We start from the raw sequence: 72089 nt of genomic DNA on the forward strand, positions 1-72089 counted from the left end.
TTTGGCACTTATTTTTAGAATTTATTACAAAGTCACTGGCACAAACATGAATTTTCAAGCTTTGAACAAAAGTCCTTGCGACCACACTCTTTTGATCCAAACAACCCAAGAAAGCGCAACTATAAGAGTACCAAGAACCATTAGGTGGTCAGACATCAGTCTCCCTTCAGATTAGTGTTTAATTAATGAAAGTAAGCTGATTTCCGTCCAAAACAGTCTTGTTAATGTTGACAACATTGAACAATATTTTGACGGCACTGTAAAAATCAATTTTGATAGACCAGCAAGAAAATCTTGTGAATCAGTACATTCACATAAATCTTTTACTCCAAGCAGACAGTCTTTTTCTGGATCCACGTCAACCGATAGACTGGGTCGAGATCAAGATTTAATCAAATCTTTAGTGAACAAAAAGTTAAAAGAGCAGGAAGCTGCACAACAAGATTTAATCAATGATTTGCTCAAATTAAAGTTTGTCGACACTTCTTCACAAGTTGCACATCCTGTTTATCATCCTCCAAATCAAGAAGAACCCACTTCTACAACTGCTTCTGATTTTGAAACAACATCGGTGAATCACCAATTACTTGTTTTAAACAAACCACATAAAATCCGATGGATGAAGCTTAAAGCTGACATCGCTTCTAAGGAAAACATCCCCAGAAGAAATATTTTTCGAAAAAAGTATTGTGATGAAGAAAAGCTAACCATTTATGCTGAATGGAAAGCTTTTGTAGAACAATACCAATTTGAAATATCTTTCTTTGATTTCATTGAAAAACATTATGAAACCAAAAATAAAGTTACGATTGTTACCAAAGAAAATTGGGTTAAGGAAGACAAAACTTTGGTTTCCTCTAGTCATCCTCCCAAAGAAACTATTTAATTTCCACTGGTAATACCAACATTCCCGCAACCTCTTTCAAAATTCCAAAAGAGGATTCTGGTTTTAAACCTGTCATCGAGCAGAATAATTTTACAAACCAAAGTCTTCACACTATTGGAAAATAGTTAGATAAAATTGAAACAAAAATTGACAAATTATCTCAACCAAAATCTTCTCAAAAAGAAAAACCTTTAGTAAATTTTACTGATACCTCTTCAAGTTCCACTGCTTTAAAATCTATGACTACTTTGCAAAAAATTGATCATATGCTCACTGAGCTCAAAAAAGAGAAAGTTGTTAATGTTTTGCAAAACAATGATGTTTCTGTCGAAGAAGACAACACATCTGATCCAGATTCTTCTCAGGACACGGAAACTAATTCTGCTATTCAAAATATTGAAAATGCTTTTCAAAACATTGATCTTCAGCCAACTTTTGATTTAAAACGCATTCGTACTCATCCTGTCAACCCTACTTCTCTTACAAAAAACTGGTATCCCAGGCCAACTCCCCCTGATCTTCAGTTTAAAGAAAAAAATATCCAAAATCAATTTTCAGTCTCTGCTAACAAGCTCTATGAATGGAATATAGATGGATTGTCAGAACAAGAACTTTTGAACAAACTTCAACACATGTCCATGGTTGCTAATAGCTACATTTCAAATCACAATTTTACACAAACACAAATCGTTGATCTTCTCATCACTGGTTTCACTGGAATGCTTCATTCTTGGTGGGAGAAGCACTTAACTTCTCAGTCCAGAGATGAAATACGTTTTGCGGTCAAAAAAGATGAGGAAGGACTTCCCATCTTTGATGAAACGATAGGACAAGGAATACCCAACGGAGTAAATACTTTACTTTATACGATTATAGAACACTTTATAGGAACACCCAGCAACATCACTACTCGTATTCACGACCAACTGAGTAATTTAAGGTGTCCAACCTTAAGTGATTTCAGATGGTATAAAGATGTTTTCATATCCAGAGTTATGCTTAGGGAAGATAGTAATCAACCCTTTTGGAAAGAAAAATTTATCAATGGTTTACCAAATCTTTTTGCTCACAAAATCCGAAATGTTTTAGTAAACGAAGAAGGTGTCATACCTTATCATACCCTTACTTATGGTAACATAGTTAATGTTATACAAAAGGAAGAATTGAAAATGTGTATTGACATGAAAATTTCAAAACAAGTTAATAAGGATAAATCTATTGCTAAATACGAACTTAGAACGTTTTGTGAACAATATGGTTTACCTCCAATAGCTCATTCAAGTAAAAAGAAAAAAGCCCAACAAACAAGCAGGTTTTCTAAACATCAATTCAAATTTTATAAAAACAAAAGATCTTCCAACAAACCTTTCCAAACAAATAAATTTTATGAAAAATCATCTTCAAACAAAAAACCTTTTCGAAAATCTAAAAAGGATTTTCAGAATAAAAAGGGAAAATGCTACAAATGTGGCAAATTCGGTCATTATGCAAATGAATGTAGAGTTAAAAAAGTTATTAACCAACTAAAAATCTCTGAAGAGGAGAAGATTCAACTTATTCAGGCTTTAGAAATTAGAAATACCGACTCTAGTCAATCTGATAAAAATCCCGATTTTTCCGTCTCTGACTCTAGCAGTTCTAGCGACGTCTCCTCACCAAACATTAAGTTTGGGTGCACGGACACTTGTTGTAATAAAATTTCAGTGCTTAATAAGCAAGAAGAACAAGAAGAGTTTTTGATGGAATTAATTAATAAAGTCGATGACCCTGATTTAAAATCTTTTTATTTGAAAAAACTCAAAATTTTGATTTCTTCTCATGAACCTGGCACTAGTCAAACTTCTTCTCAAAAGATTTTTCTCAGCACCACTTTGGAACGGTTTAATAAATCAAAAAAGGATTTAACCATCAAGGATTTACAAAAAGAAATTAATCAAATTAAATCAGAAATTAAGTTTTTAAAATCCGAAAATACCGAAATTCGTTCACAACTCAGTAGAGCACGCACACAAGCACTTGTAGAAGAACAGGGCAATTCTTCTTCACATTCCGATTCCGATGCCCAATCAAGCAAATCCTCTTCTTCAAAAGATTTTGTTTTAAGTCTTTTAGACAAAATTAGAATTAGAAAATGGTATTCTAAAATCAAAATAATAATTGACGATTTTTCTTTAGAAGCCATCCCTTTAATCGATTCAAGCGCAGATTTAAATTGCATTCAAGAAGGGTTAATACCTACAAAGTATTATTACAAATCAACTGAGGTACTTAGCGCTGCTAATCAATCCCCAATGAATTTAAAATATGAAATTCCCAATGCTCATGTTTGCCAACAGAACGTTTGTTTTAAAACTTCATTTGTTTTGATTAAAAATATTTCTGATCTAGTTATTTTAGGACTCCCTTTCATCGCATTAATTTATCCTTTCAAAGTTCATCATAACTGAATTACAACTGAGGTTTTTGGCCAAAAAATTACTTTTGAATTTTGCATAGAAACAGATCTTAAAAAGTTAAAACAACTACAAAAGGATAGTGTTTCAAAAACTCTCAACCAGATTACTGCAAAATCCCAACAAATTGCTTTTTTATAGGAAGAAATTCTTCACAAAAGAATTGAAGAACAGTTAACAAACAAATCTTTATTAGATTCCATTCGCCACTTTTCTGATAAGCTTACTAAAGAAATTTGTTCAGATCTTCCAAATGCTTTTTGGCATAGAAAACAACATATTGTCAAACTCCCTTATATTAAAGATTTTGTTGAATCAAAAATCCCCACCAAAGCATGACCGATTCAAATGAACCAAGAAGTTTTAGCGTTTTGTAAAACCGAAATTAATCAACTTTTAGAAAAGGGAATTATCCGTAAAAGCAAATCTTTATGGTCTTGCCTTGCTTTTTATGTCCAAAAAAAATGCAGAATTAGAACGCGGCGTTCCACGATTAGTTATTAACTACAAACCTTTGAATGATGTTTTAGAATGGATCCGATATCCAATTCCTAACAAAAGAGATTTGATAAAAAGACTTTCCAAGCAACTGTTTTTTCCAAATTTGATATGAAATCAGGCTTCTGGCAAATCCAAATTCATGAATCTAATAAGTACAAAACTGCTTTCGTAACTCCTTTCGGACACTATGAGTGGAATGTAATGCCTTCGGCTTGAAAAACGCATCAAGTGAATTTCAAAATATCATAAAACATAATTGTGTGACACATGACAATTTTTGGTCACGCAAGCTAGGCCTAGCAACTCCTAACACGATCCGATAACCCAACACGACAAGTAAAATATTAATTTTATAATTTTATAACCCTAAAAGAAATTACTATAATAATTTTATATATTAATTTAACAATTTTATACCCCCAAAAATTATAAAAATTATATATATATATTAAATGAAATTTAAAAAATTGGTGACCATTGGATTGACTTATATATACATATCATTCAACTTCTTAAGTGTTATACATACAAAATAAATAAATTTAAATCTACTAAACTAATGGATACCGCAAAATCTTATGTTATACTTAATGAAAGTATAAATAAACTCTAAGTGTTAGTGAATCTATCTTTTTTATGGGATACGCATTGTACGAAACTAATTTCAATGATCCAACCGTCAAACTTGTTTTTATATGGTTCGAGATCGCATACGCCAAAAATCGCAGAAAACAAACATTCAGAAATCAAGTAAGGGTACAAAACTTTTCGATGGTTAGAAACGAATAATCACGATTTAACGGTTATTTTAATTCCGATTTTGATGATTTTTTATAGCTACACTCCTTAACCCTATATGAATACAATGAATAAATTCAATCTTCAATTTCAATTATTTACGCTAGTGGATACCACATAATCTTATGTTATAATTAAAGAAAGTATAAATAAACTCTAAGTGTCAGTGAATCTATCTTTTTGATGGGATATGCATTGCACGAAACTAATTTCAACGATCCAACCGTCAAACTTGTTTATATATGGTTTGAGATCGCGTACGCCAAAAATCGCAGAAAACAAACATCCAGAGATCAAGTAACGAGACAAAACTTTTCGACGGTTATAAAAAAAAATCACGATTTAATAGTTATTTTAAATTTACACAGGAATATTGCGTGACAAATACATATATTTCGTCGCACAAAGTATATTTGCGTGATAAAATATATTTATTCGTCGCGCAAGTGTCTGAAATTTCAATTAAGGTGCTTTTTTTTGGGGGAAATTTTAAAAAACTTGTGCGACAATTGTTTAGCCTTGAAAGACTAAGACTCTGTCGTTCAAGATTCTATATTTTAACCCCCCCCCCTTCTTCCCCTCACTTCCCTTTTCTTCCTTTTTCCCTGCGCAATACCCTCTCTCTCATTCCTCTGTATCTCCTTTTTTCTCTCTGTCACTCTCTCCGGTCGTCGCGACTTTGTCTCCAAGAGGTAATTTCCTCTTTATTTTTTATTTTCAATTTTGTTTATTTACAAATTGGGGGTTAGAATTAGGGTTTTTTTGGTTTTTTTCTTTTTCAAATTGGGGGTTAGAATTGGGGCAGTCGGGTTAGATTTAGGGTTTGTAAATTGGGGGTTACATTTAGGTTCTTAAATTAGAGTTTTTAGGGTTCTTAATTTGGGTTAGATTTAGGTCTTAAATTAGGGGAATGATTTTGGGCAGTGAGGTTAGATTAGGTTTTCTTAAATTGGGGGATAGATTTAGGGTTCTTAAATTGGTGGCGTTTGTCATACTGGAATCAAGTTTATGTCCAAGTGCTTAGGAAGGGTTATCATAGTGACGGATAACAATAGGTTTCATAGGTTTGAGGATGGAAAGTGCACATGCGGAGATTAGTTCTATAAACTTACATGTGCTTCCCTTTGTTTTTGTTTTCTCTGTGATTGCATGTTGCTCTCTTCATAAAATATGCAAACATGAACACATCTAGAACATGGGTTCAGCGAGTTGGCATTTTTCACATTTCAAAATTTCATTTTTTGGAGAAAGGATTCAGCAATTTGGGATTTTTTATTTTTTTATCCAAATTTGTGTTTCTTGGAGAATGATATTGTGTTGTAAGTTCTTATATTCTAGATGGGTATTTATTTGCTCTCTTGAAGAAATTTGTTTATCTTTTTTGGATACTAGGTGAGGTTTTTTGTCAACAAATACTTTTAGTGCTAATAATGTCATTCTTTAACGAAAATACTTTCATATGATAAGATTGTTATTCTTGATTTTTTCAATTTTCAGGAGAAAAATCCACTAGCTTTTGGATGTACACTTTGGTCACCTGCATTCCTTTATGCTAATTTTAATTACTATTTCCATAATTTTGTTACCTTCCATTGCTTTCTAGTGTTGTTGTTTGACTTCAAGTTCAAGTGGTCTACTCGAAAGTAGTCCCATGGATTTTGATATTGTGGTGGTTGACTTGCTTTTTTAAGGTTCATTTGATGAGAGCTTACATATTAGAATTAGATGTTTTGGTTACTCTCTTTTCATTGGTTTTCTGATTGTATTCATTGACCAATAATGTGCTTCGATGTTTGAAAATAGAAGGTTATCATCTCTGCTTCTGGGGAGATGCAAAAAGGGTTATCAATTATCATCTGCTTCCCTTTGTTTTAATTATGTTATAGCACCTGTTATGTATTGGCGTGATATATTGGACTCTGTAACTCCTAAGATGCCTAATGCTTTCTTTTTCTGGCTATGATGCTTGTATCCCTGGTAATTGTTGAACATGTGCCATACTTTTTTGTTTCGATCCATTAACTTGGGGTGCATGTTCTTGGTTTCTGCCTAACCTTGAGGAGCCAAATTGCTAGCTTGTGGCTTATTTGTCACTTGAATTCCTTGACACACACAGAGCACGTACATACTAGATTTTGCCTCTAACTACTCCTTTATGCTAGTTTCTTCTTATAAGTTAAAATTGTTGGGTCTATATCCTATCTGAATTAATTAGGTTGTGTATAGTATATCAGTTTTAAGTTTTGTTTCTGCCAAGCTTGAATTGGGTTTAGAATTAGGGTTTTTAAATTTCGTTTTAAATTTAAGTTGAAATTATTAGTATGTGTATGGTAAGTTAAATCTTTGTGTACGAAACAAATTGATTTCCAATTTTGTAGATGTTAAACCTCATTAGAACATAATAGGGCGATGGCTTATACACCTAGTCCGATAGCTACACCTAGTCCGACGACTACACCTACTATTGCCGCCACTACTCCGGCAGAGATGGACCATAGGCCGGTCAATCCAGTTGACCCAGTTGGTCCTCCAATCCCGTAAGCATAGCCATCGTCGACTTTTTCAGTGGCGTTGTCTGTTAGCGCCCGACGTACTCACCGACGCCCCAGCACTACGGACCAGATGTCGCCATCGGAATCCACAACCAATGCCTCGGGTACACGTCCAGGTATACAATCCTAATTCACTCCCTCATTCCCATGTTAACTGAATTTTGTTATTTTGGGTTGAATTTGTTAAGTTATGTCATGTAAGGATTAAAAAGTTGTCATCATTCCGAACCTTTTATTAAACTGTTGTGATCATTATGTTAGATACGTATACTGTTTATGTTATTTTCAAGGTTTTGCGAAATGTTTTAATTATAGGAGAGGTTATGCCGAAATTTAAGTAGGATTTGTTATTAGTTTTGGGTTAATGATTTATTTTTCATCTCTTTGCAGCGAAAAAAAACACCCGGGGACCTTGTCGGCAATTGAAGACGGGGAACGTCACCCGGGTGACCAACGGTCATATCCCAATTTGATACGATGAGCGACATCGGGCAGCACCAACGACAGAGCATCGTAGTGCATTGGCCTATGACATTGGGCATGTTGTGCGGACCTTTTCCCCTATGCGGTGGAAGTCTTGGAAGGCGAAGCCAGAGGAGACGAAGAACATGGTGAGCAACCTTTTTGATGCTTTTCATGTAAAATTGATATATTTATATTTATTACTGTCTTTTATTACTAATACTTTCAAAATATTTTTAACATTGCAGACAAACTACAATTTGGAGGACATGGACGAGGACATGTTCGCGTACCTCAATCAGCTTTTCTTCGAATGCTACAAGCAGTGAAAGAGTGGCCTGCACCAATGTTTTCAGCAATTTGATGATCCGCAGGTCGCTCTCAAGGAGGGTTGTCCGAAGGAGTTGGAAGACTGACAAGATAGTTGGGTTTGGCTTTGTGGTCATTTTCAGGAGCCAGGCTATGTGGTGCATTTTTAATTACGACTTCTTTCATTTTACTTTTTTAAATTTTTACTAATGTTTCTTATTATTATTATTTTTATTTTCTTTAAGTATTACAACTAATACGTTTTTTTTATTATTTATTATTTATTTTTTATAATAGAAGAAGGTGAAGGCGAACAAGATCAATCGGGAGAATAAGACTCGTCTCCATCATTCGGGTTTGAGACTTTTCTCTTATAGGATGGAGGCGTGATGGAAGGTACATATTACATCTTTCATTTCCAATTTTAAATGCTGCTAATATTTTTTTTTCTTACTAACATTTTCCCTCCCTTTTTTTATTTCAGGAGGGTTCAAAATTTTCGGAGATCAACGTCTTTGCTGACATTTATGTTCGGCCTAGGAATGAGTTGACCAAGTCCCTTCATGTAAGTAATTTCTTATGCATTCAACATTTATACTAATTATTTCAAATTGTTTTCTATTAATAATCCATGTTTTTTTTTCACAGGTGACTATGGTGGAGAAGAGTCAGTCAGTGCTTCAAGAGTCTACCTTCCAGCTTCCCTCAGACACGCCGATTGAGTCTGTGGATCCCCCTGAGGATGCAGGGTTTCACATTGTGACAGAGACGTTGGGCCAGACTTTCAGTCGGAGGCCAGGGACCTATTGTCGGGGGATGGGAAATGCTAGACAGCAGGGAGAGTAGAGCCTCGTCATCCTCGTAGTCAAAGAGCCAGGTTACGGCTTTGACGCAAGAAGTCGTTGGCCTAAGGAGTGAGTTGGCATTGTACAAGTCTCAAATGTTGATGCTTGTACAAGCCCTCAGTTTCTTCGAAATACATCTTCCTAGTTTTTCTGCATCATTGCCCTCATAGCCCTTTGCACGACGAGTTTGAAATTGTTCGTCGTGCAATGTCTTTTTTCACGACCTTTGCTCGACAAAATACGACAGACGATTTTCTAGTTGCCATAGTTTTTGTGCGAGCTAATAATGATTTGCGCGACAAAATCTTCATCGTCGCGCAAATTGTTTAATTTAGTAGTGCCTTAAACTACAAATCGAGAAGAAAAACAAGAGAATAAACGAATAACAAGATTAACATACCCAATTGAATTAAATTGGTAAAATAACAATTATACTAACCATTCTTTGTTACACAAATCAACTAAAAACGCATTAGCCTCAATCCACCAACCAAATTAAGAAATAGTCATTCCTTGAATAGCAAAAAACAAAAATATATGCGAAGCACAAATATCCATCATAAAAAACAAAATAAATAAACGAACAATTGAGGCTGTTTCATGTAAGTTAGTGTGCCTTACTATTCTTAATCATACATTCTTCTATTTTATCTCTATAAATTAAAGAGCAAGGAGCATCATTGAGGAGAACACAAAATAATATAATTTATTTCTTAATTTTGATATAAATATTTTTCTTGTCATGGCTAAATCCAATTCATCAGTTGGCAGAGGATCTTCTATGATTTCCATAATACTTGTACTAGGGCAACAGATGGCCAGCTTTGAAACCACAGGTATCTCTCTCTTCCTCTCTCATGCTTCAAAACTAGGGTTCTATAAACGGCAGTCGACGTAAGATTGTTTTTATGACTTGATTTAACGTACTACTTGTTATCAATTAGGAACATCATGTTATCATAAAAACAATAATAATTTTTGTTCTTTCAAATCTAGATGCCCAAATTGGTGTGTCTAATGGAATGATTGTTGATGACCTACCAACCCAAGCAGAAGTTATTGCTCTCTACAAGACATATAAAATCCATAGAATGAGACTCTATGATCCAAACCAAGCTGCTATGGGTGCCCTTAGAAGCTCTACTATATTGAGCTCTTGCTAGGCGTGCCAAATGACAACCTTCAAAACCTTGCTTCAAGCCAAGCCAATGCAAACACGTGGGTGCAAAACAATGTGAGAAACTATGCCAATGTAAGATTCAATTACATTGCAGTAGGAAATGAAGTCAAGCCCTCAGACTCCTTTGCCCGATTTCTGGTCCTAGCAATGCGAAATATTGAAAAGGCGATTTCTCTTGCTAGCCTTGCCAAACAAATTAAAATTTCCACTGCCATAGACACCGGAGTACTTGGAGAAGCCTATCCTCCGTCAAATGGCTCATTCAAGTCTGAATATAACTCACATTTGCAACCCATTATCCATTTCCTAGTGAATCACAAATCGTCATTACTTGTTAACTTGTACCCGTATTTTAGTTACAGCAGCAACGCTCGGGATATTCGTCTTGATTATGCTCTTTTCACATCTCCATCAATTGTGGTACAAGATGGAAAATTTGGTTATGATAATCTTTTCGATGCCATTTTGGATGATGTTTATACTGCCCTTGAGAAGGTTGGAGGAGGGTCATTGGAAATTGTTGTATTAGAGACGGGTTGGCCATCAGCTGGTGGAACGGAAGCTACAATTGATAATGCATAGACATATTACTAACACTTGATTCAACATGTGAAAGGAGGGACTCCAAGAAGGCCAGGAAAACCCATAGAAACTTATATCTTTGCCATGTTTGATGAGAATCCAAAGACATCAGAACTTGAGAAACATTGCGGGTTTTTTTCTCCCAAAAAGCAGCCTAAATACCCAATTATTTTCAATTAATCATAGCTAGGTAAATGTACATTATGAAAATAAAGAGTTATCATGTCTCATGTACCCAAAAAGCGGTAATGTACGATCAAATAGTTTCATAAGATTATCAAATTCTCTATAATTTTGTATGTCGTGTTTAATTATATGATAATCAATACATTAAAACTGTCAATATAATATAGGGTTCTTAAATTTTTAGAACTAATCTTATGCCTAGGCTCATTCTATTTTGTAATGAAATACTAGTTTTCTTGATACACTTGATGTCAGTGTTAATTATGTTTAGTCAAGAGATAGATGCCACCTCAGACCACCGATTAGCGAGTTTGAAAAACTAACCATTGAAGTTTTCAACTTATGATAATGTTGTGTAACAAATATACTCTTCATATGACATTTTAGTTGATATTCATATCTACTATATTCAATGTGATTTTTTATTCATATGATATACTACAAGAAAATATGGATTCGGTGATAAAATTATTTGTGATGCCCAAGAATTCATCACTTTATGGTAAAATAAGTGATCCATTTCGAAAAAAACGTCACATAAAGAGTTTCCCAGTGAAAGAATTTTTTTTTCTAAAATTTTGTTCTGTCAGATATAATTCAAATTTGTGACAAATTGGTGTGCTAGAAACTTTAACGCCCAATTAATTGTCAAAGGGTGATGAAAGTAGAGGATTCACCACAAAACACAAAACTATTGCGGCAGAATAAAAATAAAACATAAAAATATTTAAAATCAAAAATCCCAAATCATCAAATCACACTCTTTCGTCTCAGTCTTTCGTTTCCTGGTGGTTGCCACTGGTGGCGCCACCACTTCTCCTTCGTCTCAGTCTCCACCGCTCACTCTTTCACTCAGTCCTCTCCTCTTTTAGGCCTAACACCACCCAACTTTCGGAAAGAAATATATGGCTCCTCCAGTGGTTCCTTAATGATACTAAGGACCTCGGTCAAAAAATTTAAATTTCAGCAAGCAATAACGACCCAAATGGCGAAATCTACACACATCGGGTCCTAAAACATGGTTGAACAGCCCCAGAAAAGACTAGAGGAAAACAAGCCTAGCAAACCCCTAGGGGGAAACGCTCTCCAAGTTGGATCTTTTTGAGTGTTGAAAGAATGAAATTCTATGATCAATGTCTCTGTAAAGTGGTTATACGATAAACGGTATTTTAGCAATACTTGTGGGTGGGAAAATGGGTGTTACTCTATCAAGTGAGAGATTTTAAGATGAGTGGAGAAATAAGACGAGTACTGGGCGGCAATAGAAGCAGTGATTAATTTTTCGACAACAAACTCCCTACAGCAGCCCGCTAACAGATGTGTAAAAATTCACCTACTTGTTCGAACCAAATGTAGTATAAGCAGCCGTCCACCACGCGCTGCCGTTACTACCCGGGAGGTCACGACATGAGCAAGTTGAAACCAGCATGACAAGAATCATCTTGAACTTGGGATCCCGCAGCTGCAATCGTCATTTCCCCTAGAGTCGCGGGCACGAAAAGTGCCATTACCATTGTGTGATACCCTCATTGGGGGTGCATTCTAACGTTTCACAAGTGAACTTTTCGGAGGCGGGGGAACATCCGGTTGGCCCAAAAAGTGGCCTCTCCATGGATTCCGAGTGCCCACATATCTGCTACATTGGGGATATAACTTGAAATCTGAGGCTGGTTAGGGTTCCAGGCCAAACCACGTATGGGAAGCAGTTTGAGATACGAATTTTGTTGCATGTGCACCACCTGTTTGCATAGTAAGTAATCAACAATTGAACTCATTTGCAAAGATCGTATTTTTTATCATATTAATAAATCACATGATGTGTCTATTGACATGCACCTAGTTATTACATTAGTTATTGATAATTATTAATATTAATTAATCAACTGCCTATCATGTGAATAATTAGTTAGGTTAGTGATTTTCACGTTTTCATTTTATCTTTCTGTACTTTTCCCTTTGTTTTTGCCCTTTTGATTCTCTTATGATTTATGTAGTCGCGAGAGTAGAAAAAAGGAGTGCAGGTGAAGAAAATGAGAGCGGGAATATCACATACCATTAGTTAGTGTAGTCACAAGTTCAGACTCAGGTACATACGGTGACAAGAAGCCAAACACAATCAAGTCATGCTAACGACCCCAATATCATATTTGCATCCAAATCAGCAAATAGAGCCTATATTGGCCAACAAAAACAATCTAATTCAGCAAAATTTGTACTAGAAATTTAGCACCGGTAATGAAAGGAAAAACAGAAACGAGAACTATAATCAGTAGCTTTGAAATTGCAGGATCACAGATGTACAGTATGTATTCAAAAGAATTAGGCTGTTAGATTTCTTTCACTTTCCCAGCAGCCATTGGGTGCTAGGGTTTCAAACTAATAATCAATCAACCTAATCTCTCTAATTGACATAATTAATATCGAATTCTCACTTTTTTTGGGTCGAATAAGAATGCTAACTTAGTATTTGAACAAATGATCGACTAATGGCTTGGCACCTAAGATGCATGGACAGGGGAGAAATCCATCGTATCCCGTATTTGACACGCTGAGGATACGGATACGCGAAGGATACGCATGGATACGCGCCCGATACGTATTGGAATGAAGAGATACGTTTAGGACTGATAAGATACGCGTACCGTATTGTCGAGATACCAGTATCCTACTTTTCAGATACGTTTGAAACTAAAATAGGAGGATAATTAGAAAAAAAAAATAAAAAATAATCACAATAAATCCACACAGAATCGTGATTGATCGAAGCTAGCTAATTGAAATCACTCTAAAATCAGGAGGATAATTAGAAAAAATAAAATAAAACTCAGATTTACCTCTTGAACCTCATAACATAAATTACTTTTCTTGGGAGACTTTCATGAATCAGACCATCATCTACAACCGTTCCGTTGTCTTCATCTGCAACTGTGTCGTCGTCTCCATCTTCTCTGTCTACAAGTGCTCCGTTGTCTCCTTCTTCTCTGTCTGCAACTCCAGGTGAGTGAGTACTGAAAGTTTGAAACTAAAAGCTTAACTGATTATAAAATATAAAGTCATTTGCTTTTCCAAAAGTCGAAACCAATATTATTATATTCATACCACTACCTACAATAATATATTATAATACCCATACCACTACCCCATAGCCCATTCGAATCTGATGAAGCTTGTTGCTTTTCTATTTTTCACTTTTTGTATTATTATAATATTCTTCTGATGAAGCTTGTTGCTTTTTTGTTTTTAACTTTTTGTATTATTATAATATTCTTGTATTTTGCATATTATAATATATTATTGTGTAGTGGTATGAATATTTAGATTCTAATAATTTTATGTATATGCTTTCATGATGGATTAACTCTTACTGTTTATAACTTTATATGTTTGTTGATTTAGGAAAATGAATCATCCTGATAATCATGCGAATGATAATACTAATCTGGATGATAATGCTAATCCGGATGAGATTGTTGAAAATTATCACACTCCGTTGTGAAAGTATGTCAAAAAGCTCGAAAAAGTGGGAAATAAAGGAGGAGGAAATACTGTATTTAAATGCAATTATTGTCAGAAAACTTATAAAGGATCCTACCCTAGGGTCAAGTATCATTTGTTAAAAATGGCTGGAAACGGGATCGCGCCTTGCAGCAAGGTTACTGATGAAAATCTTGCAGAAATGAAAAAGTTAATTCGAGAGTGTGAATATAAGCTGAAGAGTTCTACTCTTAAGAATGTGTCTTTGCCCAATACTGGTTCTTTCTGTTATGATCTACTTGAAGTGAATCTTGATCCAAAGAAGAGAAAAGGAACAAGTGGGCCTCTCAGTAAAGCTTTTAACAAGGAAGCTCGAGATCAATGTGATGCCGAGGTTACAAGGATGTTTTATACAGGTGGCTTATCATTTAACCTTGCAAGAAATCCGTACTATCGAAACTCATATGTTCGTGCTTCTACACTTCCAGGGTATGTTCCACCAGGTTATAATGCACTAAGAACCACTCTTCTGCAACAAGAGAAGAATCACATTGAGCAATGCCTCCAACCAATCAAGCGCACATGGAGCACTAAAGGTGTAAGTTTGTGCAGTGATAGGTGGACAGATGCACAAAGGAGACCACTAATTAATATTATGACAACTTGTGAAAGCGAGCCTATGTTCTTAAGACCAATTAATTGTGAAGGTGAATATAAAGACAAGCATTGTATTGCCAACTTTCTCACAGAAGCTATCAAAGAAATTGGTCATGAAAATGTTGTTCAAGTGATCACTGACAATGCTCCTGTCTGTAGAGTTGCTGGGTTACTTATTGAGGCTCACTATCCCCATATCTTTTGGACACCCTGTGTTGTTCACACTCTTAATCTTGCTTTGAAGAGTATATGCTCTCCGAAACAAACACATGTTTCGTACGATGACTGCAATTGGATTTCAACCATTGCTAGTGATGTTTGGTCCATCAAAATTTTTATGAACCATAGCATGAGATTGTCCATGTTTAATGAACATTGCAAACTAAAATTGCTCTCCATTGCCGAAACAGGGTTTGTTTTCTCCACTTTTTTTCTTTCTTTTTTTTCTTATTCAATTATGAGCTATCCTAATTTTAAAATTTTTCAGATTTGCTTCCACACTTGTGATGCTTAGAAGATTTAAGGAAGTAAAGAAAGGTTTACAACAAATGGTGATTAGCCCGAATTGGGCTTTGTACAAAGAAGATGATTTGGTTAAAGCAATGTCGGTGAAGCAAAAAATATTGGATGAGTACTTTTGGGAGAAGATTGAGTATATTCTTTTCTTTACAACTCCAATATATGAGGTTATTAGAATGGTTGATACAGATAAACCTTGTCTTCACTTGGTGTATGAGTGGTGGGATACTATGATTGAAAAGGTAAAAGCTGCTATCTACAGGAATGAGCGCAAGGCATTACATGAAAAAAGCAGCTTTTTTGATGCGGTGTATCGCATTTTATTGGAGTGATGGACTAAAAGTAGCACACCACTACATTGTTTGGCGCATTCATTAAATCCAAGGTAATGATTTTGCTAATATCGCTAATATCCTTATAAACTCTTATAAATTAATCTTTAGCTTTATGATTATATTTTTAAAGTGCTATTTCTTTTATTTTAGGTATTATAGTTCAGAATGGCTCCAAGAAGACCCTGGTCAGGTTGCTCCACACCGAGATGTTGAGCTTACAACTGAAAGGAAAAAGTGCTTTGAGAGATACTTTTCCAATGAGGAAATTAGAAGAAGTATCAATGTGGAGTATGCCTGTTTCTCTATGTGCTTGAATGACTTTGGAGCTATTGATTCTATGAATGAAAGGTTTCATTCGGAACCAGTGATGTGGTGGATTGTCCATGGAGCTTCTACACCTAGTCTCCAATCCATAGCGTTGAAGCTACTTGGACAACCTTGTTCCTCCTCTTGTTGTGAAAGAAATTGGAGCACTTATAGTTTTATTCACTCTCTAAGAAGGAACAAGATTACACCACAAAGAGCGGAGGATTTGGTATTTGTGCATAATAATCTTCGTCTTTTATCAAGGAATAGCTCAACCTACAAAGAAGGTATTACTCAATTGTGGGATGTTGGAGGAGATGGCTTTGAAAACTTGGGTGAAGAAAGTGTCGGGATGCGTGATATTGCTAACCTTTCACTTGATGAACCGTCATTGGAGACTACTTTGATTACTAGAGGAGACATCATGAACGTGGAAGTTGAATGAGACTTTTTTTTTATTTTTTATTTTAATTTCATTTGGATGATCTTTTTACTTTTTCAAGTTTTAAGACTAATTGCTTGTTGGATGAACTATCTTTCTAAATGTTTAGAGTTTATTGAAATAAATTTGAATGCTTATTTTATAATGTTTTAGATATATCTATATATATATATATATATATATATATATATTTTTATATTTTTTTAATTGCCGTATCCTTGACGTATCGTGTCCTCATTTTTAGAAATTTCACGTATCCCCATGTCGTATCGTGTCGTATCCCCGTATCCATGTCCGTGTCCATGCATCATAGCTTGGCACAAACTTTCATTGAGGGAGACAAATGAGACCGAATCCCCATTCGCATCACCAAGCCATATTCAAATTTGCAAAACATCAGAACTCAACCAATAAAAGGAGAACCGGGGTTACCATTTTCTGCACTCTCCATCCCATAACTGAAATTTTATCTGTATGAAAGAAGCAGAAAAAAGTAAAAAATTGGAAGATTATATATTCAGCAACTGATTAGATTGTAGTTAAACAACAGTACCCTCATTTGCTACAAAAATTACCTCTGTAGGGCACCGCATGTACAGTAGTATTTCACACTGTGAACCGCAAAACCAGAGAAGGAAAGGCTATATAAAGAGCTCTCTGCTTCTCAAACTATATTCTAAACTTGCCTTCCTGAACCAAAAGTAAGTAAATCCGGAGGAAGAGAAGCAGGATCAAGTTCCCAGCAGTCTTTGTGTTAACGTTTGCTTGTTGAATAGTTTTGGATTGGTTTCTTGGGGCTAGAATGGCAGAGAAATTGAGAGGATTTGAAGTGTGTTTTTCAACTTCAAGGTTGTGCAGAAAAAATGCAGCAGCCATACTTCATTAAGTAGTGAGAAATGTGTAAGGGTATGGTACATTTCCATCACCCATACTTGTGTAAAAGAGTTGGTGATTAGACAATATTAAACAATAAAATTACCTTACTACTCCAGATTAAATCCTAGCCCTTCATTGGGATTTAAGTGATCTAATCTGGAGTGTACATTTGCCACTCACACAATTAAACAAAAAACTAGCCGTTGGAGGCTAACCCTTCATTTCTTCTTCTTCCTTCTTCGACGCAAACAACACCCTTTGCTCAGGAGCACTTTGCTGCCTTCGACCCCTCGACTCCAGGAGCTGGTTAGCTTCCAACACTCCCTTCTAAACTGCTTCTAGGTGTCATTCCAAGCAAACCCCTCAGGTAATTGAATTTCTCCTTAGGTAGTGCTTTTGTGAATATGTCTGCGATTTGAACTTCTATGTTGCAATAGATTAGTTTGATTGTATTGTCCTGCAATGCTTCTCTAATGAAATGATATCTTCTCTTGATGTGCTTTGTTCTTTGATGAAAAACTAGGTTTTTGGTCATGGCAATTGCACAGGTGTTGTCACATAAGAGTGGTGTGGCATCAACCTGTAATTCGCCAAAATCTTTGAGTATAAACCTTAGCCAAATAGCTTGAGTCGTTGCTTCTAATGCACTCACATATTCTGCCTCAGCTGTGGATAGTGCAACACTTTGTTGCTTCACAGAGGCCCATGAAAATACCTCTGAACCAAAGGTGAAAGCGTAGCCCAATGTGCTTCTGCTATCATCTTCACTGCCACCCTAGTCACTGTCACAAAATCCAATTAGGATAGTTGACTTCCCCATTTCATACTTGATTCCATAATCTAGTGTTCCTTGCACATATCTCAGCACTCTCTTAGCTGTGCCCATATGTATCTTGCTAGGATTCTGCATAAACTTAGAAAGTAGGCTTACTGAGAACCTTAGATCTGGCCTTATTGCAGTTAAGTACAATAGACTGCCAACAATGCTTTTGTAAAGACTGGCATCTGCAGATTCACTTCCATCATCCTTCTTAAGTTTCTCATTTGCAATTAAAGGTGTAGAGACCGGTTTGCAACCTTTCAAACCAAACTTTTCAAGTAAGGTTTCAGCATACTTCATTTGATGAATGAAAATGTTGTTTGTCTCTTGAATTATCCCAATGCCTAAAAAATGGTACACGAGGCCAGAATCAGTCATTTCATACCTCTCATCATTTCTTCTTTGAACTCTTCAATCATTGCAGCATCATTTCCAGTGTAGACAACATCATCCACATAAATTGAGACAATGAGTGTCTTGATGTTGCTTTCTATCTTGGTGTATAGTGTAGCTTCACTAGGACTTTTTTGAAATCCTTTTTCAGTGAAATAGGAATTAATCTCACTGTACCAGGCTCTTGAAGCTTGCTTTAGGCCATATAGTGCCTTCCTTAGCTTGTACACTTTCTTTGGAAGTGCTTTACTTATGAACCCTTCAGGTTGTTCCACAAACACTTCCTCCTCTAGCACTCCATTTAGAAATGCAGATTTGACATCCAATTGAAGTAACTTCCAACCCTTCTTGGCTGCTAGGGCTATCAAAGTCCTTATGGTGTCTAACCTTGCTAATGGAGCAAAGGTTTCATTGAAATCTACACCTAGTTTCTGTGAGTAACCTTTGGCCACCAACCTGGCCTTGTTCTTTTGCACAAAACCATTTAAGTTGAGTTTCGTTTTGTACACTCATTTCACTCCAATCACAGGCTTGTCACTTGGTCGATTTACAAGTTCCCAAGTGTCATTCTTCTCTATCATTTCAAGCTCTTCCTGCATTGCTTTCTTCCAAGCTTTGTCTTTCTCAGCTTCTTCATATGTTTCTGGTTCTACTACACAGTAATTACATGTAGCATAAATCTCATCCAGGTTTCTTAATCTCACTGGAGTTGACTTGATTGTGTACTCATACTAGCTTGCTGTGTAGTCCCTTGTATGTCACCATTATCTGTGACATCTTCTTGAACTGAGGTCTCTATAGGTTCCCTTATTTACCTTTCATTGAGATTAAGTTGTAAAGAGACACTGTCCTTCTCTTCTACCCTTGTTTCCCATTTTCATGTTGAGTCTTCATCAAAGATAACATCCCTTGATAGGATTATCTTCTGAGTTGATAAATTGTAAACTCTGTACCTGATAGGAGCATATTTAGGCGACTTACTTAGCTTGTTTTCGTGCATCTATGTTGTTAATTCATAGTTGTTTTAGTAGTTTAAGCCATTTTCGTGTGTTTTTAGGTTCATATGGCTAAGGAAGCAAAAAGATGCATTTTGGAGCATTTTGGAGCAAAATTGGGCTTGGAATGGATAGCATATGATTGGAGCCAAAGTGTTGGACGAATTTGAAGGCCTTGTATTCATTTTGGACATAAAACAAAGGGCCTAGCCCATTCTCTCTTAAACCAACCCCAAGGCCATGCATTTCCTTCCAATTCCAAAGCCCACAATCACTTCAAAAGCCATGCAAAGAACCATCCATATCATCATAAACAATCATGCACTCCACATGCATTTCCACCCTTACAAGACCCTAAACATATCATCCACACAAATCTGCCATCATTCACACATTTCTCCACTCATTGCCGTACACATTCACTCACCACAAACATTCCACATGCATTCATCAACATATCTAGTTGTCACTCACATGCATTTCTTTCATCATTTCCAACCCACATGTTCCGTTAATCATTCACACATACACCCATTCACCACCAGAAATCATCCTTGCTGTGAGTTCCTATCAGATTTCCATCATATTCACATGCATTCCATCCTATAAAACATTGCACATGCATCCATAATCATTCATTTCAGCCATTCCACATGCATTCATCATCATCACTCTAGCTTTCATTCACATGCACATTCAACATTCCAGAAATTCTCTCATGCCGTGCACATTCTCCTTTCATTTTTGTCAAAGCACATGCTTTCCCTTCATAAATAATTCACATGCATTCATCATCATTACCCCTTTAATCCACATGCTCTCCCATTTCAGATTCACCACAAGAAACCATCATTGCCGTGCACATGCATTCCTTTCCATTTTCTGCTTGCATTTCCAGCTTTGCACATGCATATATTCCTCCTCCTAGCTGTCATGTCCCCCCTATTTTACCTATAAATAAGCATCCATTGCATTCATTCTCATTCACTCTCATTCATACACATTTCAGTCACACACTTCTTCCATTTCAGAATGTAGACATCAAACCACCCTTGCCGTGCTCTCCCTTACAATCCAAACACCATACTTCCATCCCACCAACCAACTATCCCTAGACCTTATGCTACAACGAAGAGGAAGAGAAGAGGAAGAGAAGAGGGCCTAAACGTTCATACAATTCAAGTTTGAGTTGTTGGAATGTTTAGGTGATTCTTTGATTTCAATGTTTAAATTCAACTCTCTTTGTTTTGTATGTTTGAGGAATGGAAGAAAAGAGTGCTTAAACGTTCATACAATTCACGTTTGAGTTGTTGGAATGTTTAGGTGTTTCTTTGATTTCAATGTTATAAAGAACTAAATCCCCCTTTGGCTAGGGGTGGATTCGATGTAGCCTTGCAAAACTATTCCATGTTATTAAGTTAAAGTATTTGATTCACCAATCTGTGTTCTTGTTTCATTCACTGATTTTATAGTTTAATTTGTTTGTTAATCTTAATGTTTGATCACCATTAGGGCTGCTTATGAATTATTTGATCAAGGTTATAGTACACATCATGCTTAATCTTGGTAGACATGTGAATGAATGAAGAAACTGCTATGCATACATCCTGCCATGTGATTTCTTTGATTCTTTGAAGTTTTCTTGTTCTTAATGGATTCTTACTTGCTAATCTAAGTTGAACATCACAACTAGGTTGCATATTAGGAGTACTTGATCACAACCACACATCAAATGGATGATCATAAATAAGTAAAACGAACCCTAGTTGCAGATTGGAGAGTTGAATACGTTTTGACTTAACAAACATGGACTTGGTTTAGCAATGGTGAAATCGAATCCCTAGCTTCATCTCCATTGATACTATCTCATTTTATTAGTTGTTGATTCATTTATTTGTGTTTACTTCATTTCCTTATGCTTTTAAGTTACAACAACAAATCTGCCTACATTGATTAGTTTTATTTCTCTAGTAAAGAGTTCTTGCAAAACAAGTAATTATATAGGTCCAATTAGTCCCAGTGGATTCGATTATATGCATATGTTCATGTGTGGACAAGGAACCCACTAACTAGTTTCTCATCATTCTTCGTTTTACAATCTATTTTGTTCCCAAGTATTTGTTTTGTTTTCAATTTCATCCAAAACCAATCCCCCTTTTCTTTGTTAAGTCATTTTAGTTAGAAAGTATCTTAGTTTGTGTTTTTAAGCATTTTGATTCATTCTATTACTCAATTTCGTCCAAAGTTACCAAAGTGCTCAAAACTGCCCAGAAAGTGATTTTAAGGCAGTTTTGAGTGTTTTGGGGCTGTTTTGAGTCTTTTGATTTGTTTGAGTGTTTTTATTGTTTAGTTTTGCATTCTTTGAGTCTAGTTTAGTGTTTCAAACTTTATTTTACGTTTTTGAGTCAGTTTCCAAGTGATTTTGCAATCCCTCCTAATCCCCGGTTAAGAACGATCCCTACTTACATTCTTCACTACAATTGACAAAAAGAGGGTTTAAATTGTGTGCGTATAATTCTCGCATCAGTACCCTTTCTCACTGGTTCCATAGCCTACAAAAACACCCTTGTTACTTGATTTCTCCAACTTGTGCCTTAGTTGGTGAGGGATGAGAGCGTAACATACTGAGCCAAACACTCTCAGGTGCTTCACAGAGGGTTTCCTTCCACTAAACACTTCAAATGGTGTCTTCTTATCCAGTGCTTTAGTAGAACACCTATTCAATAGGTACACTGAGGTGTTCACAGCTTCACCCCAAAATGTATAGGGCATGTTCTTTTCATGCATCATAGACTTAGCCATTTCGACTATAGTCTTATTCTTCCTTTCTGCAATCCCATTCTGTTGTGGTGAATATGCCACAGTGAGTTGCTTCTCCAACCCCACATCTTCACATAATGCATTGAACTCATGTGAGGTGTACTCACCTCCCCTATCGCTTCTTAGTTTTTTTATTTAGGATTCACTTTGTAATTCCACCATTGCCTTGAACTTCTTGAATATTGTGAATACCTCTGACTTGAACCTTATGAAATATACCCAACACATCCGTGAGTAGTCATCAATCACGATTAGGAAATACCTGTTCCCACTGATTGTTGTTGTTTGCATTGGTCCACACACATCTATGTGAATCAATTCGAGTGGTTTTGTTGCCCTCCAAGCCTTGCCAGCTTCAAATGGATCCCTGTGATGCTTGCCAAACACACACCCTTCACAGGTTTCATTGCATCAATCCATCTTTGGTATACCTTGTACCATTTCATGCTTTTGCAAATTTTGTAAGCTTGTCATGTTTAAATGACCAAGTCTGTTGTGCCATAGCTTCATAGAACCTGTCACACTTGCTTTCCTTGCCACTTTGTCTAAGTACTTCAACATAAGTGGAAAGCTTCTGTTTTTCACTTCCACTTTGGTCACCAATTTAATAGGGATTTGTCATCATAGATCTCAACCACAGTTCCCCTAAAAAGTAGGAAATATCCATACCCCATCATTTAACCCACACTAAGTAGGTTTTCATCCAGTCCTAGCACTAGCATTACCTCCCTTATGCATTTTCTTCCTTTCTTGGTGTTGATAACCAGAGTTCCTCTTCCAGTGGCTTTGACAATGTTTCCATCTCCCATTTTCACTTTTCCAATGAAATTTGTGTCAATGTTAATGAGTAATGACTCATGTGCAGTCACGTGGTTGCTGCATCCACTGTCAATGTACCACACTTCATTGTTTTTCTCCACTTTTGCACTAAAGGCACATAACACATTTGCTTCTTCCTCCACTTGATTTGCGCGGTTTACTTGATGCATATTCTTCGATCTGCAGTTCTTCATAATGTGCCCAAACTTGTTGCATTTATGGCACCTAGGCTTGTCTTTGAACCAACACTCTCCAAGATGAAATTTATCACAGTGTTTGCATTGTTGTTTGGTTCTTGGACCTGCATTAATGTTGTTGCCTTGCTTAGGTCTAGAGTTATGATACCCTTTTCCTTCCCATTTTTTGTTCTTGCCCTTCCACTGTGGTTTTTGATTGCTTGCACTGGCTTGGCTACTAGATCCAATATTGAGTGATTGAAAGGCTTTCTCAGGTGCAAAATCAGCATGCCGCTTGAGTCTTTGGTCAAAAGCTCTTAAGGATGCCATCACATCTTGCACACTGAGAGTTTCAGTGTCTTTGGTTTCTTCAATAACACTCACTATTGAATCATAGGGTTTAGTCAAACTAATCAACAGTTTCTAGACAATTCTTTCATTAGGCAGTTCCTCACCATATGTTTTCATCTTGTTTACAACATCAAACAACCTAGTGAAGTAGTCTTTTAACAACTCATTTTCCTTCATTCTTATATACTCGAAGTCTCTTCTAAGGGACTGAAGTTTTACCTTTCTGACTTTAGTGTCTCCTTTATACTCTTGTTGTAAAACTTCCAAGCTCCCTTAGCAGTTTCTTCATTTGCTATCCTCGGGAAAATGGTGTCTGAGACAACACCTTGAATGATTCCAAGTGCTCTAGCATCCTCCATCCGATTCTGCTTCAGTGTTTTGAGTTGTGTTTCTGTGAGATCTTCCTCTAGAGCATCGATCTCCATCTCAGGTAGTTCATACCCGTGTTGAACTATATCCCATAGATCATAGGATTTGAAAATGGTTGTCATTCTTATTCTCCAAAAATCATAATTCTCCCCATCAAAGACTAGAGCTTTTAGCTCACTGCTACTACTGGATCCCTTCATTTTTAGAATTGTTGGTTGGTTGTTGTTATTGAGGACACTTCGTTGGTGCTCCCAAGAGTCTTAACTTGCACATATTACGCCCATAAGGTTTTTTTAGATCAGAAACTGAGCTCTGAGGCCATGTTAACGTTTGTTTGTTGAATAGTTTTTTATCCGTTTCTTGGGGGTAGAATGGCAGAGAAAATGAGAGGATTTGGAGTGTGTTTTTCAACTTCAAGGTTGTGCAGAAAAAATGCAGCAGCCATACTTCATTAAGTAGTGAGAAATGTGTAAGGGTATGGTACATTTCCATCACCCATACTTGTGTAAAAGAGTTGGTGATTAGACAATATCAAACACTAAAATTACCTTACTACTCCAGATTAAATCCTAGCCCTTCATTGGGATTTAAGTGATCTAATCTAGAGTGTACATTTGTCACTCACACAATTAAACAAAAAACTAGCCATTGGAGGCCAACCCTCATTTCTTTTTCTTCCTTCTTCAACGCAGACAACATCCTTTGCTTAGGAGCACTTTGCTACCTTCGACCCCTCAACTCCAGAAGCTAGTTAGCTCCCAACACTTTGAAAAGGTTTGAGCCTCATCACTAGAGAGCTTCCTAGAAGGAATTTGGTGTGATGCCAACCTAACATCACTTTTTTTCTAGCAACCTAACAGCATGAGACCTGATCTCCCTTCTCTTAAAAGCTACCTTGAACCCATTGAACTTCTCAAGATACCCTGTACTCATACCATGCATCTCACTATAAGTTGTCAGAAACACAACTAAGTCATAACACCGTTTGTCTTTAATGGACAAGTTTCTTCCCTCTGCATCCAAAATTGTTCCACTATAAATTGCCCACATTGACCCCTTCTTCGAATAAATGCAATAAATCTCTCTTGCCACCCTTTCACAATCCACAAGATGACAAAATATATTAAATGAATTAATAGAAGTCTTCCTCGAAACTTTGAACCTCCCACAAGACACATGGAATCCCATTTTCTCCAAGTAGGCAAGCCACTCATAACCATTATTCTAAAGATCCAACCAACTCATTTTCACCTCAAAAGGTTAGACAGATACAACTTCATCAATTAAACCATAATGCTAGACTGTTCTGGAGAAGGTGGCTTCCCAGCTTCCGCCAGAGAACCCAATTGAGGAGGTGTTTCCCCCTGAGAATGCGGGTTTTTAGATCATGACGGACACAATCGATCAGACCCTCGATCGTAGGCAGGGAAGTGTTCACCAGGGGCTTGGGAAAGCCCGCCTTTAGCACTTGTTTGCCTCATCTTCTAGGCAGAGAACAGAAGAGGTCGAATCGTTAACATCTGAAGTGGTGGACCTAAAAGAACGGATGCTACCCAATAGTCTTAGCTTGTGGCCCAAAGCAGTTTGATGAACCAAATTCGTCTCGCCCTTTAAATCTCTAGCATTCGGTTCCTCGACGTTGAACCACCTCCAACTACGATCTCCTAGGCCCCAATGCAGCAGCAACACCACCAACATGCGATTGTGACGCCGACGACTACATATTCTAGTTTTCTTTTAAATTGTTTTCAAGTTTTGAAATATTGCTTTCCATTGTATGCACAATTTCAATAATTTTTTCAATTCAATATTCTTCTTTACATCTTTTGTTTTTAATTTCATTAAATTAATTTATACATAAAACAATATTATCAACATTTAAAAGGAAAAAATAATAATAAAAAAAAAAATTTAAAATCTTACTGCGATGGCCTTATGTCTGACACACAAGGGTCTGGGGGTCGAAACCCAGTTTCATCGCTTGGAGTGTAATGCGCAATGAACACTCATTCGTCGCTCTTCGTTTCACGCAATGACCACCAAATCTGTCGCGCAACATTCATTTCGTGTGACAAAGCACTTTCAGTCCGTCTCGCAATGTCTGATGTCACGAGCTTTGTGTGAGAGAATTTGCACAACGCCCTCTTCGCTGCTCAATGTTTTCGACGACCATATTTACCTTTGCGTGATGGTTGTCTCTTCGTCACCCAAGCAGTTACGCTTAATAGTGTTTGTTAAAAATAAAAGAAATAAAAAAACCTAGACTACAATCTCATGGGGCACTATACTACGTGGAAGGAATATCTAAAAGTTTTGTTCCTTCTATGTTCTTCATGGGAGTGTATGTTTATTATTTTAGAAAATTACATTTTTTTAATATGGAATTTTACATACCAAGAGTTGCATTGCCAGAGAAAGCGAATGGGAACAAAATTAAAAGGGTAAATTACATTTTACCCCACTCTATTTATCACAATTATACTAACCATTTTATGTTACACAAATCCACTAAAAACGCATTAGCCTCAACCCACCAACCAAATGAAGAAATAGTCATTCCATGAATAGGAAAAAAATACAACAAACAAAAAACGAAAGATATGCATCATAAAAAATGGAATAGATAAACAAACAGTTAAGGTTGTTTCATGCTAGTTAATGTGCTTTACTATTCTTAATCATACATTCTTCTTTTTTATCTCTATAAATTAAAGAGCAAGGAGCGACATTGAGGAGAACACAAATAATATAATTTATTTCTTAATTTGGATATAAATATTTTTCTTGTCATGGCTACATCCAGTTCATCAACGGGTAGAGGATCTTATATGATTTCCATGGTACTTGTACTAGGGCAACTGATGGCTACCTTTGAAACTACAGGTATCTCTCTCTTTCCATCTCTCATACTTCAAAACTAGGGTTCTATATATGGCAGTCGACGTAAGTAAGATTGTTTTTACGACTTGTTTTAACGCACTACTTGTTATCAATTAGGAACATCATGTTGTCCCATAAAAACAATAATATTTTTTGATCTTTCAAATCTAGGTGCCCAAATTGGTGTATGTAATGGAATGATTGGCGATGACCTACCAACCCAAGCAGAAGTTATTGCTCTCTACAAAACATATAAAATCCAGAGAATGAGACTCTATGATCCAAACCAAGCTGCTTTGGGTGCCCTTAGAGGCTCTAATATTGAGCTCTTGCTAGGCGTGCCAAATGACAACCTTCAAAACCTTGCTTCAAGCCAAGCCAATGCAAACACATGGGTGCAAATCAATGTGAGAAACTATGCCAATGTAAGATTCAAATACATTGCGGTAGGAAATGAAGTCAAGCCCTCAGACTCCTTTGCCCGATTTCTGGTCCCAGCAATGCGAAATATTCAAAAGGCGATTTCTATTGCTGGCCTTGCCAAACAAATTAAAATTTCCACTGCCATAGACACTGGAGTACTTGGAGAAGCCTATCCTCCGTCAAATGGCTCATTCAAGCCTGAATATAGCTCACTTTTGCAACCCATTATCCGTTTCCTAGTGAATCACAAATCGCCATTACTTGTTAACTTGTACCCGTATTTTAGTTACAGCAGCAACGCTCGTGATATTCGTCTTGATTATGCTCTTTTCACATCTCCATCGATTGTGGTACAAGATGGAAAATTTGGTTATGATAATCTTTTCGATGCCATTTTGGATGGTGTTTATGCTGCCCTTGAGAAGGTTGGAGGAGGGTCCTTGGAAATTGTTGTATCAGAGACAGGTTGGCCATCAGCTGGTGGAACAGAAACTACAATTGATAATGCAAAGACATATTACTCACACTTGATTCAACATGTGAAGGGAGGGACTCCAAGAAGGCCAGGAAAACCCATAGAAACTTATATCTTTGCCATGTTTGATGAGAATCAAAAGACACCAGAACTTGAGAAACATTGGGGGGTTTTTTCTCCCAAAAAGCAGCCTAAATACCCAATTATTTTCAATTGACCATAGCTAGGTAAATGTACATTATGACAATAAAGAGTTACCATGTATCATGTATCATGTATCATGTACCCAAAAAGCGGTTATGTACGACCAAATAGTTTCATAAGATTATCAAATTCTCTATAATTTAGTATGTCGTGTTTAATTATATGATAATCAATACATTAAAACTGTCAATATAATATAGGGTTCTTAAATTTCTAGAACTAATCTTATGCCTAGGCTCATTCTATTTCTTAACGAAATACTACTTTTCTTGATACACTTGATGTCATTGTTAATTATGTTCAGTCATAGAGATAGATGCCACCTCTCTTCATATCACATTGTTTTAGTTGATATTTATATCTACTAGAAAACATGGATTAGGTGACAAAATTATTTGTGATGCCCAAAAATTCATCACTTTAGGGTAAAATAAGTGATGGATTTCGGAAAAAAAAAAAAAAGCATCACATAAAGAGTTCCCCGGTTGAAGAATTTTTTTCCAAAATTTTGTTCGTCACATATAATTCAAATTTTTGACAAATTGGTGTGCTAGAAACTTTTATGCCCAATTAATTGTCAATGGGTGATGAAAGTAGAGGATTCGCCACATAACACAAAACTATTGCGCTAGAATAAAAAATAAAAAATAAAAAATAAAAAACTGATGTAATTAAAATTAAAAACCCCCAAATCATCAAAACACACTATTTCGTCTCACTCTTTCCTTTCCTGGTGATTGCCACTGGCGGCGCCACCACTTCTCCTTCGTCTCACTCTCCACCGCTCGCTCGTTACCTAACACCACCCAAATTTCGGAAAGAATTATATGGCTCCTCTGGTGGTTCCTTAATGATGCAAGGACCTTGGTCAAAATATTTAATTTTCAACAAATAATAACGACTCAAATGGCGAAATCTACACATCCAGTCCAAAAACTGGTTGAACAGCCCCAGAAATGACTAGAGGAAAACAAGCCTAGCAAACCCCTAGGGGGAAACGCTCTCCAAGTTGGATCGTTTTGAGTGTTGAAAGAATGAAATTCTACCATCAAGGTCCCTGTAAAGTGGTTATACGATAAACGGTATTTTAGCAATACTTGTGGGTGGGAAAATGGGTGTTACTCTATCAAGTGAGAGACTTTAAGGTGAGTGGAGAAATAAGACGAGTACTGGGCTGCAATAGAAGCAGTGATTAATTTTCCGACAACAAACTCCCTACAGCAGCCCGCTAACAGATGTGTAAAAATTCACCTACTTGTTCGAACCAAATGTAGTATAAGCAGACGTCCACCACGCGCTGCCGTTACTGCCCGGGAGGTCACGACATGAGCAAGTTGAAACCAGCATGACAAGAATCATCTTGAACTTGGGATCCCGCAGCTGCAATCGTCATTTCCCCAAGAGTCGCGGGCACGAAAAGTGCCATTACCATTGTGTGATACCCTCATTGGGGGTGCACTCTACAGTTTCACTAGTGAACTTTTCGGAGGCGGGGGAACATCCGGTTTGGCCCCAAAAGTGGCCTCTCCATGGATTCCGAGTGCCCACATATCTGCTACCTTGGGGTTATAACTTGAAACCTGAGGCTGGTTAGGGTTCCAGGCCAAACCACGTAGGGGAAGCAGTTTGAGATACGAATTTCGTTGCATGTGCACCACCTGTTTGCAAAGTAAGTCATGAACAATTGAACTCATTTGCAAAGATCGTATTTTTTTTATCATATTAGTTAATCACTTGATGTGTCAGTCGATATGCACATGGTTATTACATTAGTTATTGATAATTATTAATATTAATTAATCAACTGCCAATCATGCGAATAATTAGTTAGGTTTGTGATTTTCAGTCTCATTTTATCCTTCTCTACTTTTTCCTTAGTTTTTGCCCTTTTGATTCTCTTATGATTTATGCAGTCTCGAGGGTAGAAAAAAGGAGTGCATGAAGTAAATGAGAGCGGGAATATCACATACCATTAGTTAGTGTAGTCACAAGGTCAGACTCAGGTACATACGGCGACAAGAAACCAAACACAATCAAGTCATGCTGACGAACCCAATATCATATTTGCATCCAAATCAGCAAATAGAGCCTATATTGGCCAACAAAAACAATCTAATTCAGCAAAATTTGTACTAGAAATTTAGCACCGGTAATGAAAGGAAAAACAGAAACGAGAACTGTAATCAGTAGCTCTGAAATTGCAGGAGCACAGAAGTACAGTACGTATTCAAAAGAATTAGGCTGTTAGATTTCTTTCACTTTCCCAGCAGCCAATGGGTGCTAGGGTTTCAAACTAATAGTCAATCAGCCTAAGCTCTCTAATTGACATAATATCGAATTCTCACTTTTTTGGGGTCGAATAAGAATGCTAACTTAGTATTTGAACAAATAATCGACTAATGGCTTGGCACAAACTCTCATTGAGGGAGACAAATGAGACCGAATCCCCATTTGCATCACCAAGCCATATTCAAATCTGCAAAACATCAGAACTCAACCAATAAATGGAGAACCGGGGTTACCATTTTCTGCTACTCGTTGCTATCTTGACTAGCACTCTGCACTCTCCATCCCACGACTGAAATTTCATCTGTACGAAAGAAGCAGAAAAAAGTAAAAAATTGTTCTACTTCCAAATTAATCGGAGCAACGAAAAAGGATTTACAACACTAAGTAGCTACAGTACAACTTATCCTGATTCCTGCACATAAAGCTTTTGCAATACGAACAAAATCATAAATAACTATTCTCCCTCGGCCTGATAAAAAACAAAAACAAAATATGACGATATATATGTGAGAAACCAACCAACCAATATATGGCATGACTCAAGGAAATGTTTAGTCCAAAAACAAATCAGCTCTGAACTTCTAAAGTGATACAATGACATAACCCAAAAACACCACTTCTATTGAAAACGAGGTTTGAAAGGGAAAAGGTTTCCAAAATCTAGATAGGGTATTGCGACATTTATAAAGTATCCATCTACTCTGCATAAATCATAAATATCAAATATTTGAAAGATTAATATAAACCAATACATAGGTATGCACATGTCAAGAAAATCAATCGTCTTCTTCCAATCAAGATTTATGAAGCATCACATAATCTAATACTGAAGCTTTTAAAAATTCAGTTTTTTAAAAGCTGGGTGAAAAGAAAATAAGGGTCTGTTTGTCCAAGAGAAGAGAAGAACACAAAAACCGCTGCTTCACATTATTTAGTACAGATGCATTTTCTTTTGATTGTAAACCAGCATTTAATCCACTTCCAATAAAAATTGGAAGATTATATATAGTCAGCAACTGATTAGATTGTAGTTCAACAGCAGTACCCTCATTTGCTACAAAAATTACCTCAGTAGCGTACTGCATGAACAGTAGCATATTGCACTTTGAACCCGAAACCAGAGAAGGAAAGGCTACATAAGGAGCTCTCTGCTTTCCAAACAATATTCTAAACCTATCTTCCCAAACCAAAAGTAAGTAAATCCGGAGGAAGAGAAGCAGGATCAAGTTCCCAGCAGTCTTTGAAAAGATTTGAAGCCTCATCACCAGAGAGCTTCCTCAAAGGAATTTGGTGTGATGCCAACCTAACATCACTCTTTTCTAGCAACCTAACAGCATGAGACCCGATCTCCCTTCGCTTAAAAACTGTCTTGAACCCATCGACCTTCTCAAGATACCCTATACTCATACCATGCATCTCACTATAAGCTGTCAGAAACACAACTATGTCATAACAACGCTTGTCTTTCCTGGACAAGTTTCTTCCCTCTGCATCGAAAGCTGTTTCACTATAAAGTGCCCACACTGACCCCTTCTTCGGATATATACAATAAATCTCTCTTGCCACCCTTTCACAATCCACAAGATGAGAAAATATATTTAATGAATTAATGGAAGTCTTCCTGGAAACTTTGAACCTCCCACAAGACACATGGAATCCCATTTTCTCCGAGCAGGCAAGCCACTCATAACCATTATTCTGAAGATCCAACCAACTCATTTTCACCTCAAAAGGTTTGACAGATACAACTTCATCAATCAAACCAAAATGCCTTGGCATTCCATCGTCATCATCGTATGTAGCCCACACCTGTCCTTTCTCAAAACTCCTCCCTACTCTATCTTTATCAAAATCGTAAAAATCTGATTCCTCCACCACCATAATTTCCAGATTCCCACTCTTAGACCCCCTGCTGCTCTTCTCTATTGACAAGCCATTGCTTTTATCACTTTCCAAATCCTTCTTTGAAACAGCGCGTTTCTCAACATCTAAATTCTTACCCTTCTTTAATTTGTCATGGCTCAGCCTCTCTCTCTTCTCTTTCTTATCTCTTTCATCATTCTTGTCCTTCAGCTTCATCTTCATCTTCTCCTTTTGAGCCTTTTGCTTCATTTCCGCCAATGTCATCATTTCATCACTGGTTTTTGCCTTCTTCGGTTTAGACCTCTCCATCACCTCTCCAACACTACTCATTCTCCTCCTCAACCTCCAACCACTCAGTTCACCAGCATCACCACCCTGATTGCCCAAACTCCCAGTACCCACCTCACCTTTCTTCTCCCAAACAACACTTTTCTTTTTCCCAGCGCTCACTTGACTGTCCAAATCACCAGTACCCACTTCACCCTTCCGCTGCAAAACACCACTTTTCCTTTTCCCACCAGTACCGCCATTTATTTCACCACTGTCACTCACTCTCCTACCCAATCCTTCACTACTCATTCCCCCTTTTGATGCCAATTCTCTTTCCTTAACCTCTCGCTAGTCCTAACCTTGAAATTCTCACCATTTTCAACCTCCAGAGCCTTAAAGCTCTTCTTACAACTTGGGCAAACCAAATTATGCCCCAAATACCTCCTTCAAACTGGTGCAAAAGCCGGCATGTTGAACAGGCTGTCCAAAAGGTGTCACCTTCCACCACCATACTAGAACGTAAACCCCCAACACCACTCTCTTTAATTTTCTCATCCTGAATCTTTATCCTGAGCTTCATATCATACTCCTTCCTCCTAAGCTTGTCAGAAAGGATTCGAACAGCCTCATTGACGAGTTTGAAAGCCTCTTCGGAACCAGCATGAGGATTCTTGTCAGGGTGGAGAAGAAACGCGAGCTTCTTGTAGTTCTTCTTAACGGTGTTGGTGTGAGCAAAGGGCTCCACCTGCAGGACCTTGTACCAGTCAGGATTGGGACTTTTGGAGGCTGTACAGATGATCTTTAAGGCGGTGACCATGGAAGAGATGCCTTCCAAGCTTGGGCTCAGGCGCTCAGCACGTTTTGCATATTTGAGGGCTGATTTGACATTGGAGTCTTCGTATTTGGCCTCTGCTACAGATTTCAGCCGCCGAGCTTCTTGCTCAGGTTCTTCCATTTCCTTTACTTTCTGTAAAATTAGTTTGTCAGGGATTTCACGGAGAGAGCACATAGATATATATACATAATTAGACGCACTGATTAGTAATAACCAACTAACTCAAGCAGCTCGAACGCACTAACATATTTGGTCAGCGTAATCACCAAACATCAATGACATTTTGTGATCATGCTTTGTGTGCGTAATGTAAAGGTCACAAATAAAGACGAAGCTAAATTCAATTCCGTATAATTCCACGACCGGATATTCATTAGTTACAACATTCTTCATATCCATTACACATCAGTAACTTTCACACTTGCAAATAAAATGATGGAGAGTTAAATAACCATTTTCAAACTCGCTCACAATTCGGTGTGCTTAAACCGGAATGAAAATTGAACAACAAAATCATACCTTGTCTTTTCTTAGGGCTTATTGAAATTGTGGGAAATTGAAGTGACAAGGTTGAGGGAATTTGGGTATGGAATTTTAGGGTTAGGGTTTGGGTCTGCGAATTGAGAGAACGAAAACAGAGCGGCTGAGACATTGAGAGAGACGATTGAGGGCAACGAATACTTTCTAGCGCGGGTTTGGTAATTGCAACTGCCGCGCGGAGGATTAAAAAAAAAAAAAAAAAAAAGCACCTTGTTTTAAGTAAAAGCTGCTTTCGAAAAATGTTTTTGACAAACGATATTATCTACATTAAAAGGAAATAATATGGTTTAAATTCTTTTTTACAGAGAATCGAATCTAAAATCTTTTATTTACATATGAAGAGAAATATCAATAGACCATAATACTAAGTAGTACAATATCGTCATTTTAGCCTTTAGAACTCAATTTTTACTCCGTTTCGGCGAGATTCCACCTTAAAGACCTTAAATATAAGGGTAATATAATAATTTCATCCTACATGGCACCATTGGACTAAAATCTTTTTCGCTTTGCCCGAAACATGGGCGGCACGTCACATGTCTCTCCTTATGTAGAGCCTATATAAGGCTAAGTGCATTTGTTTGACCTCATTAACTGGAATTGGACTAAATTGGACTAGACTACTTAGAGCATCTCCAGTGAGGGTCTTTATTTGTGATTGGAAAAGTGGTGGATATAACTCATTTTAGAATTCTGAGGAATCTTGGGGGCTTTATGAAAGAATCTCTCCCAATGAGGGGGGGTTTTGTAAAAGAATTTCTCCCAATGAGAGGCAATTTCTTTTAGGCTCTATACGGGGCAAATTCTTTTTTTGTGTTAACTTTTCTTAAGTTAACGCAAATAGCTACGAGTTTTTATCATTAATAGCTAAAATTTAACACTCAATTTCATAAATTTTATTTTTTATACAAAAATTCCAATGTCGTAGAAAACTCATGTGAATAAACCTAAATGCCCTAAAAATCCAAAACCGAATTACACAAAAATTTCAAATGTAGCAGAAAACCCATGTGAATAGACCTAAATGCCCTAAAAACCCTAAAAATCCAAAACCGAATTACACAATCCAAAACCCATGTGAATAATGGTTGAGGCTTCTAACTCATTGGAATCAAATTCTGATCTAATTCACAAGAGGATGATTCCAACTTTATTCTTTGGTATGATTGAACTTCTAATGGGGTTTTGTTTCTTACGTTTATTTGGTTTTAATTTTCAAGGTATTTAGTTCCTTTTAAGTAGTTTTTCTGCTATATTTAAAATATTTTATAAAAAAATGACATTTATGAATATAGGTATTAAATTTTGGCTATTATTGATAAATACTCTAACTACGAAAGGGAGGGTTGCCGGTTTAAAATGTTTCGGAATTCCTGTTATACCCTCATATATTTATAAAATTTCATTGTAATCCTTCGACTTTCGCACGCTCCATCTTCTCCAGCGGCACGAGAGTTCGAGGCTTGGAACACACAGAACCAGCGGCAGCTTGAAGGTGAGATTTCTTGTTCTCAGATCATCAATATTTACTCTGTTCAGTTTGTAATTCCGTGTAAAAATGAAATTGTGTATTGTTGTGGAGGTTGAGCTGGAAAAAAGGGAACTGGTTTATTAGACTAGATCTCTAGCCTTTACTTTGTAAACTCTGTATAATTGTTTTCTTTATGTAGATAGTGCAATATTTAGTGTAACAATGCTGGCTCGGTTTATTCTATCTCGGAAATATGGCACTGGTATTGCAATTTCCGCCAATTCTCAGATTGCTCAGTATGCTCGGCTTGGCCAAATTGAGAAAGCCCGAAGGGTGTTTGATCAAATGCACGATAAAAATATTGTGTCTTGGAACTCAATGGTGGGAGGTTACTTCCAAAGCAATCAGCCCGGAGAAGCCCGGAGGTTGTTTGATAAAATGCAGGAGCGGAACACAGTTTCTTGGAACGGTTTGATATCTGGGTATGTCAAGAATGGGATGATTAGTGAGGCTAGGAAAGTGTTTGATTCAATGCCCGAAAGGAATATTGTTTCGTGGACGTCGATGGTTCGAGGGTACGTGCAAGAGGGTATGATTTCAGAGGCTGAATCACTTTTCTGGGAAATGCCTGAAAAGAATGTTGTTTCGTGGACAGTAATGTTGGGTGGCCTGATTCAAGAGGGTAGGATTGATGATGCCCGTAGGCTTTATGATATGATGCCCGACAAGGATGTCGTGGCAAGGACTAATATGATTGGTGGGTATTTTCAGGTTGGGCGTTTGGCTGAAGCACGTGAGATTTTTGATGAGATGCCACGTAGGAATGTTGTTTCATGGACTATGATGGTATCTGGGTATGTGCATAACCAACAAGTAGATATTGCTAGAAAGCTTTTTGAAGTGATGCCAGAGAAAAATGAGGTGTCTTGGACAGCAATGCTGATAGGTTACACTCAGTGTGGACGGATCATAGAGGCCTCAAAGCTTTTTAAAGCAATGCCTATTAAGTCAGTTGTTGCTTGTAATGCCATGATACTTGGGTACGGTCAAAATGGAGAGGTAGCTAAAGCAAGGGAAGTTTTTGATAATATGAGAGATAGGGATGATCGGACATGGAGTGCGATGATTAAAGTTTACGAACGGAAAGGTTTTGAATTGGAAGCCCTTGACTTGTTTGCTTTGATGCAAAGAGAAGATGTAAGGCCGAATTTCCCTTCTTTGATAAGTGTTCTATCTGTTTGTGGCAGCTTGGCGAATCTTGATTATGGTAGACAGATTCATACCCAGTTGGTGAGGAACCAGTTTGATCTTGATGTATATGTTGCTTCAGTATTGATGACAATGTATGTTAAATGTGGCAACCTTGTGAAGGCAAAACAGGTGTTTGACAGGTTTTCTGCAAAGGATATTGTTATGTGGAACTCAATGATCACTGGTTATGCCCAACATGGTTTAGGAGGTAAAGCTCTACAAGTGTTTGATGAGATGTGCTCTTTGAGCATAGCAGCAGATGAAATCACCTTTGTTGGAGTTCTTTCAGCGTGTAGCTACAGTGGCAATGTAGAAAAAGGTCTTGAGATTTTTGAAACGATGAAATCAAAGTACCAGGTGGAACCAGGAACTGCACATTTTGCATGTATGGTTGATCTGCTTGGTCGAGCAGGGCAAGTAAAGGAGGCAATGGATTTAATTAATAGGATGCCAGTGGTAGCAGATGCAATTGTTTGGGGTGCCTTATTAGGTGCATGTAGACAGCACATGAAAATGGACTTGGCGGAAGTTGCAGCAAAGAAACTTACAGAGCTTGAGCCTGATAAAGCAGGACCTTACGTCTTGCTATCAAATATTTATGCATCCCAGGGTAGATGGCATGATGTTGCAGACGTGAGGGAAAACATGAGAGCCAGAAGTCTTCGCAAGTCACCTGGCTGTAGCTGGATTTTGGTGGAGAAAAATGTACATATGTTTACTGGGGGAGAGAGCACGGGACACCCAGAACATGAGATGATTATGAGAGAGTTAGAGAGACTGGGTGTATTATTAAGAGAAGCTGGTTACTGCCCTGATGGGAGCTTTGTATTGCATGATGTAGAAGAAGAAGAGAAGGCACACAGCTTGGGTTATCATAGTGAGAAATTGGCCATAGTATATGGGCTCCTCAAGGTGCCAAATGGGATGCCAATTCGTGTGATGAAGAACCTTCGGGTTTGTGGGGATTGCCATTCTGCAATTAAATTAATAGCTAAAGTTACGCAGAGAGAGATTGTTTTGAGGGATGCTAACAGATTTCATCATTTTAAGGATGGTGTGTGTTCTTGTGGAGACTATTGGTGATTCCAAACTTGTGGGGATACATCCTGGGACGGTCTGGTTTGAGACAGGAATTGTGCCTACCGGAGTTAATTGACCAGGACAGAAATTGATACTTCCAGACAATGACACCTATGTATAGAACCATGAGGAGAACTTGCTATAACTTTGTTGGTACATGGGGAGAACTTCCAAATACGATAACTTGTATGCACTGGCAATCCAAAAAAGCTTGTAAAATTCAAAGTGTAAGGCCTACAATGATGGTTCTGGAATTGAAATGATTTTGAAGTACTTATGCTTGTGTGAAAATGGCATGGGGTGAAAATTTTCTCGTGTGGAGGTACGTTATATTCAATCTAAGTTCATAATATTGATTTTTATTTATTTTTTACTTTTTTTTTTATACTAGTTTGTTCTGTTACTCGGCTAATATTTTGTGCCACATTCGCTGTTCACCTTATGATTCAGGGCTGGAACTTGACATGAATGATAGTGAGCTCAGCCAAGGAAGGCAAACATAGAGCTTTTGTTGCCCTGAAGTTCATTAAGAAAGGTCATCTTTTAAATACTTTTAAATTTCCCCGGTTCCTAACTTAGGGTGATCTCTTTGGGATCAAACTTATAGTTTCCTCTATGCCCTGCTATGAACTACCATGTGAGCGAGTGTGTGTGTGTGCATGCATGGTTGAGTTTGTCCAAGAGGTTTCCCGCCAATTGAATGGTTGGGATGTTGGTACAAATAAATTATACTAGTAAAATATTTGAAGGGCAATATCACTGATATTGGCAATTTTTGTGTAACCTTCTTGATTTCTCTTCTCTTACTGGTAAACCTGTTATTGATTGTTTGCACATCAGTTGTTGCCGAAAACATATTTGTGTTCAAACAAAAGCATTTTGCACTGCATCCTGGTGTCTGTCAGTATATTATTTCAAACAAATCCTCTAAGATGTTAAAGAACAAAAAAGGTAGTTCCCTTTACACTGAAGAAGAAAGTAGTAAAACCAAAACTTGTGCCCAAACAGCAAAACAAGTTCGAACTGGCTTCAGATTTGTAATTGGTCATGCTTTTGAGTGTGAGCTTGTTTCAAATTCATCCTTTTTACTGTTCGTGCATGAAAATAAGGATGTAGTCGAAATACAGTACCTGTCGGTGTTCGCTTTGCTTCTCTGATCTTGGCTTAGAGTATAACTGTTTTTGAACTCTCTCACATGATCGTAGAGTCCATCTTATATGAGTGAAGTGAAAAATAAGTTGCACAAAGCTTTCGTTCTAGAGTAATTTTCTTTGTTCATATACAGAAAAGATCTATCATTTAAGTGGCTTGTGATGTCTTTCAATGTGGGTCAAGTGTTGGTTTGATGCGAATCAACTAAGTTTGCTCATTTTCAAAGGGATTTTCTACGGTACTCTAGAGTATGAGATAATTTGGTTGTTTTAACCCGTGATCTTTGTTTAAAATTACAAAAATCAAGATCTAACGGTTAAAACAACAGGAGTATATCATACTACGGAGCACTCTAGAATTTTGCATTTTCAAAGGTTGAACGAGTCATACATGGTTGGTTGGTTTAGTTTACTGATGTCCTGCTATTACATCACTCCTTAATCTCTTTACTTCATTATTTCATGCTAGAAGTAGTGGTTACCACTCGTGATAGTTTATGATCCACGAAGATATTTTCTACTTGAATAATTGAATTCTCTCCTAAGTTGTTAGATGTAATTTCATATTTTCTTTCGGTTTTTCACGTAGACGCTATCGATAACAGTACATCTTAGAGAAAAACGTGTCAAACCCTAAAACTTTACCACCCAAGTTCCCAGAAAGAAAATTTAACAATGTGCCTACAAAGAAGCCATTTTTATTTTTTGTTTTTTTTTTTGTTTTTTGTTTTTTTTTTTTTTTTTTCCGGTACAAGCAATGTTGTAGGAGGAAGCAAAATCAAACTCGGGACCTCAGGCGCAAGGGTGAATGTATGTTCTGAAACTAAACTACAAGCTCCATGCCCTACAAGGAAAGGTTTAGGTTTAAACCATTACCTTCTTTATCTTCCTCTTTCTTATATTCTTCTTCTTCTTCTTCTTCTTGTTTTCCTTTAGAGGAACCTCCTATATGATGACCAGAAATCTTAACATCCTCAAGGAAGTCTTCCGGTTGAAATGTCGGGTTCCAACCCCCGGCAGCCTTGCCTTCTTCCTTCTTCTTATCTTTCTTCTCTTTCGACCCATTTGAATTGCCCCTGAGAAGCTGGCGCACCTCCCTCGTACTTGTAATCAACGCATAAAATTTCTCAATCTTCTCCTCTTCATCCTCCATCTTCCTCTTCTTTCCTCCTCCTTCCATGCTTCTCTCTCTTAACTCCCCCTTGCCATGTGTGAGTGTGCGTGTCTGGTACACACACACACACATATATATATATATATATATATATGTAATCACTTTGTTTTCTTCTGCATTGCTTATTTTCTCAATTTGTTTTGTGACGTTAGACAGAAGGGAAAGATGAGGCATGAAAAGCGCGTTGCTTGCTGGACTGTTTATATAATTGACAAAGACTGTAGAAGTCGTTGGTGGAGAAGGGAAGGAACACACGCATTGACAAAAATACCCATTGGGAACTCTGCATATTTTGACTCGCAGGGTCGAAATCTGCGTTGGAAAGCAGTAGTAGAATGGTCAATTGGGCTATTGGGTGCGGTTGGCAGAATATTGGGCTGCGTCATCCCCACAACGTAATGTTTCCACCAACCATGTGGTGAGCGAAGCAATTATGACATGTGATAGTGCGTCTTTTTCCCGTCGGCCTTGATTCCCCTTGCTGTACTTGATCTTTTTCTGATTACGATATTGGAACTGGGGTGTTGAGTTGTCACTCAATAAGTTATCGATGTCGAATTCATCATTGGTGGCAGTTGAATTTAAGACATCATATTCATAACGCTTCACCGTAGTGTGGTCATTTAGTAAGATAGGATTAGGATTTGAAATGAATCTACACTCATTTCAGGACAAATTAAAGGCAGTAGTGACTGATTTCACATTTGGAGATCATAAGAGATTTAGACATTATGAAAACTCATTCCTTCCAATCCTACCACTTTAGAGATGATCTTTCTTTTGGTGCCCATTGAATTGTTGACCCGGTGGATCTTATGTGAACACAAAGCCACTAGGCTATGCAAAGACCGGCGTCATTTTGGAAAGACCTTTTTCAATCACGGGCTGCTACACGCCCGTGAAGATGTTTTCTAGTAGTTTTCAATTCATTTAGTGAGTCATTTCGACAATTACAATGAAAAACAACTAATGCAAGATATTTTTAGGGGCGAAAAACAACTAACGCAAGACATCTTTACAGGCGTGTAGTGCTAGTGATTGAAGAAAAGGAATCATGTGGCTGCAAAGAAGCTAGTGTCTTGAAATCGTTGTGTAAATCAATGCAATAGTAAATTAGTAATCACATAATCTTCCAGACACCCGTTGGTTTTACATTATGTTCTCTAAGTAACAAAATGTACATGCATCTAGAACAAATTACTAACACAAGAGAATGGTTCAATACATACAACAAAACATGGAAGAGAAACAAAAGAAAATAATAGTAAGACTAATTTAAGTCACTATGCATGTTGTAAGTCTTTGCTCAATATCCTCTTCGCTCTTGTGAACTCTTTGTCTACAAAGTAATTTAGTAATCAAACTTTCAATAATACAATGAAGGTAGAATTCCAAAACAATTAATGTAAAGAGAAGCAAATGAAATTATTTAAAACATACCTAACACTAATACTCTAAAAGTATCGTGATAACACCTAAATCAAAGCACAAACATTTTAAATGGATTAAAATGGTTAGCAACACCTTAAAAAAAAAATCAAATAAAAACAAACAACTCTAACCATTTGTCATAAGTGTTGCTTCAAAACTACAGCCCTTTTCTTAGCCTTATATATTTCATCTATGGAGCCAAAAATAATCCAAAAAATCATGGAGGTGATACATGGACTTTTGGATAAAAAGACAAAATTACTCTCGAGGCACACCAGGATTCTCACGTGCATGCAACGGACAATAATGGCTCAATCAATGAATAGTCAAAGGTGATCAATATAGTATTTATTCAAATCCCTCTCATCACTCCTCATCAATCCCTTATTCATTTTATTCAAAAGGTAACTCCCAAAACTTCCTATGTAATTTAGGAATAATTGTCATGTTAATTGCAAGATATTATTTCACATAATATCTTGCGATTATTCTCCAAATACTACCATATATGGCCGACCATTTTCCACCCTAAGGGCCAGCCACCTCCTATAAATACCCCTTTTATCACACTAAAATGCCAAGCCATTTGCTGCCCATAAACTCCAAATATACATTCTTTTCATAATTCTAACTTTGGCATCGGAGATACTTCCTCCAAAGCCCTCCCCCCTGCCCCATTCATCATGGGTATGTGAGACTTTTGGCCTTAATCTTAAGTGTTATTATTTTGCAAGTGCATTTTCATCAAAGGAGAAGATGACGGAAATTTGCATCCACATCATCATCGGTTTGCTTTATTTTTTTTATTTTTGGAAATTTCAGCACCTAAATGCAATGAGATTACCAAAGCCTAAATGTAGACATTAAGAAAACAACATAATTAACATTCTAGAATCAATTTAAAAAACAGTAGGTTTCATCAAAAGTTCAGCACCAAGAAAAACAAAATTTAAAATAAAAATAAATTAAATGGTAGAAAAAATATGCAAGTCAGTTCAAATGAAGGGATTTCTTCTAAGCATGGTTTACAAACAAATATCATGAAACAATATAAACTCTACAAATGGAATACAAAGCATAATGTAATATCATAAGATATGCAATCAATATGTAATAACTCATATGTTGTAGGTTCAGGAAGTACATGTGAGTAGTAGTCCAATCTTACATATTCCTCTTTTACCCAAACCCTTAACTAACCCACAACCTCCCAATATAATTTGCCTTTGATTGTCTCCGCTGCCAACATGCCACCACAAATGGGCTGAACAACGCTCCATTGGTTTCTTTTGTTCGTGAAACTGCAGTGAAAGCACACAAATATACTTTTAGTGGAAATAAGCAAAACTTTGAAAAATTGCACATACCATATATTGATCTTCTCCAGAGTAAAGTAAACAAAAAATGGTTTCCAATTTTTTTACCTTCATAAGCCAATTGCATCTTCAATTGATCTCAATCTTTCATTGATCATATGGCCTGTTGAATAGGTGACAAAATTGATCTTGGTTTCCGTGTTTGAGTCAAATTCAGGTCGTTAAAAATATATAGAACAATTCATGCATCCATATATATAAACTCAAAGGACATGACAAACAGTTGCATCAGGTGCCATTATGAATGGTTCATCATTTAAAACAGTAAATAAAACATACCTGCATCATCATCATCATCCATGTCATTGGTTTCTTCTTCTTCAATGTGAAATCGTTTCAGTATATCCAACATTTTCAGTTTCATTTCGTCATCGGGCCCCACCGGAGATTATGCGATTGATCAATCAAATCAAATCACAAAACACTACACAAAAATCACCACCAAAATAAATAAAATGAAATAAATCTGTACAAATATGCATAGATAACTTGTAGCAGTGCAACGAACAGTAGCGTGAGCTGCATGGCGGCATGTGTACGGCAAAAGTAAAAATAACAAATTTATCAAATCTTAAATTCTTTACCCATGGCTTTTGATTGAATACAATTATCTAAATTAGAAGGTGTGAACACCATTGATGCGTCACTTTTAATGTCCTGCACCATGAGTAACCAAACACCATCAATAGGCACAAAATCAGTACAAAACTTACATTGCAAGGGAAGTGAAGATATTTAGCAGGAAAATAGAAAATTTTAAAAATAACAGCAAAAATTTATTTCTATCAAGGCATCTACTATCACTATGAGGAGCATATACTATCAAAAAATAAAACAATTGAGATCCACCATAATCAATCCGGAAAGACATAAACACCATGTTGCAAAAACATTCATTTAATTTAATTTTTTTGGCTAACAAATTTGTTAATTACTACATGCATTCCTGTCACCACACTTCACCAATTGACTTTATCTCTTATTGGTATGGGGTAATGGTATGAACATCGATCATATATATCCTAGCGGCGGATTTGGTTGTGTAGAGTATAAATTAAGAGTCAGATTAGTTATGAAAATAATTTCAATCTAACATATATCCGTAAGGAAATTGTTCCCTGAATATGTTTATTTGTTGGTTGATTTTGGTTGAATTGTGATGGGCTATGGAAAATTTAAAGTGGTGATTGAATCATCCATTTACTAATTGAACCCAGAGAGAAAAAAACGCAGGGAGAGAGAGAAAATGGCTACAGAGAAATTGGGTGAAAATTAACCCAGCAAATAAATCCATTAAAAAAATTAACCCTAATTCCAACAAAATGCAAAGAAGTTAGGGCAATAATTACCTTAAAACTCCACTTCTTCCGTTCTCTCGTGAACGGTAAATTAAGGCCTGAAAAAACAAGAAGATCAAAAGTGATTTTTCAATGAAGTGAGATATCTAGTAAGAAAACCAAAACTGAAATGTTCAAAACGCAGGAAGAAGCACATAAGCAAATGATAAGTAAACTAATGAGCCAATCAATTAAATAAAAAAGTACCAAAGACAACACATAGAGACACGAAATCAAACATCATAAATTGGTCAAATTGCAATTATGAAGAACAATACGCTCGGGAGACTCTCAGCTAGAGTGAGAGAGAGAGAATATTGAGAAGGAAAATGGGTGTGCAAGCAGTCAGAATGAGTGTATTGTAATTGATTAATCATTCTCCTCTCAATAACGCGTGGAAGGCGGTTTCCATCGTCCTCCGCTCTTTACAACCGCTGCATTGTTCTTGTAATCGTGTCTGTTGAGTAGTTAACCGCATAACTGAGTTTAAGAGGATAATTATTATGTTTTTCTTTTTTCAAGACAGTTTTATACTCTGTTATGTTTTTTTCTACCAATTTTTCCTCATTTTTTGAAATTTTTGGATTTCATTGTGAAGGAAACAAAAAGGCATTTTAGATTTTCAAATGTTTCATCTATTTAGGCTTCTTATATAGATAGATAGACAGATAGATAGATAGATAAAGAAGGACAACAACAACAACAAAAAGCATGTGCAAGACCAATCCTTAAATGGGGGCTATTGTTTTTTTTTTTGGTCGTGAAATGGGCTATTTATTCGGCAGGAAAATGAGGGAGCGTTTCCCCTTGGCGCCAATATCATAATCCTATGCCAAGTAGTTTTCTTTTGAACTTTTTTATCTAACTAATAATTATAGGCATTATATTTCTCTTTCCATACATAACGGAGGAGGAAGAGTTTGCTCATCACCTGGGTGGTGCGAATAAATCAGATAGATAGTGTAGTGCGCACAATTTAAGTAGATAGTCTAATGGGCATGATTGGCACACCCCGACCTAGAAAGTCCACTTGAACCCTGAATCGAGCTGTGCTGGCCGACACCTGGAAGGTGACGAAGCCATAAAATATGATAGTGCATAAAAAGTGAATAAATTTGAATCTAAAAGTGTCTAAGTACCAGAGTGCGCTACGAGTGGGAACGAACCCATTTCACACGCGATGTCAGAGCATAAGTAAGGTGCAGTAATGTGGGTAAGAATCATACCCTCAAAAATATCCATCAATACTAAGATTCGCCATAGATTCTTGTCGATACAAACTCAGCAGCTAAAACCTGGAGGGCACCAAACAGAAGGTGTGAGTAAGCAATAAAACCAAGCTTCCCAAAGTTACTACCTCTCAAAAAGTAATGCCCCTAAATGTAAAACCCGTATCGTTTTCCATAAGACAGTACAACATATATACATATATCCAAACTATACTCGGAAATGACCAAAACCACAGTTTGCCATCACATCCACCATACATTAATAAGTAGGCCAAATGAACTAAATCAATACAAAGTGATATATCAGTCAGAGTCAGCTAAAATGACATGTACAACTTATCTGTATCTCATCAATCATGGCTAGAATATAAGTCGGAGTCACCTATAGTGACCTGTACGACTTAGCCATATCTCATCAATCCTGGCTAGCATATAAGTCGGAGTTACCTATAGTGACCTGTACGACTTATCCATATCTCATCAATCCTGGCTAGCATATAAGTCGGAGTCACCTATAGTGACCTGCACGACTTATCCATATCTCGTCAATCCTGGCTAGCCAATAGCTCAATAAGTACACCTGCACACAAGTCGGAACCACCTAAAGTGGTCTGTACGACAGGACTGGGTGTAAATAAATACGCTCAAGTGCTACAATCACGTGAAGACTGGGCGAATAATCGCGGGTCACCTACGAGTCGGAACCACCTAAAGTGGTCTGTACGACAGGACTGTGCACTTACCTTGGATCCAAGGTGAGCGTAAGGTGCGGGAGGTGAACATCACGTGAAGGACTGTGCCTTGGCCATGGGCGGGAGTGAAGGAAAAATTTTGTCCTAGCTAAGAACATGTAAGAACATTTGAATACATATGCAAACTAATAACACTTTAAAGTAGGCATGCATTCAAAAACAATTCATAAAACCCATGACTTTCAAAGCCTAGTATATGGTGAACCATAAGACTCTTTAACAATATTAAAGAGAATAAGAATTTAGAGATTCTTTACCCTTGAAGCTCATCCTTGATTGCACAAGGGATTCACCCAAGTGGAGGGCCTTCAAGTCACCTCCTTGCTCCTTGGATCTTCCTTGTGATTTTCTCCCTTTTAGTGCTCCTTTTTCTTCTTTGAGGATTTGAGGATTTGTTCTCCAAAACACCAAAAGTTTGGTGTCTCTAAGTCTCCACACCAAAGATGTTGTGTGAAGATGAAATGGATGACTTAGGGAAGAAAGATTGCTAGATGTTCCTCACCTAAGGTAATTTGTTCTCAAAGAAAATGAGAGAGTTTGTTTCACCCAAATTCAGTTAGAAAAACCCTAAGGATGAAATGGCTATAAAGATGTCTTTATACCACCTCACAATGGAGTGGCAAACTTGCAATTAAGCCAAGTTCACTACCCTCCACCCTTATGGCCGGCCATTAGTTGTTATTGGGCTTAATTGCCCATTTTGTTTTAGTTGTCATACAACTTAAACATAATGGGCCTTGTGGACCAAAACGTTTTTGTGCCCCGAAGCCCAAAACTAACTTAAACGCCCAATACGAACGTTTCGTATAATTAATTAACTATTTAATTAATCTTGACCATTCTTCAATTAAACCATTTAATTGCTTATCCATTTCATATAATTTCTTCACTTATATCTTTACTCGGTGTACGATCCATTAGGTTCCAATTAGCGAGGTAGTGGGCGATGTTACTCTTAACGATCGATTGTGAATTGAAACCACATTTCAATTCTCCCTTAAATTAGTGTTTGCTAATCTTTAGGGCTTCCACAAACCATGGGTGACGCCTAGCAGCATGTCGTGGTTACCCAAGCTAAGTAGAAGTGGTTGGAGAACCTATCCAGTTACAACTACAATGCAATACGGTCCTTCTCTAATACAATACTCTTAATCACATTGTTTAAGTGATAGTTTGTTTCATGTCTACTATCCAATGTGATACTTCTCTATATGATTCAATTGAATAAGATTTGGAACATCTTCCTTAGTCATATTCATATGCTTTGGCCAAAGACTCTCGAATCATATCTTAGAGTATTCTCCTTCCATCATGGAAGGTTAGAGATCCCTTGTTGTGCATTCATATGCCTACATGACTAGATAGCTTGACCCCAACAATGCCGTGGACACTCCAATGGAATGCCGTTGACATAATCAAAGATCAAGGACCTAACCATTAGACATCAATGATGCCTCAGGTCAAAGGACTACTTTGCATATTGCAACTATTGAGTTCTCACATGACATGTATGTTCGAACTCTCGTTTGATCATTGTTCAGTGTACTCGATTACTCTTTCAAGCACCTATGTGTTTGCCTTAGTGTCCAACACCAAATGACTTGAGACTAGTTCATACTCACGCTTGAGTCGACATAACACATACTAACCTTAGCGGATTGTCAATGCCCAATTGGCAATCCTATGGCTAGGAACGTTTTAGGAATGAACATAAGAGAAAGGTCTCGTTAATTTAACTAACTTAAATCACTTGTCTCTTAGATCAAATACATTCCTTGGATTCCCTTATTGCTTAAACACAAGATACTATAAATAGTGATTAACAATAAGCTTTGCCCTTTATTAAACATATAAAAGTTTAACACAATAAGTATTCCAAAAAGCTATTACATCAAATGAGTGGCTTTGTGGGCATACTTCCAACAGGAAGCACTAACACCGAGGTGCAGGTTTATGAGCTCTCAATGCATCTCAATATAACATGTGCAACTCATGGCAACCAGTACGACCGTATCAAAGTTTCCTAACTCATAACTGTAGTCATGATATAACGTAATCGATTCAACTAGTACCATAAACTCACCTGAACTTACCTGGGTGTCCTGAGTTCACCTTTGCACTTGAAAGCATTCCCAATAATTATATGCAAGTAATATACATATGGATATATCATGATGCAATCTACTACTCAACCATGTCGTAGCATTTTCAATTATAAACAATATAGTGTGAAGTGTACAATCAATAACGCCCTACTCCCAAACTACTTATTTTCAAGGATAATTATTCATGACAACCCAATTAACACTAATTTAACTACTAATTCATAAAACTAAAACTTGCCTTAACCAATTTCCTTCGCATTACTCAATTTCCCAAGCAAGGCTTTTGTCTCAAATATTTTATGGCTGCATCTAACGTCTCGTTAGATTGCCTACGTATCCTAAACAGGGATCAAGCCATTCGTAGTTCACATAGTACTTCAAGCATTCACAATAATTATATATGAAAGTAATATGCCTAATCAATTTAAAGGTGTCGATAGAACTCTCAATAATATGTACGATAAAAAGGAAAAGATGCACTCACCTGGAGTCCATGCTATGATTCTCTAGCGTACGCATCGAGGCGTCCTGAATGATTGGTCCCTGTGACCAATTATCAAATCACATCTCAGAACTCTTATCTGTAGAATATGTAATTCACATAAAACACAACCTCAACGACATTCTAAAATAGTTTGAGACCCATTGACCACAAGTCAACCGTCGATCAAAGATCGACAGTAGGGTTTACAACCCTGTATAACCTGACCCGGAAGATCCGCATATCAGATTTCCAATCCGCAACTTCCAACGATCCACAATATGTTTCTAGAATAACATATTAAAATTTCATTACGATTCAACGGTCAGATCTCCGCCAATTGCCTAAAACAAGTGGCCGTGAACATTTATTTTACTAACTTACAAATCTAATTCGGGAAGATCCGTACATCGGATTCCCGATCCATAAATTCCTATGATCTTTAAATATTACGTATTATAATGTACCCAAGTTTGGTGACGATCCAACGGTCGGATCGTCGATTCACATTTTCATCAAGCAATGTATCGTAACGAATTTAGGTTCCAACGATCAACCTATGTCATTCAAATAACAAAACTGAATTCAAGACATTCGACATAGCCTAAAAATAGCATTGGCGGCCCACTGGCCACGCGCCGCCGCCGGTGGCGGTCGGCCGCCCCGACTCGCCGGAAAATCCAACTATTTCCAAAAATTCTCAAACTTCACAGAATTGAAGATCTCAGTGAGTGGAGAAACTTTCATACCTGCCACGAAGTCCAAAAGTGGACGGAAGATGGTCAATTTTGCCCATGAAGCCGGTGGGTGCCTAAAACTTCCCGACGTCGATTCGTCGTCTACGGTGGTCCAACGGGGTCAAGGTTGGTTGGGTTTTGCTCCTGGGATGATGGGATACAAAGCCCAAGTGGTGGCATCAGCCATTGCTTTGCCGATTTGCCGAAAAATCGAAAAGGGTGGCCGGAGCACCATTGATTTTCGTCAACTTTCGTGGCCTCAAACCTCCACATCCCATGGTTAATCAAGGTGGTTCTTGGGTTTTGTAGAGGGGAATGAGAGCTTCAAGATGGTGGTGGTGGCCTCGAAAAACTCCACCGGAGTTGGCCGGAATCGGCCTTGGAAAATGGGTGGTCGCGAGTGGGAAAACCCACGGGAAAAGCTGGGATTTTTTTTTTTCTTTTTCTTTCTTTCCTTTTTCTGATTGGGCTTCACCTTAAATAACCAATTTCTGATTGGTGATTTAATTTAATTAACACTAAACCTTAACTAACCAATTTCGAACGTCTGTAACTATACCGTTATAATCCGGACTCGCAAACGGCTTTCGCCTATGCGTTCACATCCACGAGTATTACGAGAATATGTTAAAAGATTAAGTCATACGTCTCTCTAGACGATGGTTAACAGAAGTCAAAGTCCTTGCCTCTAGGGCATTTTCGTAAATTCACGCTTTTAAAATAAAATAAAAACGTAAAATTTGGAACGGGTTGTCACAATGATCTAGATAGATAGTGTAATGATAATATATCTTCACATATAAAGTATATCGGCAATATACTATCAATATAGTTGAGATACGTCGTCGATACAAGTCATGCACAAAACCATACACATAAAAATATGTATCTACTCAAGTCTTTCATGATACAGTAACAGAAGGACAATTTGATTTTCAAACTTAGATGTATAAGGAAGATCTATGTGAACTAAATTCTATAAAGTTGTGATTTGTGAATGAAAGTCTATGGGTTGCATCTGTGGGTGCCCTGAATTTTGTTTTTATTTCATGCATATTAAAAATACTCAGTGTAATAAATAGCGATTGTACCTATGTTCAATCCTAGAGATAGTCAATGTTCAATTTAAAAAATAGTTAGTGTTCAATTCTAAGAAATACTCAGTATCCAGTTTAAGAAATAGTTATAGCATCAATATTCAGTTTAAGAAATAGTAATAGTACCCATACTCAGTTATAAAAATAGTCAGTTTTGAGTTTAAGAAATAGTCAGTATTCAGTTTAAAAAATAATGATAGCACTAGTGTTCAGTTTAAGAAATAGACAATTTTTAGTTTAAGAAATAGTAGTAGCACAAGTGTCAGCTTAAGAAAGAGTGATAGTACTACTGTTCAATTTAAGAAATAGTTAGTGTTCAATTAAAGAAATAGTGATAATACCAGTGTTCAGTTTAATAAATAGTCAAGTTTAGTTCTAAAAATAGTCAATGTTCATTTTAAGAAATAGTCAATGTTCAATTTAAGAAGTAATGATAGTACTAGTATTCAGTTTAAAAAATAGTGATAGTACTAGCATTTAGTTTAATATATAATTAGTCTTCAGCTAAGAAATATTTAGTCTTCAGTTTAAAAAATAGTGATAATACTAGTGTTTAGTTTAAGAAATAGTCAAATTTTAATTTAAAAAATAACGGTAGTACTAATGTTCAGTTTAAGATATAATGATAGTACTACTGTTCATTTTAAGAAATATTGTGTGTTTAGTTTAAGAAATTAATAGTACTAGTGTTCAATTTAAGAAATAGTTAGTGTTCAGTTAAAGATATAGCGATAATACTAATGTTCAGTTTAATAAATAGTCAAATTTGATTCTAAAAATACTTAGTGTTCATTTTAAGAAATAGTGATAGTATTAGTATTCAGTTTAATAAATAGTGATAATTGTAACAACCTGTCCCTACTTTTACGATTTTATAAATTTTAAAAGAGTGATTTTACGAAAATGCCCTAGAGGTGAGGGAATTCATTTTCGTTGACCAACATATAGTGTGACATACGAAACATCCTTCTAGCGTATTGCTGAGGCACTTAACGTTACTGATGCGTAGGTACAAGCAGAAGTGAGTTTAAAGTTATGGTCAAAGTTTTATGGAGCTACGAACTCGAAAGTATTTTGAAGAAAATTTAAATTTTAATTATATTATACTATTTTATATTTCGAAATGGTTATGCCACACAGGGGTGGTGGTTGTGTGGGGAAAAATGAGGGGATTCAAAGAGAATGAAGAACAAAAGAGAAGGAAGGGGGTTGCTGCCCAATCGGGGAAGAGGAAATGAAAGGGTTGCTAGCCAATCAGAAAGAGGAAAGATGCAAGGGACGAATCAGAGAAGGGAAATGAGGGGAAAGGAGGAAAGAGAGAAAGAGAGGAACCAGCAGGGTTCCCCTTCGACCCGCGTGACCCGTTTCAAAACCCGGTCTCCCAGTGTGATTTTCCAATGATTTTGCACCATTCCTTCGGCGAATTAGGACACCCCATCCTTCTGCAACCATCAACACGACTCTTCTTCTATGTGGTACTCTCACAAAACAATGCAATTTGTCTCAATTTCATGGTGAACAGCGATAGTAGCCTATGAGTCTTGTGGCTGCAATCCACTATTTCTTAAGTGAATCCTGTCGATCTCCACCACCATTAGACTTCCCTTGAGCCTGGGAGCAAAGCCCAGTCAGTTATAGAGGAGTCGGAGCACCGGCGACGGTGAATTTTAGCGCACCCATTTTAGGGTTCTTGCAGATTCGATACCAATTGAGGCTTTTCCCGGCCAAAGTGGACTTGGCCATAGGTATTAAGTTTGTGCTACTCTTTGAGATCTTTATTTCTGTAAATTTTGAGAATTTTTAGAAATAGTTGAGTTTTTCCGGCGAGCCGGAGCCGCCGATCGCCACCCGTGGCGGCTGGTGCGGCGACGCACGGCCAGGGAGCCATCATTGTGTTTTTATGCGAATGTTACTATTCTAATGATGCTTTTGAGACCTAAATATTAGTACGATTGTAGTATATGTCAGATTAAATGAATATATTCGGATTTGGTCTTAAGCTTTGGAAATGCGAACTACGAATGGCTTGAACCTTGTTTAGGGTATGTAGGCAGTCTAATGAGAAGTTAGATGCATCCATATAATAAATGAGACTAAATAATTAAGACAATAGCCTTGTTTGGGGAATTGAGCAATGTAAGGGACATTGGTGGAAAATGTGAGATTTAACCTTATGAATTGATGGTTAAATGTTGGTCATAAATCAATGTGTGAAGAATCAAGAAATTGATAGTTGATTAAACTAATATTTAGTTGGACTTCGATAGTTATTCCCGAAATAAATAGTTTGGAAGTGGGGCGTTATAGATTATGCATTTCACCTTGATTCGGAGTCCTAGTGGACATTCTGGGTCAGGGTGTGTCAATTAGTATTAGAGCATAAGTTGGGCAGTATTGTGTTCATCACACGCATGATGTGAGCATTTTTGGTTTTGTGTCTAATGTTCGAATCTTGCCATCTCGTCGAATACGGAAAAATATGTTAACTTTTCTTCAGTCTTGGGCAGTTTTTTTGGTCTTGACGACATTTTAGAAAATCATTTTGGCGTTTGTCCTTTGAATTTAAGATGAAGTTATCCCTTGTGGAAGAAATGTGTAGATTTGAGGCAAGCTGATTGCCTAAGTTAATGTATCGATAACCATGTATCACCGGAGATTTTACCAAATAATTCTATCACTATTCTTCCACCTTAAGCATTGATCCTTTTGAGATTGGAAATCCCAGCTAGTTTTGATTTCTTGATAGTATTTGTTAGAATATCACCTAATAGAATTCTTGCGAAGTCTACTTTTGTTAAGACTCTAGAAATGTTTCATGTGGCAATGTGGTGCTAAAAGTGGTAATACTCGGCGGAAGAACATTTTGGGAAATTACTTTCGGTCCCTGGTAGTTCTAATATTTTATAATGTTACTTTTTGATCATCATGAAACTTTGTTAGCTTATTCTAAAATTCGACCTTTCTATTTTTGGTCTGAGGCATTAACGGAATTGTTTAGTCTTTTGGCATAATTCATCATTTTGGAAAATTGTTTGACCCTTTGATATTCTTGTCTGCATCAGTTATATTTATACCTCCGGTTTCACCTTCTGGTATTAAAGGTAATTTGTTTGATTTGGGTTACTAGTCTGTTTCCCTATTATTTTTGGTGCTGACAAATTGTCCAAGAGGACCACTTAGACATTGAAATTGCATATTCAATCTAGATATCTTGTACTTTAGAGTTCATGAACTTGTTTTGACCCTCAAATTCTTGAGTGTTCTTTTAACCTTCTCGACATGGTTTCTTGCTCGGTTAGTGAGGAATTCATGATAGATCGACTTTTATGTCAATGCGTGCACCACTTTTATGTCAATGCAGACAGGAACCATTGAAATATAATCTTATTGCGAGGTACCAGACAATTCTAAACAGCTTTAAGTTGTGGGAACGTGAACGCCGAAACACTTTTTGCAGCCGAATTGGTGCACCTTGGGATAGTATGGTATCGTGATTGAGTTATGAGTTAGACAATTTAGGCATATTCGCATTGGAGGAACAAAATGATATTTTGGTATCCTCGGAGACTTCTCGCTAGTTTGTTGAGATGATGATAAATTATTGGTGTTACGGGCTACAGATTGAAATATCAATGGCTTAATTGTTAGGTTCACTAAACAAGTGGGCAAGACCGCTCATTTACGACAACATTTACTAGTTAGCTATGGTTCGGACTCGTTCTCGGTATTCGTGACAAGACGACTATTTGGCGAGGTCCATTTTCATTTGGGCTTTGAATTGTTTCGTGCAAATATATTTCTTACTACGTTATTTTATTTATATGGGCATTATACCACTATGTTATCAAGGAAGGAAGAAGGTTTGAGCTTGGAGGCATAAAAAGGAATAATTACTTTGTAACCGCGACGAAATGTCATTTTCTCTTTTGCACAAACGTTCTAACTTGATTTCTGCTTACGTATATATCTTATACTCCTATCTTCGAGTGTAGTATAATAATGATTTTTATTTAATTTCGAGGACGAAATTCTTTAAGGTGGGTAGATTGTAATAACCCGTCCCTAATTTTACAATTTTATAAATTTTAAAAGAGTGATTTTACGAAAATACTTTGGAGGTGAGGGAATTGATTTTCGTTGACCAACGTATAGTGTGACATACGAAACATCCTTTTCGCGTATTCCTGAGGCACTCAACGTTACGGATATGTAGGTACAAGCAAAAGTGAGTTTGAAGTTACGATCAAAGTTTTATGGAGCTACGAACTCGAATTGAAGAAAATTTCCATTTTTATTATATTATACTATTTTATATTTCGAAATGGCTATGCCACATGGGGGTGGTGGCTGTGTGGGAAAAAAATGAGGGGATTCATAGAGAAGGAAAAACAGAAGAGAAGGAAGGGGACTGTTGCCCAATTGGGGAAGAGGAAATGAGAGGGTTGCTAGCTAATCAGAAAGAAGAGAGATGTGAGGGACAAATTAGAGAAGGGCAATGAGGGGAAAGGAGGAAAGAGGGAAAGAAAGGAACCGGCAGGGTTCCCCTTCGACCCGCGTGACCCGTTTCAAAACCCGGTCTCCCAGTGTGATTTTTCGATGGTTTTGCACCATTCCTCCGGCGAATTAGGACACCTCATCCTTCTGCAACACTTAAAATGACTCTTTTTCTTCGTGGTACTCTCACAAAACGATGCAATTTGTCCCGATTTCATGGTGAACAGCAACAGTAGCCTGTGAGTCCCGTGATGGTGATCCACTATTTCTAAAGCGACTCCCATCGATCTCCACCACCATTAGACTTCCCTTGAGCCCAGAAGCAAAGCCCAATCAGTTATAAAGGTGTCGGAGCACTGGTGACGGCAAATTTCAGCGCACCCATTTTAGGGTTTCGGTGGATTTGAGACCAATTGAGGCTTTTCCCGGCTAAATTGGACTTGGTCACAAGTACAAAGTTTGCTCTACTCTTTGAGATCTTTATTTCTGTAAATTTTGAGAATTTTTAGAAATAATTGAGCTTCTTCGGCGAGCTGAGGAGGTCGACCGCCACCCACGGTGGCTGGTGCGGCGCCGCACGGCCAGGGAGCCGTCATTGTGTTTTTATGCGAATATTACTATTCTAATGATGCTTTTGAGACCTAACTACTGTGGTTTGAATATTAGTACGATTGTAGTATATGTTGGATGAAATGAATATATTCGGATTTGGTCTTGAGCTTTGGAAATGTGAACTACGAATGGCTTGATCCTTGTTTAGGGTACGTAGGCAGTGTAACGAGACGTTAGATGCAACCATATAATAAATGAGACTAAATAATTGAGACAATAACCTTGTTTGAGGAATTGAGCAATGTAAGGGACATTGGTGGAAAATCTGAGATTTAACCTTATGAATTGGTGGTTAAATGTTGGTTATAAGTCAATGTGTGAAGAATCTAGAAATTGAAGTAATGAATCATAAGTAATGATAGTTGATTAAACTAATATATAGTTGGACTTGTTTCCGATAGTTATTCCCGAAATAAATAGTTTGGAAGTGGGGCGTTATAGATTATGCATTTCATGCCATGTTTTTTTTGTGTGTGTGTGTGTATATATATATATTTTTGGAAACACTATGTTATGGTTGGGCATTAGATTGCATCATGGCATATCCATATGTATATTATTTGCACATAATTGTTGTAAATGCTTTGAAGTGCAAAGGTGAACGCATGACACACAAGTAAGTTCAGGTGAGTTTATGGTATTAGTTGAATTGAAGGAGTTATGGCATGACTACATTTATGTGTTAGGCAACTCCGACACTGTCATACTGGTAGCCCATGAGTTGTACATGTTATATTGAGATGCATTGAGAGCTCATAAACCTGCATCCCAGTATTAGTGCTCTCGTCTGTGGCTAGGGCACAGTCTTTCACATGATGTTCACCTCCCGCACCTTACGCTCACTTTGGACTCAAGGTAAGTGCACATCCATGTCGTACAGACCATTATAGGTGGTTCCGACTTGTAGGTGACCCGCGATTATTTGCACAGTCTTCATGTGATCGTAGCACTTAAGCATACTTATATACACCTAGTCCTATCATATAGACCACTAGAGGTGGTTCCGACTCGTGTGCAGGCATGTTTGATGAGCTATAGATTAAGTCGTACATGTCACTATAGGTGACTCCCGACTTATATGCTAGTGTTGATTGATGAGATATGGATAAGTCGTACAGGTCACTATAGGTGACTCCAACTTATGTGCTAGCATTGATTGATGAGATATGGGTGAGTCGTATAGATCACTACAGGTGACTCCGACTTACGTGCTAGCATGAGTTATTAAGCACCTGATTATTTATATTACTGATGGGATGCTGTATTGTGGTATACTTTTGGATTTACTTCACCTGTTTTAATTATTTCATTATGTTGAGTTGTTGAGCATGGTATACATATGATGTTGTTATTCCGAGCATTACTTCAATGTAGATATGTATTCTATTTTCTGCGAAATTATACAGGTGTTACAGCGAGGGGTTATTACTTTTAATAAGTGAATGATTTTTTTTAAAAGCTTCGTTTTCGCCCACTCACATTTTCTATTTTTGTACCCCTCCAGGTCCTAGTAGTAAAGTTTCCGTATCGGCAAGGATTCGTGGCACTTCCTAGTACATGTGGCTTCTTATGATGGTATAATCGTTATCATACCTTATTGTATTCTACTCATTCTCTGTATCACGTGTGTATGGGTCCATATCTGCTCACCCCGCACTCGTGTATTTAGGCCCTTTTAGCTTTAAATTTATTCGTATTTTACACATTATCACACTTTCTAGCTTTGTCACCTTCCAGGTATCGGTCAGCACACCTTGATTCGGAGTCCTAGTGGACATTCCGGGTCAGGGTGTGTCAATTATACTATTCTTCAATTTAAGAAATAGTGATAGTACTACTGTTCAGTTTGAGAAATAGTAATAGTATTACTGTTCAATTTAAGAAATAGTGAAATAGTGATAGTATTAGTGTTCACTGTTAAGTTTAAGAAATAATGATAGTACTATTATTCAATTTAAAAAATAGTCAGTGTTTAGTTAAAAAAATAATAATAGTACTAGTGTTCAGTTTAAGAAATAGTTAATGTTCAGTTCTAAATATAGTCAGTTTTATGTTTTTTTTTAATTGTAATATTATTACTTAGTTTGATATAAATGATGCATGGTTGTATTATTTAACTTAGATAGTATGGCACAAACTCAAAAGATTTTCCCAAACTAAATTTAGAATCACCATTTTCAAAATTAAAGTAAGCACTGTTTCTAAAACTCAATAATAAAGGTTTTTCTTCATATTTTAGGATTGTAATATTATTAACTAGTTTCTTCTAAATTATGCATGGTTGCATTATTTAATTTTTTTTTTCCTTAAGTTTGTTGATAACAATTTTATTTATTTTTTGGTATACGATTAACAAACCATGTTAGTATGTCTTGTAAAAGATGCGATAATACACCAAATGAAATACGTAATAGAGTGAAAAATAATAATAAAAAGGTGAGTCCACATATATAAGGTTCATGCACTAATTTTTGAATTTTATACAAAATAAAAGAAAAAACACAAAACAAACAAGAAGTGGGTTGTGTAGAGAGAGAAGAAGTGATGTGAGGGAGAGGGATGTGGGGACGGAGACCACCTAAAAACAATGGCACATAGAATAAAAAGAAAATAGAAAAAAAAAATCTGTTTGTTTATAAATTAGGGATTAGGTGACATACTCCGACCGGAATGTCCACTAAGATTCCGAGTTGAGCTGTGCTGACCGACACCTAGGAGGTGACGAAGCCATAAAGTATAGTGATATGGAAAATGTGAATAAATTTGAACCAAAAAGTGCCTAAAAATCAGAGTGCACTATGAGCGGAAATGAACTCATTTCACACACGACGTCAGAGCATAAGTAAAGTAGTAGTGTGGGTAAGGATCATACCTTCAGAAGTAGCCACCTAAACTGAGACTTGCCAAGAATCCTCGTCGATACGAACTTTCAGTAGCTAAAACCTGGAGGGGCATAAAACAGAAAATGTGAGTGGGCAAAGATAAAGTTTTTGAAAACACATTTCTCCTTTTAAACATAATAACCCCTCACCATAAAACCCGTATAATTTCCTAGAAAATAGTAATACATACCTATGTAGAAATCATGCTCGAGAGTAGTGAAAGCAATTTTATGCCATGTCAAGTATCTTAGCAATAAAATAAGTAAGCCAGGTGAAATAAATCAATGTAACTGATATGTCAGCTGGAATCACCTAAAGTGACCTGTACGGCTAAGCCTATAGCTCATCTATTAATTCCTGCACACGAGTCGGAACTACCTATTGTGGTCTGTACGACAGATTGGTTGTAAAGAAGTACGCTTAAGTGCTACAATCATGTGAAGGCTATGCGACGAATCGCAGGTCACCTACGAGTTGGAACCACCTAATGTGGTATGTACGACAGGCTGCCACTTGCCTTGGATCTAAGGTGAGCATGCGGTGCAGGAGGTGAACAATCATGTGAAGGCTAGGCCTTAACCTCGGGCGAAGCACTAACACCGAGATGTAGGACAATGAGCTTTACGTGCATCAACTCATAACCAACTACCATGCAACCATACCATCAATATGTACTCACCTGAACTTACCTGGGCCTCTGTAACATCATGCAATATTATGCAAAGCTATACTAATACATATGCTAAAACGTAAAGCAAATATGACATGGCATTTTAAACGAAATTCCATTTAAAATAGTTTCTGGGAAACGTGTGTGTGTGTATATATATATATATATATTGTATGATGCTTTGTATATATGTATGTATGTATGTATGTATGTATGTATGTATGTATGTGTGTGTGTGTGTGTATATATATATAGAAAAACAAAAGCCCACTCACCTAAGGTCCGCTCTACACTCCCTAGCACGAATATCGAAATGTCTCGAACGATCGTCGCCTAGAACAAATATCAAACCACGTCTCAGAATCCTTACTGATAGAACACGTAATTTACATAAAACACATCTCCAAGGACATTCTAGAATGATTTGAGACCCATTGACCAAAAGTCAAAACAGATAAAACAAACACTTCCGGGGCAGCCCATCTTTATTAATAAAGCCGAGAGGGCCTGGCTCCCCAAAAGTGTTGCCCTGTGTGATCGTCGATCAAAGATCGACAGTAGGGTCCACAACTCTACGTAACTCAATCTGGAAGATCCGCTTCTCGGATTTCCAATTAGTAACTTCCAAAGATCCACATTATGTTTCTGAAACATCATCCTAAAATTTCATTATAATCCAACGGTTGGATCTCCGCCAATTGCAAATTCAAGTGGCGGTTAACGTTTTATTTTACGAAGTTACAAATCCAATTCGGGAAGCCATCGAATTCTCGATCCATAAGTTCCTATGATCTTCAAATATTACGTACTATAACATATTAAATTTTGATAACAATCCAACGGTTGGATTGTCGATTCATATTTTTACCAACTAACGTACCTTAATCAAACTAGATTCACAATAATCAAATCACATCATATAGATATCAAATCTAAGATCAACTGGCCACGCACCGGCCGCCCTGACTCGCTGGAAAATTCAACTATTTCTAAAAATTCTCAAATTTTATAGGAATGAAGATCTCAATGAGTGGAGCAACTTTCATACCTGTGACTAAGGCCAATTTGACCAGAAAAAGCCCCAATTTAGCTCGAACTGTATGGAACCCTAAACTTGGGTGTGTTCAATTCAACCTCCAAATTCACTCCAATGCCTCAAAACATTGCTTGGGCTTTGTTCCTGGGGTTGAGGGGAGCCTAGTGGTGGTGGTAATTTGCTGGGTTAACTTCACGATCGTTGGATTTTGCCATGGTACCCATGGAACCCACGGGTTTTGTTTTACTCGAATTCAAACTCAAACCCAATAAAATTTAGTTGGAAATGGAAGAGGGGAAGATAAGGATTAGTAATGGAAGAGGGGAAGATAAGGATTAGTTTTTACGTGATGGTGAGGGTTAGATCGCCGAAAAACCGACTGAAAAATGTTGGGAAGGCGGCGGTGTGGGTGGTGCCCGACGGGTTACACGGGCCAACCTGTGTCCCCCCCCCCCCCCCCCCCCCCCCCCCCCGCCCAACAACAAAAAAAACCTTTTCTTCTCTCATTTCCCCTCCTTGCTCCTGTTTCTAATTGATCACCTTCCTCTCTCCTTTCCTCCCTTTTCTTCTCTCTTTCTCATCCCAGACGTCGATTTCTTTCTTTCCTTCCATCCCAACCACATACGTAGCCTCACAGATCTTTGCTCCAGAAATCTGGAGCCTTCCAAGTTAAGTAAATTACCAAAATATCTTTAACTTTAAACGTTAATAACTCTTCTGTTATAACTCCAAATCATGCACTGTTTGCGCCCACACATCCGTAGCAATGAGTACTACAAGAATACGCTAAGAAAACGAACCTTATGTAACATGACACGACAGTCAACAAAAGTCAACACTTTGTCTCGAAGGGCATTTTCGTAACTTCACTTATTAAAATGATAAAAATCATAATTTTTAGGAACGGGCTGTTACACTAGGGAGATGGGCACATAAACAATTTCATTATCTTTTATTAGAATTTATAACTAATGACAATATTTCTAACTCCGTCGATAAAAGGAATTTCAATTTCTTTGATACTTAAAATGTTTCAGTAAACTCCAAGGTTTAATAAAATTTTGATTTTCTTGTGTTTCAAGTTTCAAGTCCATTTGGTGAATTGTTTTGCACTAGCTTTGGGCATGTAAAGTTAAGGGACATGGAAAATGGATATTATTTGCACTCCAACCCAAACAATGCCTTTCATTGCATTATTTTCTTCCTCAAAATTCTTAGTCACAAAATCCTCCAAACAAAAACAAAATCCAAAACAAAACAAAAAACCATCCTCATATTTTACAAATTCCTTCAATCTCCAACAGCCCGTTGACACATTCCTCTCTCTTGAAATATTTCTTGATGAATGTAAAAGTCCCACATCGGAAACCTGACTACAGTGTTGAAGGGTCAATAAATTGCATCGTCATCTTTGAAAATCTCGGCGGATATAGAGCTGAATTCAGCCTCCTTGTTATCAACGTTGTTTATGGTGATGTTGCTTCAACATATCTGCCAAAGAACCCCATCCATTCTTACTATTCTTGCTAATAGACTCAGCATCATAAGAAGAAGAAAGAGAAATCCCATAGTTGTGTCGATCCTGGGATTCTTGGCGGTGCTTCGGGGTACTTAGCGACTGCGTCTTTGCCTTGGCAGATGCTGTCACAGCCATGTAATGTTGATCATGAACAGAATTGTTCTGTTCCGCTTCTACATTGCAAAATGATCTCCTTGGCAATACCAGAACTTTTGGGGTCGGTCTTTCCACTGAATCTTCATTTCTCACATGTCGCGGTTTAACTTGTGATCTCCCAAACAATGCTCCAGTACTAGCACTAAGATTTGAATGAAGGATTAGCGTTCCAGTTTCATTGATGCTCGCTGAATCTTCTAACATTTGCACATTTCTGCTTTCCTGCAAAACACAATAGTTATACGGACTTTCAAATTTGCTGTGGGTTTTCCTTTTCATTGTATATTCTCATCTGAATCAAGATGTTCAGATAATTTAAGCTGAAAAGTACGTTTACTTACCCGTAGAGAAAAAGAGTATTTCTTCATCCTATCTCTTTTGGTCATAGCCTCTTGCTTTCTTAGCCGTACGGATTCCATGTCTTCCTGTGAAATTATACTGAAATCCCACCCTCTTTGGCTGCTACATTGAAGCTGTCCATAACAAACATCTTGCGTAAATCAAACAATGTGGAGGCGTCATAAATTAGTATCATGAAAAGGAATAATTATTTGTAGATATGAAGAAATAAATTCTCACTTACTGGTGTTTCATTTTCTTCCCACTCCCTTTTTGTCTTGCTGATCAGCTGTTTGTTTTCACCATCACTACATATCTCGTGTGTAGTAAGAATACTCCTTTGGCAAACCTCTGCCTGCCCCTCATTTCCTTTTCTCTTGGACGGCAAACGCTTCAAAGTGGTAGCTGCTTGTCGTTGTCTCACAGCTCTACCACGAACAATTGCTTGAACTCTTACGAGTCCTTTCAACGCTCGCAATGCTTTCCTTGCCTGTTTCACTCAAACTTTAGACCATGCTAATTTCTAGAGAGGATCTAATGGTGATTTCTCAATAACGATACTTATTTCAAATCCACCTTTCATTTAATTTTCCCATCAAATAAATAAATTCGAACGAATGGTTATAAAAATTCATAGTACACATTGACTACTCATGCATATATTTCAAGTTGATGAATCTGAGTTTATAGTTTTGAAGAAGCTCACAAGATGCGCGCGATAAACGCTTTGAATTTTAATGGCGGCCAAGTTCCTGTCAAACTTTGTGTGATAGTTGCGAGATTTTGAAGTAGTAGTAAGGCGCACAACCTCAGCTGCAGCACGGGCAGCAGCCACTGCTGCCTCTGCTGCAGCAGCGGTTGCAATTGCAACAGTGAAAGCATGTCTTTTCTGCTCTTCAGTTGCTTCACTGAGCAGTACTGCTCTCTCTGATGATGATGCTGTGATCAGTGCAGGCTGTGCAGGGTACTGCGGAAGTACCTCCAGCTTCCCGAAAATCCATTTCCAGTTCTTCGATTTCTGGTGATTAATTAGGAAACAAAAAATATTTAATGACAACCAAATTAAAGAGGATCACAACATATGTGTAAATAATTAAGCAGTAGTTAACCTAATTAAGGCAATGAAGGAAGACTGAGAAATAGAATTCAATTCACCAACCTTTCGTGTCTTTGAGTTTGCTTCAGAAGTGAAGAGCTTCTTGACCCAACCAAACCAGCACTTTGTCTTTGCCATTGAACAAGTAGTAAGACCATCTTAAATCTTAATCCATTATGATGTCAAGCATCGTCGTTTATTTTTCAGGCGCTAACCACTCGCTGGAGCACTAATGTAACTAGATAAATACATATATATGTTACTAATTTGTGTGTATATTAAGGTACGTAGCAGGTACGTGTATAATACAAAAAATTAAGGAACATGAATATGTAATACATAATGAATCATGACGTATGCACTTGAAAGATTCTAGACTCATAATTCTTCTGTCATGATGCTAAAAACTAAATTCACAGGTCCAAACCTATTAAAACGTACATCAATCAACTTAAATGCATGAACCGTGATACTTCAAGTAGGTTTTCCATGGTGTCTTTGCTTCAAGCCTTCAATCACTACAACTAACAGCATACAGAGAGAGAGAGAGAGAGAGAGAGAGAGAGAGAGAGAGAGAAACTGTACAATGGCTGCTGCAGGTACTTAGACGTTGTTAGTTGACGAAGACCGATGACTCATAACAGCAGCAGGTGCGGTAGTTTAAGAAGAAGAACGAGTCTGCTTAACTTCACTGGGGTCCTCTCTCTCTCCCTCCCTCTCCACCATCAACGGTCAATTCAACAACCACCATTGACGAGTCCTAATGTCTGCTTTCATGAAATTACCCTAGCATTAGTTATAATGACGTTAGAAAGTCTAACATGTGCGAGGCCAAAGGTCTATGGAAAATAATGATGGTTTTGGTTTGGTCCACTTATAAGTACAACCTGGATAGTGGATACTTTATATTGCATGAATTCCTCGACCACTTTTAAAGTTTTTAACATATTACGTAACCCTCTATTTATCTCTTGCATTCCCAGATAATATAGTGGCAAACCTAGCTAAGAATCTGTTCTCAAGCTTGAGTGGCATTGATATGGTTGAAAAATACAAGAATTATGCGTTAGAAAATCGACAAAACAAAATATGACATATTGAGCAGATTTGGTTGTAGTTACACTAAGCGTTTTGTGATAAACTGTTTACAAATAATGTACTGTGCACATAATAAAATATAAGTATCCAATGCTTGGCCTACTCTAAACTACTAGTTTAACTCATTATACTATCTTCTTTCACCATTGAACTAATTTGAAGGACTTGATTGTGTAGACATTTTTTGTATATTAGAAAAAACACTTCATATCAACTTTTGAAAGGATTTATTATCAATTTTTACAAAACTTTGGTCGGAAGAATGGATTAAGTATTTTCATAACAATGATATACAAATTGCACCTATAAATTAAGTCTATAATTAAAAGGATCGGTCCCCCTCCCTTCCCTTTAATTCTGCATGTAATGTGACACCATATGTGAGGTGAGTTTTGACTTGTCAAATAAGAACTTTCGTCACAATCCTAATCCTCCCACGTGTGACCCGGGCAAAAGTGACACCAAAATAGCTTTTGAGCTGTTCAATTTTCCATGATTTAAGACTTTTATCAATGCAGAATTTTTTGCAACTTTTGCTTAGATTGGGCTCCAATGAGTTGTCCTAATAAAAAATAAAATGACGTTTTTTGTAGATAAAACTGAAAAAGGAAAAGTATGAGTTTTTGAAACATGGTGGCTATTTTCTCAACATCTATTTTTTTTCATATAAAAACAGCCATGCAGTTAGTGAGAATTTTATTAATGTTGTTCAAATTCATAAAATAATCGAACTTAAGATCATTTTTAGAAATTGTTATAGACTAGATTATTAACTAAAACACTTTTTTTAGAAGTTCACTTTTAAAACTGAAATTTTATTTTCATTTTAATTTGCAATGTGTCAGATTATTAATTGGCTCGATACATTGATTGAAACACATACATCATTGATATTTCATTTCCCCTATTTTATTCTTGCCGACTGTTGCTTTAGAGAAAAGATAAGTAGCCCATATTAAAATCGAACCGCTGCTAAAGATATCTTTATTTATGTATCCTTTAAAGAAGCTGTTTTATATACATGATAAGATTTGGAAACATGAGTCAAACTAATCATCAGTTTTAGGAGGTTGACCCATGTAAGCATGAAAATATTAAATTGAATATGAATATGCTACCAAAAAAAAAAAAAAAAAAAAAAAAAAAACACCTCGTCAAACAGATAATTCCTGTCGGTTATACGCTACTTTTGTCGTTGAAGGCTTTAGACAATGGAAGTTCGTTGGAAAAGAGTAGTTGGGCAAAACCCGTTGTCTAAAACCTTGAACGACAAAACCACAATCCCGAGTTATTTAAAGCAGTGTATTATTGTCTACACTAAAGTCGAATTCATCGTTTTCATAATTTCTAAGTTATTTAGAGCAGTGTATTATATTATCTCTTAATCAGTTACCTAAAAGGAGAAAAGAATGAAGCATGTCATAATAGCTACATGCATGCACAGCCTGCATTTGCCAACAATATTGATGCATGCATTTCTTGATTCGTGAATATTCAAACTTCTAAGTGGCACGTTAATATAATCTTAACCCAGCGGTATTGGAAGCGGCTGAGCATTTGCTTTATGCTTTCAGCTTAAGGGACAGAAAAGAAATAAGAGAACCAACAATATATTTAAGCAACCTTTTTTTCTTTATATTTCTTTATGTTGTTTTTTTAGACTAAACTTTTTGGCTAATTGATTTAAATATTTTTGTACATGTGAACCAATTATGTAAGTGGTCCACTAATTCTTTGCTTTCTACAAAGGCAGCATTTTTTTACTGCAAAAATATTGAAAATGAAAAACAAAAAGGAAAAATAATACACTTTGAAGCATTGAAACATATATAACAGAAAAAGATTAATACAGTTTATATACAGAGACATACAAATACGGTTTTTTGCAAATATCGGGTATTATTTTTTTCATTATTTTACTCTTTCTGTTGGTAGTAGCACTTAAAATTAAAAGGGAAAAGTTTTCGAGGACTCAATACAACTTCACTATTTACATTCCCATTCTCCATTCTTATCCAAGATTTAACAGAGAAAGGCTGATAGTTGATTTCCACAATTCTAGCTCGCCATTCTTATCCAAGATTTAACAGAGAAAGGCTGATAGTTGATTTCCACAATTCTAGCTCGCCTGTCGTAGTTTCCATACCCGCGATAACTGGTATGCCTAGCATAACCTACCCACAGTTTTTTATAGGGGCAACACCAGGCTAATCCATGGCTGCGTCGTACAAATATTGCCTACCACAACCCCAAAGAAAATTTAATCAATTTAACATAAAGTTGTACATACGCTGATCAAGTACCATCATCTGACTGTATCCTACAGTTTCTCCATTCTATAAGTTGTGTGACTTGATTTAGATAGAGGACTGCAGGCGGGAAGGAATATAAGCGTTTAGATATATTAGCATATAAACAAAACCTAAGGGGCGAGCTAGGACAAGATGGAGAAAGATACAGAACTTTAACTTTAGGAAGACTGCAAGAAGATTGCAATTTTCATGCTTTCGCAATGTACGATTGTCGATTGGAAGGATCACGACTGAGTTTGTCTGAAATTTAGAATAGATACAGAACATTGACTTTAAGGAATCAGCAATATGATATGCTTCTATTACTAATGATTTATTAACGAAACATACGTTTCCTAATGAAATTGACATAGAAAACAAATATAATTACTTCTCTCCCGTTCTGGTGAGAGCACTTCTCTCTCTTTGAGAGTTTCTTCCGCCGTCTGTGCGAGTCTCACTTCCGTTTCCAGTCTCCCTCTTGTTGCCGGCCCTAGCTATGGCTAGGGTTGGTGGCAACCTCCTGTTTTTTCTTTTTCTTTTCTTCTTTTTGCGTTTTTCCCTGCTTTCGTTCCCGGTCTCTCGTCCTCCATCCCCTCTTCCTGTCAATTTTAGCAATCTGAGCCCCAAAGTCCAATTCCTTTCGATCCTTCCATCTTCTTCTCTTCTCACTTCGTTTCCTTCCATCCTTCTCAGACCACTTCGCTCCCTCCCCTCACGAAACCACGTTGTGCACTCCCATCTCTTTACCATGGTGTGTCACGGGTTTATGATAGAGTTCTATAAAACAACAGAGCAGAGCACATAACTAAGAAGAATTCAACAAGATTTTGATTTCAACCAAGAATTCACACGAAAATGTTGACGCAGAGAAGATGAAGAGCTCTGTGAAAAATTCTGATTTCATTCAGCTATGACTGAAATGATTAAGAAGCTACAAACTAGAGTGGGGAGGAGATATAGCCGTTTGAGGCGCACTACCTCTCTCATTACACCACAGCTCACGTGAATCCCACATGCTCACATATAAGTGAGATGTTATACCATGAGACACACATACATATAGCCTATTAGTTTTGATTTAATCTCAGCCTTACATTTCAAAAACTAAGACAAAAGAGACTTTGAATTACAGAAAGACAGAATGCAACAAAACACAAAGCAGCTGCAAGGCTTAAACATCAACACTCTCCTCTAAGCTGGCAGCTGACTTTACTCCTAGCATTTCTCTGAAATAGTTGAACTTCTCATTTGGTAGTGCCTTTGTCAGGATATCTGCCATTTGTTCTTCGGATTTGCAATAAACAAGTTCAATCTCATTCTCTTGTATTGCATCTCTGATGAAATGGAATTTCCTGCTAATGTGTCTTGTTTTCTAATGAAACACAGGATTCTTGGCAATAGCTATTGCTGAAGTGTTATCACACATTAGCACAGTAGGTTCAACTTGTTCTTCCCCGAAATCTTCCAAAACAAATCTTAACCATTTGGCCTGAGATGTTGCTCCAGCAGCACTTACATATTCTGCCTCTGCAGTGGATAAAGCTACTGTGTTTTGTTTAACTGATGCCCAAGAGAACACACCTGAGCCAAGACTGAAGGCATACCCTGATGTGCTTTTCATGTCATCAATACTCCCAGCCCAGTCACTGTCACAATATCCTATAAGAATTGTTGACTTTCCTTTTACATATTCAATGCCAAAATCCATAGTACCTTGAATGTATCTTAGTATTCTTCTTGTTGTTCCCATATGTTTCTTAGTTGGACCATGCATAAATCTTGCCAAGAGTCTAGTACCAAACATTATATATGGTCTAGTGGCAATAAGGTACAGAAGACTTCCCACCAATTTCCTGTATTCAGACTCATCTGCAGCTTCACTCCCATCCTTTTTGCATAACCTTTCATTTGCTGCAAGTGGTGTTCCCACAGACTTACAACCTTGTAGTCCAAATTTCTCCAACATTTTCATTGCATATTTCTTCTGGTGTATGAAGATACTTTTCTTGGTTTGAACAATTCCCATACCAAGAAAATGATGTAGCAATCCCAAATCAGTCATCTCATAATGCTGCATCATGTCATTTTTGAATCTGTCAAGCATTGTGTCACTACTCCCAGTGTACACAATGTCATCAACATAGACAGAAACTATGAGAATTCCTGACTTTTCAACCTTAGTATATAAGGTGGCTTCATTAGGACTTCTTTTAAAACCTGCCTTGGTGAAGTAAGAGTCAATTTCTTCATACCAAGCTCTTGGAGCTTGTTTAAGGCCATATAATGCCTTACTTAACTTATACACCTTATCTTTCTTGCCTTGTATAACAAATCCTTGAGGCTGATCAACATAAACTTCCTCTTTGAGTACACCATTAAGGAATGCAGATTTTACATCTAACTGAAATAGCTTCCACTCTTTCTGAGCTGCAAGTGCAATCAGGGTCCTTATGGTGTCAAGCCTAACAACTGGTGCAAAGGTTTCATTAAAGTCAATGCCTGGCTTCTGTGAATAACCTTTTGCAACCAGTCTAGCTTTGTTTTTCTGAATGCTTCCATCAAGATTCAGTTTTGTTTTGTATACCCACTTCACACCTATCACAGGTTTACTAGATGGTCCATCTACCAGCATCCATGTATTGTTCCTCTCAATCATGTCTAGCTCAGTTTGCATAGCTTTTATCCAAGACAAATCTAGGGCAGCCTCTTCAAAATTCTCAGGTTCCATAATGCATACATTACACTGTGCAATGACTTCATTTAAGGATCTCCATTTCTTTGGAGTAGAATCATAGCTCTGTGATAGATCAATGATTGAACTCGGATCATCAGCATCAGTATTCAAATCATCTAATGAAGTATCAGAAATAGCCTCAGGGAATGCACTTTCATCTTGAACATTTGACCCTTGAATTAGATCAGATTCTGCCATATCAGTAGTAATCGATACACTGGACTGTTTTCCAGAGCTGTCATTCCAATTCCATCTAGCACTCTCATCAAATACTACATCTCTAGACAATATAATCTTACTAGTGATAGGATCAAATAATCTGTATCCTTTTTCACTGGTTCCATAACCCACAAACACACATTTGTGACTGTTACACTCAAGCTTGTGTCTCAAATTTATGGGAACATGAACATAACATACTGACCCAAAGATCTTCAAATGTGCAATTCCAGGTTTTCTTCCACTGTAGGATTCAAAATGAGTCTTTTATCCAATGCCTTAGTAGGACATCTGTTGAGGAGATACACTGCAGTGTGTACAACTTCTGCCCAAAACTGGTATGGCATGCCCTTTTCATGTAGCATAGTTTTAGCCATCTCCACCACAGTTCTGTTCCTTTCTGACACACCATTCTGTTGTGGTGTGTATGACATGGTTAGTTGCCTTTGAATCCTAGAAACATTGCAGTAGTCATTGAATTCAGAAGACAAGAACTCACCACCTCTATCACTTCTTAGATACTTGATTTTGTACCCATACTGCAATTCTATCATTGCTTTGAACCTTTTGAAATACTCCAATGCCTCAGATTTGTACCTCAGAAAGTAGACCCATGTCATTCTTGTACAATCATCAGTGAACAGAATGAAGTACTTGTTTCCAGCATTTGAGGCAATTTGCATTGGACCACAGATATCAGTATGTATCAATTCAAGTGGGAATTTAGCTCTCCAAGCAGATTCTCTTGGAAACTCATCTCTATGTTGCTTGCCAAACATACATCCTTCACAGACATTCTTGGAATTTTCCAAGTGAGGTAGCCCATGAACCATTTCTTGCTCCCTGAGTTGCAGCAAACTTCTTGTGTTTAAGTGACCTAGCCTCTTGTGCCAAATCTGTATGCAATGAGATACACTAGGCTTTAATGCTAGTGGTGTGGCAGGCATCATTGTTAAAGGGAAGCATCTGTTGCTAGTCATTTGAACCTTAGCAACCAGTCCATTCAAGTTCCAGCTATCAAAGATACAGACTGCATTATCACCAAATAGTAGATAGTAACCATGTTTCAACATTTGCCCCACACTTAGAAGATTTTCATCCAAGCCAGGCACTAGCATTACTTCTTGTATGTGCTTTCTTCCCATTTTGGTTTCAATGACAAGTGTGCCTATTCCTGCTACACTCACCACTTCACCAGTTCCCATTTTTACTTTTGCATTCAGATTTCTACTCACATCCACCAGCAAGTTTTCATTTCCTGTCATGTGGTTGCTACAACCACTGTCAATATACCAAGTGTTATTGACCTTCACCTGAGACACAGAATTGCAAGCAAAGAACAAGGTTCCCATATCATCAACCTGATTTGCATAGTTAGCCTTCTGCACCACTTTGTTCCCATTACAGTTTCTGACTTCATGACCAAATTTATGGCAATTTGTGCATTTAGGTTTTCCTTCAAACCAGCACTTTCCATAGTGCAGTTTATCACAATGTTTGCAAGCTGTTTTGTTCGAATCATGAGAATTATTCTGCTTAGAGATAAAATTAGGCTTAGTATCCCATTTTTTCCCTTTGTTCTTCCAACTTTTCCCTGATTTCTGTGTACCAGAGAACCCACTGGGTTTTTGAAACTTAGAACCAACATTTAGGCTAGCAAATGCCTTTTCAGTAGAGTGATCAGTATGCATATCAAGCCTTTGTTCATAACCCTTCAGAGAAGCAACCACTTCTTGAATTTCAAGTGTTTCAATATCCTTTGAGTGTTCAATCACAGCACAGATAGAGTCATAACTTCTAGGCAAGCTTATAAGTAATTTTTGAACAACCCTCTCCCTAGATAGTTCTTCATCATAACTCCTCATTTGATTCATGATGTCAAACAGTTTAGTAAGGTATGCAAACAAAGATTCATCATCTCTCATCCTAGTATACTCGAACTCTCTGCGTAAACCTTGTAATTTCACATTTCTAACCTGTTTATCACCTCTGAATTCTTGCTGTAGAATATCCCAAGCTCCTTTGGAGGTTTCTTCATTAGAAATCCTGGGAAAAATTTGATCAGACACAGCTCCTTGAATCAACCTAAGGGCCTTAGCATCCTTCATTATGATCTCCGCAACATTTGTTGAAATTTGAGTAGCTGCATCCTTCTCCTTCTTTTCATCAGTTACCTCAACCACAGTAGATGATTCTGGGATAGTAAACCCAGTCTCTACAAGATCCCAGAGTCCATGAGACCTGAGAATGGTTCGCATTCTGATATTCCAGAATTCATAGTTCTCACCATTGAAAATGGGAGTACGAAGTTCATAACTCATTGATCTGGCCATGTTAGACACAGATCTTCGTTTTAAGAAACTCGATTCTTCAGCGATTCACT

General features: G+C 37.1%; 4 protein-coding genes and 2 pseudogenes across 6 annotated transcripts; 4 read left to right on the plus strand and 2 right to left on the minus strand.

Moving 5' to 3' along the window:
• The first annotated feature begins 9548 nt into the window (after positions 1 to 9548).
• LOC103953219 lies at positions 9549 to 10748 on the plus strand (annotated as a pseudogene).
• Positions 10749 to 14373: 3625 nt separating this feature from the next.
• Positions 14374 to 16490, plus strand: LOC125473520. The gene is made up of 3 exons (XM_048576431.1): positions 14374 to 15296; positions 15373 to 15714; positions 15890 to 16490. The coding sequence occupies exons 1-3, from the start codon at positions 14374 to 14376 to the stop codon at positions 16488 to 16490; spliced, it is 1866 nt and encodes a 621-aa protein (XP_048432388.1).
• A 10405-nt stretch (positions 16491 to 26895) lies between these two features.
• LOC103940778 (glucan endo-1,3-beta-glucosidase, basic isoform-like) lies at positions 26896 to 28101 on the plus strand. Its single transcript, XM_009350952.2, has 2 exons — positions 26896 to 26989; positions 27158 to 28101. The coding sequence occupies exons 1-2, from the start codon at positions 26896 to 26898 to the stop codon at positions 28099 to 28101; spliced, it is 1038 nt and encodes a 345-aa protein (XP_009349227.2).
• A 644-nt stretch (positions 28102 to 28745) lies between these two features.
• On the minus strand, positions 28746 to 34052 carry LOC103940780 (annotated as a pseudogene).
• A 1269-nt stretch (positions 34053 to 35321) lies between these two features.
• Positions 35322 to 40918, plus strand: LOC103940777 (pentatricopeptide repeat-containing protein At1g56690, mitochondrial-like). 2 transcript variants are annotated; one of them, XM_048576626.1, is made up of 4 exons: positions 35322 to 35380; positions 35556 to 38009; positions 38138 to 38222; positions 40165 to 40918. In XM_048576626.1, exon 2 carries the CDS (start codon positions 35579 to 35581, stop codon positions 37688 to 37690), a length of 2112 nt encoding a protein of 703 aa, XP_048432583.1. In that variant the 5' UTR covers positions 35322 to 35380; positions 35556 to 35578; the 3' UTR covers positions 37691 to 38009; positions 38138 to 38222; positions 40165 to 40918. The 2 variants fall into 2 exon arrangements, with proteins under 2 accessions (XP_048432583.1, XP_009349226.2); XM_009350951.3 differs by lacking the exon at positions 40165 to 40918 and having other exon boundaries at positions 38138 to 38739.
• Positions 40919 to 61406: 20488 nt separating this feature from the next.
• On the minus strand, positions 61407 to 64097 carry LOC103940782 (protein IQ-DOMAIN 12-like). 2 transcript variants are annotated; one of them, XM_048576656.1, is made up of 6 exons: positions 63947 to 64097; positions 63425 to 63599; positions 62972 to 63283; positions 62510 to 62755; positions 62268 to 62399; positions 61407 to 62148 (listed from the first exon to the last, which is right to left on the minus strand). In XM_048576656.1, exons 2-6 carry the CDS (start codon positions 63497 to 63499, stop codon positions 61708 to 61710), a joined length of 1206 nt encoding a protein of 401 aa, XP_048432613.1. In that variant the 5' UTR covers positions 63500 to 63599; positions 63947 to 64097; the 3' UTR covers positions 61407 to 61707. The 2 variants fall into 2 exon arrangements, with proteins under 2 accessions (XP_048432613.1, XP_009349230.2); XM_009350955.2 differs by lacking the exon at positions 63947 to 64097 and having other exon boundaries at positions 63425 to 63933.
• Between the last annotated feature and the right edge of the window lie 7992 nt (positions 64098 to 72089).

This window comes from the organism of the source record quoted next, unplaced genomic scaffold, assembly GCF_019419815.1.
Source record: "Pyrus x bretschneideri cultivar Hongxiangsu unplaced genomic scaffold, Pyrus_bretschneideri_v1 Contig9, whole genome shotgun sequence".
NCBI classification, from domain to species: Eukaryota; Viridiplantae; Streptophyta; class Magnoliopsida; order Rosales; family Rosaceae; genus Pyrus; species Pyrus x bretschneideri.

Excerpts from the sequence above, each read along its gene's own strand:
- LOC125473520 (XM_048576431.1), top strand. The coding sequence starts at position 14,374 with ATGGCTGGAAACGGGATCGCGCCTTGCAGCAAGGTTACTGATGAAAAT. Across the intron at positions 15,297-15,372 it reads CTCTCCATTGCCGAAACAGG|ATTTGCTTCCACACTTGTGA; the intron begins GTTTGTTTTCTC and ends AAAATTTTTCAG. Across the intron at positions 15,715-15,889 it reads AGCAGCTTTTTTGATGCGGT|GTATTATAGTTCAGAATGGC; the intron begins GTATCGCATTTT and ends CTTTTATTTTAG.
- LOC103940778 (XM_009350952.2), top strand. The coding sequence starts at position 26,896 with ATGGCTACATCCAGTTCATCAACGGGTAGAGGATCTTATATGATTTCC. Across the intron at positions 26,990-27,157 it reads GGCTACCTTTGAAACTACAG|GTGCCCAAATTGGTGTATGT; the intron begins GTATCTCTCTCT and ends TTTCAAATCTAG.
- LOC103940777 (XM_048576626.1), top strand. The coding sequence starts at position 35,579 with ATGCTGGCTCGGTTTATTCTATCTCGGAAATATGGCACTGGTATTGCA.
- LOC103940782 (XM_048576656.1), bottom strand. The coding sequence starts at position 63,499 with ATGGCAAAGACAAAGTGCTGGTTTGGTTGGGTCAAGAAGCTCTTCACT. Across the intron at positions 62,400-62,509 it reads GGGAAGAAAATGAAACACCA|CTTCAATGTAGCAGCCAAAG; the intron begins GTAAGTGAGAAT and ends TGTTATGGACAG. Across the intron at positions 62,149-62,267 it reads AATACTCTTTTTCTCTACGG|GAAAGCAGAAATGTGCAAAT; the intron begins GTAAGTAAACGT and ends TGTGTTTTGCAG.